The sequence below is a fragment of the Ictalurus furcatus genome, chromosome 4 (genome assembly GCF_023375685.1).
Source record: "Ictalurus furcatus strain D&B chromosome 4, Billie_1.0, whole genome shotgun sequence".
NCBI classification, from domain to species: Eukaryota; Metazoa; Chordata; class Actinopteri; order Siluriformes; family Ictaluridae; genus Ictalurus; species Ictalurus furcatus.
In genome coordinates this window covers 6641787-6713875 of record NC_071258.1, presented here as the reverse complement: position 1 = coordinate 6713875, position 72089 = coordinate 6641787, and the positions used below count along the sequence as shown (strand labels likewise).

The 72089-nt window shown below is 40.1% G+C and overlaps 3 protein-coding genes and 2 long non-coding RNA genes across 19 annotated transcripts; 2 read left to right on the top strand and 3 right to left on the bottom strand.

Moving 5' to 3' along the window:
* Positions 1 to 591: 591 nt before the first annotated feature.
* Positions 592 to 31903, bottom strand: ttc9b (tetratricopeptide repeat domain 9B). 6 transcript variants are annotated; one of them, XR_008385696.1, is made up of 4 exons: positions 12229 to 14570; positions 10497 to 11875; positions 5513 to 5835; positions 2642 to 2766 (listed from the first exon to the last, which is right to left on the bottom strand). XR_008385696.1 is itself a non-coding variant. In XM_053622759.1 (3 exons), exons 1-3 carry the CDS (start codon positions 31445 to 31447, stop codon positions 1310 to 1312), a joined length of 681 nt encoding a protein of 226 aa, XP_053478734.1. In that variant the 5' UTR covers positions 31448 to 31903; the 3' UTR covers positions 592 to 1309. The 6 variants fall into 6 exon arrangements, 2 of the variants coding, with proteins under 2 accessions (XP_053478734.1, XP_053478733.1); XM_053622759.1 differs by lacking the exons at positions 5513 to 5835; positions 10497 to 11875; positions 12229 to 14570 and adding exons at positions 592 to 1404; positions 31045 to 31903 and having other exon boundaries at positions 2584 to 2766; XR_008385695.1 differs by lacking the exon at positions 2642 to 2766 and having other exon boundaries at positions 4366 to 5835; positions 11691 to 11875.
* A 2580-nt stretch (positions 31904 to 34483) lies between these two features.
* c4h19orf47 (chromosome 4 C19orf47 homolog) lies at positions 34484 to 50308 on the bottom strand. Of its 4 annotated transcripts, none has more exons than XM_053622678.1 (8): positions 49590 to 50308; positions 41863 to 41950; positions 41540 to 41654; positions 40113 to 40194; positions 39403 to 39516; positions 39046 to 39189; positions 38170 to 38246; positions 34484 to 37993 (listed from the first exon to the last, which is right to left on the bottom strand). In XM_053622678.1, the coding sequence occupies exons 1-8, from the start codon at positions 49606 to 49608 to the stop codon at positions 37442 to 37444; spliced, it is 1191 nt and encodes a 396-aa protein (XP_053478653.1). In that variant the 5' UTR covers positions 49609 to 50308; the 3' UTR covers positions 34484 to 37441. The 4 variants fall into 4 exon arrangements, with proteins under 4 accessions (XP_053478653.1, XP_053478655.1, XP_053478656.1 ...); XM_053622680.1 differs by lacking the exon at positions 49590 to 50308 and adding an exon at positions 43185 to 43816 and having other exon boundaries at positions 41863 to 43016; XM_053622681.1 differs by lacking the exon at positions 49590 to 50308 and adding an exon at positions 43395 to 43816 and having other exon boundaries at positions 41863 to 43016.
* A 1785-nt stretch (positions 50309 to 52093) lies between these two features.
* Positions 52094 to 60723, bottom strand: fosb (FBJ murine osteosarcoma viral oncogene homolog B). 5 transcript variants are annotated; one of them, XM_053622674.1, is made up of 6 exons: positions 60270 to 60723; positions 59896 to 60122; positions 57969 to 58301; positions 57703 to 57810; positions 56570 to 56890; positions 52094 to 56430 (listed from the first exon to the last, which is right to left on the bottom strand). In XM_053622674.1, exons 1-6 carry the CDS (start codon positions 60331 to 60333, stop codon positions 56365 to 56367), a joined length of 1119 nt encoding a protein of 372 aa, XP_053478649.1. In that variant the 5' UTR covers positions 60334 to 60723; the 3' UTR covers positions 52094 to 56364. The 5 variants fall into 5 exon arrangements, with proteins under 5 accessions (XP_053478649.1, XP_053478650.1, XP_053478651.1 ...); XM_053622675.1 differs by having other exon boundaries at positions 52094 to 55492; XM_053622676.1 differs by having other exon boundaries at positions 59896 to 60083.
* Positions 60312 to 62559, top strand: LOC128606511 (uncharacterized). 2 transcript variants are annotated; one of them, XR_008385691.1, is made up of 4 exons: positions 60312 to 60429; positions 60833 to 60912; positions 61227 to 61353; positions 61534 to 62559. It is a non-coding gene; the product is annotated as an uncharacterized LOC128606511 (long non-coding RNA). The 2 variants fall into 2 exon arrangements; XR_008385692.1 differs by having other exon boundaries at positions 61227 to 62559.
* Positions 62560 to 62630: 71 nt separating this feature from the next.
* Positions 62631 to 64270, top strand: LOC128606510 (uncharacterized). 2 transcript variants are annotated; one of them, XR_008385690.1, is made up of 3 exons: positions 62637 to 62939; positions 63620 to 63762; positions 63935 to 64270. It is a non-coding gene; the product is annotated as an uncharacterized LOC128606510 (long non-coding RNA). The 2 variants fall into 2 exon arrangements; XR_008385689.1 differs by having other exon boundaries at positions 62631 to 62939; positions 63620 to 64270.
* The last annotated feature ends 7819 nt before the right edge of the window (positions 64271 to 72089 follow it).

Sequence of the window (72089 nt, the reverse complement as noted above, 5' to 3'; positions counted from 1 at the left end):
TCCGTATTAAACCCGATGCCTTGCTGAAGCCACTGAGAGCCAGTGAGATCATTACAATGAAAGTCTGTCGAGACGTTTGCTTTCTTTTGCTCAATTTGCGACAATGAGACAGAGATTAAAAGTTCGAGGAACGTATAAAAGAGCACTAAAAGTTGATTTGCAAGGCTCATTAATAAATAAATAAATAAATAAAACATCATTAATAGTGGCACTTGATATCGCATGGCACACAGTAATCCAGATGGGACTACATAAAGCATAAAGCATATGAGCAAGTCTGCACTATAATATTTAACTCTGTCTATAAAACCCTGCAGAATTTGTCACGTTCAGAAATACTGTCATTGGTCAATCTCCGAGAGGGGGCGGGGTCTTACGTTCTGCCAGGAGCAAAAGGAAATCAATGACACGGGCTCACAAAACAGCTGTTAACTTCAGGGCAGCATTTGCTTTTTCTTTTTTTTTTTTTGTTCCTTGGAGGAAGACAAAAACAAAAACAACATCACAAACTTGCGTAAACAAATGCTACTATTGTACGACGAGCAGCGAACGCAAAGAAAACGTGCTCGAAATCAAAGGACGAATTACGAACCTTGGAATTAGCCCTTGAATTGAAACAGTTCAGAAAAGATTAAATACAGCCACATTTGAGAAAGTGAGAGAAGGAGAGGGAAAGAAAAAAAATGCAACCAGGAATAAATGAAAACGCAGGCAAAGAGATCAGTAGTATCCGGCGAGAGGGAATTGCATTTTCTCTCCTGCTCCCTTCAACCAGGAAGAAGGTGTGCGATGGAGTGTGCTTGAGTTCAAAGGTCATCTGCTTAATCCTAGGCCCTATTTAGCATCTGTTCTGGCGTAGCACTGTGGTTTTGATATGTGTGCTCTTTTATAGTTAAAGATGGTGGCCACACAGTAATACACCTCCACCGCTCTATAGCTACACTTCACTGCTCGTTCACCTCCCCAATAACATACTGTAGAAGGTCCTTTATCAGGTCCGTGTGAATTTCCCTACAGATTTTCATTGATTCTTGTTGCTTTGTTGTTGTTGTTGTTGTTGTTTTTCCGTATCGTTTTGTCAGTCAGTACCTGGGAAACTGAAAGCACCGGGGCGGTTTGGTTTTAAAGGGACAGAGAGGATTCAGAGCGGGAGGGCGAGTCGAGGGGCTTCTGTGCCAAAAGCAGTCCATCTTCACTGAAGGGCACAGTACAGGGGTCCTGGTAGTCCATAGTATGAAGGGTGTAGAGGGAAAAGGAGGGAGAGATTTGTGGAGAGGATGGCCAAATGAACAGAGGGAATGGGCAAAGATTAACCCAGAGCCTCTTTGTTGCTTTCTCGCACTTGCTGACTGCTCTTACTCATCTTCATCTCCGTCAGCTGGATGTATCGCAACACATTTGTGTCTGTAAAAGGGAGGCAAAAAAAAAAAGAAAGAAAAAAAAAGAAACAGGGTCAGTGTAGAAAGTTAAGTGCAAAAGTTGTATACCCTTAGGACCAGTGGCAGCTCAAGCAGAATTTTCAATGCTTATTAACAAGTCCATAATGTTTTAAACTGAAATTTCAAGTAAATTTAGACCCAATACATTCACAGGGTAAATTTTTTGATAACATTATTATGAGTGATGTTACTGTTGTTATTGTTGTTGTTGTTGTTGTTTTGAACATAATTCATTCAATTCATCATTACCTGCTTTCTGCTTTTAGTCCGTGTCTGACTTTGGAACTGTTTTTGACCAATCGAAGTCCTGCATTCCCACCTAAATTTACCACTATACTATCCATCCATCCATCCATCCATCTTCCATACCGCTTATCCTACACAGGGTCATAGGGAGCCTGGAGCCTATCCCAGGGGACTTGGGAAACAAGGCGGGGGATACCCTGGACAGGGTGCCAACCCATCGCAGGGCACGATCGCACACACATTCAACACCCTTTCACACACTATGGACATATTTAGAGATGCCTACCACTATAGTATAGTTTTAAAATTCCCTATACATTTTTTGATGTTTTACCAGCAGTTAAACTTGTACTGTAGCTGTAATTATATTCCTCATTCAAAGCAACAATGTTTTCCAAATGTTCACAAAACTAATAACGAATGTACAGAATTCAAGGATTGCCTTTTTGACTTAAAAATTTATTTTTATTCCAAAATATGGAACCTAAAAATAACACTTTCCTGATCCTGCCTTCAGAATGGGACAGATAATATCTCAGGAGCTTAATCACTGCACAAATATTCTACCTACCTAGGCAGCTTCCTCCTAAATAGAACACAGACACACAGTGTCGTGCACGATAAGATAATGTAAGCACTTTAAAAGTTTGCATTTGACCATTTTTGTCTGTAAAGGAACATCTGTGAAGCCATACACACAAAAATGAAACAGCTTTCTTCATTTTATCCTACATGCAATATTAGCACTTATCTATGGATATGCGCATCACTTTTTTTCCCCTTATTTTCAATATTTTCTATACCCATAGAAACAGATAAACAAGCGAACACGGCTATCAGTTGGATTATTAAAAATATGAAATGAAATCAGCCACACCTCTGTATAAATAAGGCCTACCTGTAGGTTCACGGCTCTTGGCATCGCGGAGGTAGCGCAGGGCGCAATCGTAGTCTCCCAGATGGTAGAAGGCGATGCCGGCACGGTACATGGCTTTGAAATGGTCTTGCTGATGACCAAGGACTTTCAAACAATACTCCTTCACTCTCTCGTAATTCACCAGCTCTGATTGAAGCAAACACGCTACAGAGAGATAGAGAGAGATAGAGAAAGAGAGAGAGAGAGAGAGAGCAGTGCGCTGTAAACCACATTTCCTACACATTTCATATCTGTAGTTATTCATTTCTTTGATAATAATATAGTATAATATAATATAATATAATATATTATATTATATCTTAAGATAATATAATAATGTCAATTAAAGCTGCCAAGGTAATAAAGTACATGCATACAGAGAGAGAGAGAGAGAGAGAGAGATGAGAGAGAGAGAAAGAGAGAGAGAAATGAGAGAGAGAGAGAGAGAGAGAGAGAGAGAGAGAATAGGATGGATGAACAGCAAACGCCAGACTATAAAGAAAATGCCAAAAATGCTTAATAAAATCGTATTTCAAAAAAAGGAGAAAGAATTAAAAAGGGATAAAAGCCAGACTTGTAGAAAAAAAATGGATATGTGAAACCAGCTAAACAGCTAAACACAGAGTGTTTTTTTCCTTTACAGCAGTCATTAGTTATAAGGAAGGCTTTGAGAGCTACAGTTTAAATGCTCTCTGCCTCAATCAGATATGTTCATTATCCCAGCTTGAAGATCTAATTGCACCTTTTAGCTTTTGTAAGATAAGCAACAGAGACTGGGCTAATCGTTTTATCTGCAAGTATGTTGAAAAAGATGCTGTCTTTGTCTTTCAGGAATGAATATTCATTTTGAAAGAAGCCCAGGTAACTGTCCAGGTTCGGTGAGTCTGTGCCCATTTGTAACCTCAGATTCCCGTTCTTGACTGAAAGGAGTGAACCCAAATGTGTTCTTCTGCTGTTGTAGTCCACCCGCTACAAAGTTTAATGTGTTGTGCATTCTGTGATGCTTTTCTGCTCACCATGGTTGTAAAGAGTGGTTATTTTACTTATCATAGCCTCTCGGTCAACTCGAACTAGTCTGTCCATTCTCCTCTGACCTCTCGTGAACAAGGTGTTTCTGCCTGCAGAACTGTCACTCTGTGAATGTTTTTTGTGTTTCATATGTGTAAAATGTAGAATGTTGTGCGTGAAAATTCCCAGGAGATCATCAGTTTCTGAAATACTTCTGAAAACTAGCCTCTCTGACACCAACAAGCATGGCTTGAGTGTAACCGTTTTAACGGTTTAAAACCTGATATATTAATACAGTTTTCAATTATTGTGATGCGGTCACAGGTGGGCCTGTACAGTATATCACATACAGTATATCGAAGATTTTACAACAGCTTTGAATGTGGCTTTGCAGATTTTAGAACCAAAAGGATCAGTTTTATAAAAGTGCTAACTCATGCAGTCGATAATGTTAAGAGAACCACAATGTGAAGTTGGACCAAAAATATTACTACACCTTACATTTTTATATAGGATTAATTATTATTATTATTATTATTATTATTATTATTAGTAGTAGTAGTAGTAGTAGTAGTAGTATTCATATTATTATTTTATAATTATTATTAAAATATGCCACAAAGATTAATTTGTACTTTTTTAAACATTCATAATTAAACTGGCCTGAAATTTGACTGTCAATTTTGCACTTAATTTTTTCTTTACTTTTGGAAAGTTGGACCTTAAATAATATAATATTTATGCATATTTATAATTTATTTCAAATGAATATGTCTTGTGTTTGACACATATGTATAATACATTTTTTAATGATCTACAGCTTTGAAAATGTGACGTGCCTCAGTGACACGTTGCCTTTTTCACTGCATTATCATCAGTATCATTTTATATACTAAATAAAGCACGAGCAGAATGAGAGCAAAATATATCTACATCAGAATTCACCAGATTAATAACAGCTGGTCTAAAGCATCCTAGGTCATTTTTAAAAAAAATCCTCAACAGCTGAAATCCCATTTCCTCTCCCATTTCCCAGTTGAATGAATAAAACATTAGAGGTCTTTAGCAGAAAAGAAAAATGTTACAGATAATTAATAGCTGTGTGAAAGGGTAAAATTAGATGCATTGGACCCTGAAAGAACATCTGCACTGCAAATGAATGTGAGTTTGTGCGCTGTCCTGTGTCACACATTTAAACAGAGTGAACCGTCCTTGCGGTGGAATTATACGGGTTGTAGAATTTAATTTAGTGTTGTACTGGGTAATCTTTATGTTTGTGTGCTTGTGTGTGTGTGTGTATGAGTGTGTTTCATCCTGATTTAGCTATCAGCTGAGACACACACACACCAGGATATGTCCAGATTTCACCCGTATCCAGATTTCCATTGATAATCTCACCTGGATACTGTAGATTTACCTAAGAACTGCTGCTGTAATCATAAAAACTGTCCTGTGCTCATCCCAGAACTCTAATTCATAATATACTCATGCTAAACATCCTTTCATCAAAAACAAAAACAAACCCCAAACCCCAAACAATGGACTCATGAACAATTATCACAAAACATAAAAACAGTTGTTGGTCATCCAGGGAGCGACACACAGTATTAAGAATCAAGGATATGTAAACTTTTGAACTTTTTGCAATTTATGTAAATTCAGTTATTATGGTGTCCTGTGGACTATATGTAAACATCTGTTATGTGAAATAGCTTATTCAGGGTAATACTCAATAAAAAACAAAATGCAATTTTAATGATCCCTCATTATTTTAAAAAATTATTATAATTTAGCAGATTCTGCAAGGCATATGTAAACTTATGACCTCAACTGTAAGTGTGTACTGATTTAAATGACTGATTGGATTGTCAGATTGAATTTAAGCACATCTAGTGTGAGCTACCTTCTTCCATGACCATCGTGTGGACTGATGAACGCACATGGTGTTTATTAGCACTCGGATGAGTGGTGTATCACTAAAGCGCCTTGTTCCCTTTAGTGAGTCACCGGTGCCGACCGAGTGCCTGGCAGACTGGCACAGGTCTGACCCTGGCCAAGGTTAATGTGCGTAAATGCGCAGTGCGCAGAGGACAGCAGAGCTGGCTGACCACCGCATGGCGCCACTTTCTCTCTTCCTTCCTCCCTTCATTCCTCTCTCACTCCTCCACCTATCTCTCCATCTGCTGCTGACACTCAGATACTTCTGTGAAATGCATGACTCAGGGGCTTTCAGAGAGAGAGAGAGAGAGAGAGAGAGAGAGAGAGAGAGAGATATTACTGATCACTAATCTAAAAGCAGGTGTGTGTAATCATTTAAAACTACTTCAGAATGTACTATCTGCCCTCTGGGCTGAAACAGCTGTAAGATCCAGATGTACTTGCACAACTGAGGAAAACATTTCATGTTCCAGCTTAAGAATACAACATATAAACAACCTAAAATACATTACATACATTATATTTATTCACAATGTGCAGAACTGGCCATCCACCAACTGACCAGAAACAAATGTAAAATAGCAGTAGGAAGAACAGAAGGAGCCACAATTAAACCCAACACATCCATTTAAGAACTAGAGCATTGCATTGCTACAAACACTCATGACAAAACTGTCAGTGGAGCGACAAATGATACATGATTGCCTGGTTAAGAATAGTGGCAAGCCCTATATTTTAAGTCTAATTTTTCTGAACATTCATTCATCCATCCATCCATCCAATTTCCATACCACTTATCTGACACAGGGTCACAGGGACTATCCCAGTGAACTCTGTGGACACCCTGGACAGGATGCCAAACCATCGCAGGGCACAATCGCACACTATGAACAATTTGGAAATGACAATCAAGACTACAATGCATGTCTTCGGAGTGGGCGAGGAAATCGGAGTACACTAAGCAATTTAAATCAATTAGATCAAACATTATAGAGCTTTAACAACACAAACAAAAATCGACTGAGCACAAACAGACACTAAGGAAATCAATTAAACATGATCTTTCCCACGTCACATGGCCAACCATATGATCGATTGTGTCACACCCTTCTTAAGAAGAACATTCCAGCTTTCGAATTCCCGGCCCTCTGATCACGGCACTGAGTGTTTGTGAATTCTTTGTATGTTGCATGGACTAGTATTGGTTCCTGGTTGTTTTGACGAATGATTTTGTGGTTTTGACTAATAGATTTCATTTCTGTCAACACCAGTCTTGTGCCGAAAATTTCATTCATTCATTCAATCATTTTCAGTAACCACGTCATGAACCACTTCATCCTGGTCAGGGTCTTAGTGGGTCTGCAGCTCACACTGTGTGCGAGGCAGAAATAAACCCTGGAAGTTATCTGAAGTCATTTCTAAGCTTTCTGTGAGACAGGCAGCTAGATAAATAGCTAGTGCACTTTACATAGCCATATAAAATTGTCACCACTGGGCATTTTACATCAAAATAAAGACATTTTTAACTGGACAAAAAACAAATGTCTTCACACAGTAGATTTAATTAATGTTAATAGAACTGTATTCAATTTGATAGGAAATGACATTTATGATGTTTACTGTATTGATAACAGGCTGTTTATAATGTAGTCCAAAAAAAAGCTTATGCAGTTAGAGAACCGTGTTGCTAATTAAATGCTCCATTTATGTGAAATATGGATGGCCAGATGAAGTGATTATGAATACAAGAAGATGCTACTTATATTGGAACGGAGTCATTAAAGAGAGTCGAGTGATAATAAGCTAATTTTATTACGTGATGCTAATCCCTTACCAACCAAGGCACAGTGAATGTGATGGGGCTACATAATGGTAATGATGATGATGTGAAGCAGTTTCACACTGCTTTAAAGAGAATTGTCTTTTATTTCATTGTAACTATATTATTATACTAAAAACAATAATCAATGATACCACTCTGGTTTCCTCCCCAGTCCAGACATGCATGGTAGGCTGATTGGTGTGTCCAAAGTGTCCATAGTGTATGAGTGGGTGTGTGAATGTGTATGTGATTGTGGCCTGCGATGGATTGGCACCCCTTCCAGAGTGTACCCGCCTGGTGCCCGATGCTACCTGGGATAGCCTCCAGGTTCCCCGTGACCCTGTAGGATAAGCGGTATAGAAGATGGATGGATGGATGGATGGATGGAATACTCAATGATACCTTAAATTCTAGGTCAAAGAATCATGTATCATGGATTATTTATATATTATGGATTATTTATTATTGTATCATGGATCATTCATTCATTCATTCATTCATTCATTCAGTAACTTCAGCTTTGTCCTGCTCAGGGTCAAGGTGTATCCGGCGTCCATCCGTATCCGGGGGCATGAGGCGGGAAGTGTAATAGATCTTTAAAAGATGTTTTGATATAATCCATTCATCCATTTTCCATACCGCTTATCCACACAGGGTCGCTTGGAACTTGGAGCACAAGTCGGGGGACACCCTGGACAGGGTGTCAACCCATCGCAGAGCACAACCACACAAACATTCACACACTACCTATAGACAATTTGGAAATGCCAATCAGCCTACAATTCATGTGTTTGGACTCGGGGAGGAAACCCAGATGAAACCCCCAAAGCACAGGGAGAACATGCAAACACCGTGCACACAGCGCGGAGGCGGGATTCGATCCCCCAACCCTGAAGGTGTGAGGCAAACCACTAAGCCACCGTGCCCCCCCATTTGTCTATGATTTTAACAGCAAAACCGATAAAGAAGAAACACTGACCGATAGAAAAATAGCAATTTTCTTAGGATTTGCGTTCAAATGTTAATTCTTCAGAATCAAGTGTATAGATGACATTTTTTATTCCAGTTGAGCTATCAGTCAGATAATTAAGTCACAATATAGCAAATGTGACTGTAGGTTTCTTTCAGAGCTCTACTTTCACTACATGACTGTCCTCTGGCATGCTCTCTGTCCTTTTAATGTACTCTTCTATTTTCACCCGTACCTTCATTAATCCTAAAATGTGAAACTTTGCCTATGGCAAGCATGCCAAAATCTTCTGACCAAAGACCTTCATCTTCTGCGTGCAAACGACCAGAGAAGGAGAAACAGACACTTTAAGCAAAAGGCAATTTGACCACAAATGTAGTTCTTAGTGGTTTGTTGTTGCAGCTGACTCTGGTGTCCTCCAGCTGGGTTCAACAGTAATTAGTAAATGCGAATAATAATTTTTAACTGTTAATTTGCAATTGTGCATAGTCATTTTTAATTGTAACACTCGACTGTAAATGCAACATTGATTTTCCATTTGCAAGCCAGGTTCAGGGGTCAGATGTGTTGAGCTCATCCTGGACATTTTCATCTTCATGTCCCTTTATCAGACGTTCGTGTCCTGTTATGACCCCAAGTGGGAACTACATGGGCCTGGTGAAACAGTAAACGCCTGTCAGCTTCAATCTCATCCTCACATCACTCTCTCTCCTTTATCCAAGCTGCTTTAGGCTCCCCGGATCCTGCTAAGCTTCTTCTGTATTAGGTTACAAACCATAAACGCCTAATGGATCCTAACTCTTATTGCAATGTCTTGATTTCTCTCATTCTCTCTAGACCTTGCTTGCTCCCACCCAAGCCGCGATGCATACGCGCAAACTCATGCCACATGCACAAACATGCTGCAACAGACTAATTTATCACATAAATGGATAGGGCGTCACAATGCGGATACGGAGAATTGCACTTAAGTGTGCACTGAGCTTAATGGCATCGGGGCCACACATTAATGGGTCTGCTGCACTTTCATCTACAGCTCGGGCCAAGATTACAACACAACAAGACTGACAAGGAGATCTGAGAAAGCTAAAAGTGGTCAGCTTGCTACGGCAAAAAGTAATAAGTCTCAGCTCTAAAGTGCTCTAACTTTATGAGGAAGATAGATCGATACATTTCAAATCTAGTGAGGATAAAGATAGGAGCACCGCCCTTCTCACTCCACATCCAGCACATCTGTGTTATACAGAGCTTTATCCCAGCTGACGCCTGAAATAATCTCTTAACAGGTGCAGAAACAGGTGAGTGGTAGCAGATGCTTAGGATTTCCTCAATTCATGCTCTTTAACAAGGGCTGCAGCTATAAGTGGTATAAGCGCTTGTGTACATTGATTCGAGCCATGGGATGAAAATAAGGACGTAGTGGTTATCACGGTTCTGTTTTTTGCACAGGGCCCCCTTGTGGTCTGCAGCTTGAAAGGCATGATTGGTTGGTCACTAGGGCCAAAGTAAGTTGGCACTAATGGCACCCAAATGTTCAGAAACATCCCTGACCCTGATACAACATCAAACTAACGCCACCCAAAGCCAACTGCCCTGATTGATTAACAAACAGCGGTGGTGATAGCTGATAATTCACATAATTCTCCAAACCAAGAGGTGGCAGTAGTCTGTAACCATGACAACAACAACAACAAAAAAAAGAAACCGAGTAAAGTGTTATCATAATTTTTAAAAAATTAAACAGTATGCCAGAATAGAAGAGCACCTACAGTTATTATTAAAGTGCTGTACTGTTAAATGTGATATGCTTCTAGGAACAAAAAAGGGATCTACAGTATATATAGCACTCCTTGGGACAACCCTATGTTTTTATATAGAAATCTACAGGAGACAGTTTCCTTTTCTGAAAAGGTTTCATATAGAAACCCGTATGAAAGCTAGATCCATTAACTGTCCAAACAGTGCTTGAGGGACTCCCATTTTCTAAAGGTGTAGCAAACGGTTTGGGGAATAACCAAGCAAACTAACTTGGCTACCATTTTTATGCCACAATCAATTAAACAGTCTGCTCAGCCATTTTGTTTCTGTGAACTGCAAAAATACAGCTAGCTATTAACCTCACAGCCAATCAGAGAACTCTCTCTCTCTCTCACTCACTCACTGCTGGATGAATCAAACAAGTTGATGACTAGTCCCAGTGTAGAAATCGTATCAGTGCTGTGCAAAAAACTTCAAGCGACAGTCAGTGTTATGTATCGGGGCTTGAAGGAGCTAAACAGGACACTCCAAGAAGAAGAGAGATGACAGATAAACGGAGAGAAATAGAGACAGGGATGCTGGGTACAAAAGGTGAGGCAGTTTAGAGCAAGTGAGACCTCCTGGGTAATCAATTGTACATGCCCTCCTCCTGCAACATCCGTCTCCACTTGACAGCATTGCCCTGTCACTGTCCCTTCGCTGCTCTTTCTCCTCCTTCATCTCCCTCACTTTTTCTCATCCCCAATCCTGCTTCATGGCTCCTTTTTTCCTCTGACAGGACCAGTGCCCGCAGTGTTAGTGGAGCTAATTTAAAGCCAGTGTCAGGCGTTGCTGATCACCTTGCTGTCACTCAGGCAGTAATTAGTTCTCCGGGAGCTTAATGGCCAATGCAGGGACCCATCACTCTTCCTGATGTCTCTCCTCTCACCATGCCCTTCTTCACCCTTCTGGCCTATGTTATATTTCACGTGTCTTTCCATTTCTCACACCTGCCGTCCATCTCCACTCTCCCCATGTCTGGTACCTCCACTGTTTTCTTATTAGTTTGTAGCACAGGCTTTCCTAAATAAGTACAGCACACTTTGTCCTTTATCCTGTTATCTGCGAGCTTTAATACCTGTCTTAACCTGACTGAAATTTTTGGCTTGTCTTTATATTGTCTGTTGCTCTACAGGGCTTCTGCATGTCATGCTGCATAGTGGGATTGAGCAACTATATTTTCTGCAATAGTACTTTATTTACACATCATGCAGATGATGCAAATGGTATCTCTTGATTTGGTTGTGACAGATGATGGTGCTTAGAATTCTTAGTAAGTCCAGGCTTCCAGAACATCCATCCGTCCATTTTCCATACCGCTTATCCTGCACAGGGTCACGGGGGAGCCTGGAGTCTATCCCAGGGAACTCGGGGTACAAGGTGGGGGACACCCTGGATGGCGTGCCAGCCCATCGCACACATTCACACACCACACACCACGGACAATCTGGAAATGCCAATCAGCATACAATGCATGTCTTTGGACTGGGAGAGGAAACTGGAGTACCTGGAGGAAGCCCCCAGAACCGGGAGGTAACGCTTGATGATTCTCACCTGTGTCTCATTACCATTCTACTTATTTGTGTCTCTTTGTGCTTTCAGTTTTTCCCCATAAGCCGCAAGTTTTTGTTGTTTTGTTGCGTTTTGAAAGTGCTCTGAAATGATGATGTGAGCCCAAAGCTCACTTAAGATTCTGCCTGTCTCTCAAGTCTTCCTCCACACCCTCACACACTGGGGCTCTGGACACATATATAAAAATACAAAACTTTTTAATAAGCCATGAACAGAACAACAGTCGTAAAGTACAGGATAAAAAGATGTGATTATAGCTGCGATAACCAGACACAAGCCAGACATGACCATGATCTCATGTAGATTGTAGATGTTTGTAATGAATTACATCATACTGTATCTGTGTATTGGTTTATGATAGATTTTCAATTCTAGTCCTGGAGACCCACTGACATAACACAGAAAGAAAGAAGAAAAAGCAAGTGAACAACAAAGAAAGGAAAAATAATCAATACTTGCTACCTAAAGTTTTGTCTGTGCTGGATGTGAGATAGAGTGTATTTGTACAGTAGTCACTGACCCTGACGCTGCCTCCTGAGTGTCTGATGCTATTTATTGCTGTTTTAGTGTTCTAGGATAAGGATTTCTGAAGCACATTCCATTGACTAGTCACTGAGTGGGTAAATGACATCACCATGACATTCGGTCATGGTAACATACTGTTTACAAATTCAATCACAACTCCCTGACCGGCACTGTTTTTTTTTGTTTTTGTTTTTTCATGAGACTGAACTGAGAGCTTCATTTAATCAGTCAAATAAACACAAATCACCTCTTTACGTCACTGTCAAACACAACGAAAAAACAGAAGGGTCTTCGTCTACAGAACTCTGTATCGGCCTTTGGCTTTCGGCTGGTACGAGTTTTGCAAGCGTATGAGCTCTTCTTTGATGAGTCGTACGATTTCTGCTTTTGCTTTCTGCATTGCCAACTCATTTGCACTCTCGATGACGAGGTAAATCTTGTGTTCTCCCTCTTTGTTTTTTTTTACAGGAGGGAAGTATTTCCCTCTGATGGTGATGGCAGCCTCTGAATATTCGCCAATCCTCTGCCGAGCCACTTTAGACATCACCTTCCATCTCGCCGTCTGGGGAAAGTCGCTGATCTCCAGCTCCTCTTCATACCTCTTGACACTCTCTGCCTGTTCAGCATTCTGTCGCTCCTCCTCAAGTTTCTCGATGGGTGTGTAGCTCAGCTTGGCGTTGATTTTCTTTGCGAGCTGCTCAGCAATGGTCTTAGCGGAGATGGAGGGTGCGATCATGGTGCCACCCATCATGATGGCGTTAATGGCCTGTCGCATTACGTCCGGAGCTTCTGCACCGAGGTTTTTCTGTACGTTGATCTTCAGTGCCAGTTTCTTGGCAATCTCAAGTTTCTGAATGTTTCCGGCTGAAGGTGCAGTGAGACCACCAAATCCTGCAGCAGAAACGGTGAGTCCTGAACCTGAAGCTGCAGCACCCCCCGGAGCGGCCAAGTCCTTCACACGCTTCTTAGAGTTAAACATGCTTTCGATCTGCTCATCTCTATCCTCCACTCGCTCCTCCTCCTTCTCCTCTTTCTTCTTCTTATCTGCTGACTACTCACCACCATTTGACTTCTCCTTGCTTCACCCTTTGCTGCGGCTCCTCGACCTCCTACGCTCACGTCTTCTGGAGCGTTTATGCTCACGACTCCGAGACTGCCTCTGTCTCTTGCGGTCTCTGGAGCGTGATCTCCTCTGCTCTCTGCTGCGTGATCGTTCCCTGCGTCCCCGCTCACGTGCTCGATCCTCTTTCTTCACTCGCTCAGAGTCAGGAGAGCGGCTTTTAGAGCAACTGCCCGAGCGTCCTCACGACGATGAGCGCTTCCGGTAATGTCGAGACTCCGGTCCAATACTGTCTGTAAACTGTACAACTGTTTCACGATGTTTTGTCCTTTGTTGTGCAGAGCGAAAGACCGATGCAGCCTGATCACTGACCGGTAGAAATCATCAAGAATTTAGAATTTAGAATTAGAATTCTGACCAGCCCTGTTGCTGGGTTGGCTAGGCAGCGGTACCTCAGAAGTCAGGAAGAGTTGATATGTAAGGGTAGTTCTGTGACTGCATACTGTATATCAGGGGTCCCCAACCCCCGGGCCGCGGACCGGTACCGGTCCGTGGGTCATTTGGTACCGGGCCGCACAGAAAGAATAAATAACTTACATTATTTCCGTTTTATTTATTATCTGAGTCTGAACGATGTTTTATTTTGAAAAATGACCGGATTCTCTCCGTTACATCCGTCTATGACTCACTCTTGACGCATGTCAAGACGCTTGTCTCGGTCACGTGATACGTTACTTGGTCACGTGATACGTTAAGTGTTAGGGGGCAGCGCGGATGTTACTCATGTTATGTTGTTGGTGTGACGTTACCAGGACGCTGCTAATAAAGTTGCGATTTCACATTGGATTCACGTTTATTATTATATTTAAAAAATACCCCAGTTTTTATGCCGGTCGTGTCATTTTATTTTGTTGTATTTATCCGCCACACCTTAAAAGCCGGTCTGTGAAAATATTGTCTGATATTAAACCGGTCCGTGGCGTAAAAAAAGGTTGGGGACCGCTGCTGTATATAATTTAAACATTTCTTCCCTCGGGGCTGAGCGCCAGTGCCTGTGCTGCGTTCGGCAGCCTGTTGTTAATGCGCTGTCACTCAGTTCACTGCACCTTGAAGGACACTGTCTACAACTGTAGACACAGCCAATGCAACTGCCCCACTCTGTCTCTCTTTCTCTCCTCTCTCTCTCTCTTTCTCTCTCCATCTACCTGCCATTATGAGCCAACCACTTCTGGATGTCTCAAATCCTGTTTTGGTTTTGGATCTATTCTATATTAATTTCCATTTTCCTCTAACTTTGTCATTTTTATAAGACCATCTCTCTCTCTCTCTCTCTCTCTCTCTCTCTCTCTCTCTCTCTCTCTCTCTCTCTCTGTGAATACAATGTGCCCGAGCTCATGGAGTGAACCATGGCTAAGGTCGCAGTCACACACTGCCTTACAACACCAGCACTGAAGCTGCTGCAGAGCTGCATAGCAACACCATCTCTTATTCCTCCCAAATCCATCACAATATTTTTTCCCCCCATATTTATCAGACCATGCTGTCTTTCTTTCCTTCCTGCATGTATTTCCCCCAACTTTCTGCACTCTCAGAATACAGAACCACATCAGCATGTTTGCTTATATGAGGATATTTGACAGGATGCATGACTCAGCTTTCCCATAACCACACATGGATGGATGCAGCACGGCTCACAAATCACATCTCCAACAGTGTGTGAAGTAGGGGTGTAAAGATTCACCAATTCAGATCAGTGCCCTGCGGCCTCAACGTTTACAGAACAGTTAATAATACCTGATCCAACACAACATTTCTCAGACAAAAATGATGATTCCATACGCACAGCGCTTTTTAGTAATACTCTACTACTACTATTATTATTATTTTTTAAAAAAAGATACATTTTTATCTCTTGTTCTCTTTCCCTTCATGCTTGTATAGTCTCTGTCCCTGACAGTCCCAGTGAAAGAGGCATGGCCTTTTTTCCAGCCAATGAAAGAGGTGTAACCTCCGTAGTTACAGTATCAGTCTCAATGAAAGAATATAATTCTTCTGCTATTTTTCTCTGGTCGACTTGAATTGGGTATGACTACAAAAAACAAGTGAGTTCTTTCCTGCTTAAGGTACTTTCACACATACAGCAATTTTTTCGCTGCAGGTTGCCAGTTGCTGTACTATGAAGTCGCCAGTAGGCATTCCTACTATTAGTTGCTATAGTAACATTTATCAGTGGGCGGTGCAACTAGCATTCCACTTTTGACAACAAACCAGTTTTCTTGCCGCTAAAATAAAACATTCTGTGAGATGAACGCGTGTGTGGGTCCATGAAACAATACGGAATCGCAGGCAGCATGGTGGATCACGGTTTACGTACGCTACTGTCTTCACTCTCATTGTTAGTCGCTGCACCAGTCACTTCAAATTTGCATAAAGTTCAACTTTTCTCAACCTTGTCGCATCACTGGACACGCCCACATTTAGTCGCCAACGGTCACTGTCACTCGTGTAGCCAGAGGTCGCCAGCTCTCAGAAAACGAATGGTGCTACTGGGGTCGCTGTATGTGTGAACATACCTTTACTCAGTATTTGTGTTCCTGAACATGAACAAAACTGAACCTTGTTAGAATTCATATCATTTTATATGCAGTATTATATTAGAGAATTTCATGTGTCGTAATCACTATGACTGAAATAATCATGATCTACACCTAGTAGTGTAAAAACGTACAAGTTATCTACACGTGGGTCCACTGAAAGGACGAGTCAAGAGTGTCTGAAAGTTAGTCATAAAATTGCTCTGATCTGATCTTGTCGGGAAAAGTCATGACCTAAATTATTAATAAGCCACTCGCTGTCAAATGATGCTTTCTGTGAGCACCATGGCACTAGACATAAATACAAAATGCACCAACGCACCAGACAACATTTATGACTCATGTAAAAACAAAAGCATTGTGGAAGCTCCTCTCTATAATTCCTCTCTACACACTTTACTCGCACTATCACTGTACATTGTCAGTGAGACACCACAGTTAATCAGTATGGGATCTGGCACACCCACACGGTTCTGATCAGGCAGAAAATAGGCTTCTTTTTTTTTTTTTTTTTTTTAGCTTTTATGTATAATTAAATATTGATATTTCTTGAATCCTCCATTGCTAAATGCTTATGTCATGACTTCAGTCTTTAAATGAATCTTCACTATCACAAATATTTTTTAACATTTGAACCCATGTTGTCAGGAGCTTTAAGGTATAGACATAGCAGTATAAAGATTCATGGAAACCCACCCAAAAGCAAGTAACACAACACAGTGTGGGTGAATGTGTTTCTGAAGCACGTGATGATAGTTCGCACTTCTTTTCCACTAAAACTGGCACCTCAACGCGGGGTGCTTATTATGCTGCCGTCGAGCAATTACTGCAGCCTCGCTCGCTCATCATGTGCTGGCATTCAGTGGATGCTTTTGTGTGATCAGTTATGCATTTCTGAGAATTTATCTCTAGTTTTGTGAGAAGGAAAAGCAGGTGTTTTTTTGCTTGGTGCACATTAATTGCACTCCCCGGATGGCATATAGTACTCATTACCAGCACCAATGCTCATCGTCTCTGGAAACCAGCGTCACATCAGCCCTATTTGCATGGATTACCCATGGTGCCGCAGGGATCGCTGTGATAGTGAAAGAAAGCTAGATTACTCAGTCAGATCGGCTTGTAAAGAGCAGGGCTCATGCAGCCACAGAAGCGGACTCCAAGCATGTTTTAAGGAGGATGGATGAAATATTAATGGGGTATCCCTTCAACTGCCTTCCCACAGCTCCCTCAAGCACACTGTGCACAAACAGATCAGGCTGATCAACAGCCCTCTGCTGCATTATTCAGAAGCCTGTGAGTCAGACTCCAATCCCAATCACTGCTATAAGCAATGACATGTTTACAGCACAGCCAGCCATGACTGTGTCTGTGTGCAAACCCGCCTGAGAAGTCACTTGTGTCTTTGAACTATTGATACCACGTGAGACTTGTTATATCCATGCACCAACCTCTGCTACTGGGTGAAGCAGTGTGAGGTTGAGTGGATTCCCAATTAGGCTTCTTAAAGCATCTATAAGCAAATTTAAGAACACTTCGACTAAAATGTCCTGATGTCCTGACATCCATCACTAGGCACTCTGAGAAATGGAAATGTCTCGGTTATTATCCTGAGGCATGAAATCAGCAACTATACATTTCAGCACAATCTGGATGTATCGACCATTCTGGAAACAAAGGGGTGGCCATCCATTGTTTGCCAATTATTTTTCCACGCACAGTTAGGTTACAAAGGAACAGGAATGAAATTGCTATTTTGATGGAGTAGGAGATAAGCCCAGGATTACTGTGTGTTTATATACGTTATGCAAACAGTAGCAAAAGAAGGCTGAGCAAAGCTTTCAGTTACAACTTCGCTGAAAACATCTCACAACACAACAGAGTAAGTAAGTGAAAGTGTAGCAGAAAAACTGTAGCATTATAACATGCCCAACATAGCTAGCTAACATTTACAGTCAGGTCCATAGTTAAGGGAATCGTGTCGCTGTCCAAATACTTATGGACCTGACTGTACAGTAGCTATACTCTAACCAGGCTAACTTATCATCTCTATCTCCATGACTGACCACGCACAAAAAGCACTTTGATGTCCGCCTGTGTTTATCTGTGAATGTCACTATCGAAATGTACCTAACAAAATAAAAAATCCTACTAAGCAGCTGCATACCAATTCGATCAGTGTAAGCATCGCTAAGTTTCTTAATCCCCACTGAAACGTTCTTAGGTACTGGGTAAATGCGTGTATGTGGAGGGGCGGGTTTTATTGAGACGTTTGCAGGGATGCCAAGAACTTAGCATTAGAGGTTTTAATAAAAGGGAGACTTCCAGTAACGCTCCACTTAGATATAGACATGCTGAATCTACATGAGTGCAGGACTTACACACTCAAAGCGACTTCACTTTGAGTTCCAGGAAAACATTATACTGCTGTTTAGAAAATCAGCACTTTCTAAATCCCCGTTTCTTTATGAGATCCACTGTGGATTGGACTATTGATATGCTTTTCTGTGTTTTGAGAAAAGTCCACATGAAGGCTCACACTAAAGCTATTCACTGTTTGAAAAGTAAACATTTACTAATAGCTATGATTCATGACTTGTTTATGTTGGTCATGTTGATGTTTTTCAATATGGCGGCACCCATGGGAATTCTGTTCACAGTCTACGCTAAGTGTAATTACACACCGTGTCATTTTAGTCATAGAAGCTTTTCTTTCTTAATAGTTTAGCAACACATCTGAGAGAAATGTTGATATTTCTGACAATTTTGTCTGGTTTCAACTATCACTGTACCTTTATATTATACTGTATACAAGCTAGATTAATTGTTAGCCTCAGTCATTACTTAGCTTATGCTTGGTGTCCATTTCCCGGTTACATTGCAGCACTGTGTTACGACTTGAACCATTTTTTATCACAAACACTGTGTTTGTTGAAAGCACAAATCCTCAAGTTCCACTGAATGCAGATGTAATATGTTCTTATTTTACTATTACTTAGGGTTTTTACTTTAAGCAGTCCACACAGGATTTTGAGTTTTTTTTGTGATTGTTGTGGCCAAAAATGCTTGATTTTGCTAAGGCTTTTTTCAAACTTTGCGATGCAACTTGCTGAGTATTTTTTTTATTTTATTTTATTTTTTACAGAAAACTACTTGAATTTGGCGAAACTGCAATTGCACAGAATTGTTCACTTTCACAGAGATGATCGTTGGTAAATGCGACCTTTACATTAACTGTACTCATGTTTGATGCACGTGAAGCGAAGAGGACTTTGGCTGAATGGGCATTGTTATGACGTCACATGACGCGTCTTGGCCCAAATCTGCGTTCATTTTGAAAAATTGTAAGCTCCTGCGAACATTGCGGAGTTTGCTTGACTTTGCGTTACTGTTTTAGTAGCATGACTACGCTACCAAAATATATGAGTTGGGTTACTTTTGGAATCATAAGAATCTGGTGGAGACTGTTGTCAGTGATACTGCCTGAAGAGACTACAAGGATGCTAGGATGCTGAATGAAACCTTTCTTGATTTTGTCTGCATTTGGAGAATAATGGAATATCATTGCTGCTTCATCCATTATACTCTTCTATATATACCTTTAGTATGTATCTTTTACGGTGCCCATGGTGTATCTTCAAAGCTTTACTCTAATAATGGTCTAAATATGTAGCTTTAAATCTTTTTTTTTTAAAGGTACTACATTTCCAGGTGAAAAATACATATTAAAAGGTACAAAACATAAACGATACCACCCAGAGGAAAAGTACAATTTTTCCATTTTTTCCTGAGAATGAAAAGCATTATCTGAACTCTTTAAACAGTACAGGGCTTTTAGTGGAAAGAAGGCAGTGTCTATATTTTTGAACGAATTACGCAAGGCAGTACCTTTTTTCAAATCACTCTCAGTAAAGCAACACTTATGTAACCCAGCATCACATGCTGTTAAAAAATCCCTTTTGTATGCTGGAAGTTTTCTCCAGAGACCACGGCTAAAATATAGAGCTGATCAGATTTGAGATATTTGATTAAATTTGACTTCAGATGATCACTATAAATCAGATTTTCTGAATGACATCAAGTCCAAAAGCTTAGCTAGTGTTGCAGATGAACAAAAGCAGGCTTTCACTCGGTGTTCTCCAGGTGGGAAACATGTTGTGCTGCTGACCTGAAGTGTTGATGTTAATGAGGGAGGAGAAGCAGGCTGTTCTCGTTTGACTCGCTGCCTCGAATCAGGCAGCAATGCACCGGAGCCTAAAAATACAAGACGAACACCTACACACAACACTGCCAAGACATCCAGTGGAAGCTCCACAGAATGCCAACAAACACAACATTGTGGTTAAGCAAGAAGTTCTGCAAATTACACACAAAACAGGGATGATATATTTTTAATTTCATACATTCCAGGAATGTTTAACACAAAGTTAGTGCTAGCAAGAACAAAAAACATAAAAGGCTTAAAGGGTGGTCTGGGATTTTTAAATCAAAACACTGTGTAATATATGGTGAAGATCTTCTCACGCTCTTTTACAGCACAGCTCTGTAAATGGAAAGAAAAACATCCAATCGATCAGGACAAGGAGGTGTCTATACCTATAATTTTAGAAAGCCCCAGCTCTTGCACCAGCATTTAGGCTTTCCAACCTATTTAATGGGCTTCAGAGGGAACCTCGAAGGAAAATATTATTTTATGCATTTTTTTTTTTTTTACATTTGCAGAATTTTACATTCTCTCTCAATTGACCCTATTTTTGGGACACTGAATTTGAAATGCAGTGACACCACAGGAATCTTTGGCCACGAATCATGGATGGGAAGAATGGGAAGGATAGATGTACTCTTTCCTCTGCTGATTACAGTGATACTATCCAATCATGCCAAACATGGCCATCTGTGGAAGAGGGCAGTTAGAGTTTTCCTCCATTTTTTTTGCCCATATCAAATGAGCATACTGTATGTCAAATATTGGTCAGGTAACTATGGCTAGGATGGTCACATGCCTTAAGTCTTTAACAGGATGTAAACTATCTGTGAAGAAAAAGGCTAAATATAGAATTAAGCAATTTTACAATCTCAAACGTTATCCAATTAATAGTTGGGTTGTTGCTCTATTTTAAACTATACGTGGCCTCCTTTCATTCTGCTTCAGCATATAAGTGGAAAAGAAATAATATCTGACCTATATTCCCACCAGGAAAAGAAACATTATTTCCCTCAGTTAGGTCTCTAGTGATGCAAAAAGTGTGTCTTCGTTTCAAGGAGAAAAGAAAAGAACGAACCCACCCCTCCATACACTGTACTGTATATTACCAATGGTTACCAAATGTTGGATTAATGTCAAGATTCTCCATCTCAACATTTTTGGCCAATGACCACATTTTAAGGGCCCAAAATTCTCGTGAGCCAAAATTCTGCTTTGCACAAATAAGAGCTAGGAAAGAGAATCAACAGTCCCGTTTGTCAGTTTAGTCGAGATCACCTATTGCGTTTCGCTTTACGTTAATGAGTGTAAAGCCCATTTTACACTGGGTGTGGCCTGCATCAGCGTATTCTAAGCATGCATTTCCATGGTAAATGATTTCACAAAGCTTGTTCATCTAACAACATATTCACCTCTACAGTCTGTGGTAGAACTTTCACAAAATGTGGATAAAACATGTCCAAATTTTACATGACAGTGTACTGGATGCATTTCCATAGAAGTCTGGTGTAAAATGGGCTTAAATGAAGCTCCATATTAAATAACTACAGTAGCCTAGGGTAATAATGCATGTTAAAATGTATCTTAAAAACCTCATGCGTGAGAACCTATGGATTAGCATGTCACTGAACTCCACTCGTTTCCAAGCTCCCAGTTAGGGAATGAAAATATGGATTCCTCAGTCTCTGTATGACTGGTATAAAGCCCTCTTATTCTTTCACTTCTATACTGTAATGCCAGAAGATCTTACTTCCTTCAACCCTTCAGGCCAAAAAGATTGTATTTACTAAGGTGACTGTTCTTGGCAGCTCTCTTGGCCTTGGTGGCCAACACCTTAGTTAGAATGAAATAGTGTTTAAATGCACCACGTATCAACAAATCTATTCTAAACTGTAATCTCTCAACTGAAGACCTTCTATAAGTGACACCACATTCAAATAATTTATTTACTTAATCTGCTAATAGCACTTTCCCCCAGCACGTACCTGGCACTGTATTAGTGCTGGCGCTGTGCTAGTGCAGATGTCAGTTTCTAAGCTTTACACACTCTTTCATCACAAAGGAATTAGTTCTCAGATGGCTGGACTGTAACTAAGGAAAAGGTGATACACAAGCATGGAGGCAGGGTCCTTTTGAACTCATGCAGCTCAGGATATTTACATGTTCAAAAAGGTTACATGTAAAATATCAAAATCAATAACACAAGTACAAATCAGTTAGTAAAACACATTTTACTGTTAATTGTTACACAACAAATAAGATTTAAATTTTAGCAACACCTTTAGAACAAATGACTAAAGGCAATGAAAGCCTGGATAGTTGCCTTGAGTGCAGTTATCTACGGCAATATATCTTTTCTGTGTATAGTAGATGACGGATTTGGCTTCTCAAACACGAAGTAAAACTTTTAAGATCCACCTCTGTTGTTATTTTTACAGCACATGTTAGAGAAATTTCACATTTGATTATGTTCACCTCTCAAACTGGAGGAAATGCAGACCAATTTTTAAAAAAGAAAATGTTTTTTATAGTTCCCTGAACAGCCTTGTTTCGATGGAAAAGATGTACTAAAAGTGGAGCATAAAATTGCAATTACATTCCTCAGACACTCAAAAGGTTTTTTCACGAGGTTTTCTCTTGGAACCTTTTCTGAACGGGACACCAAATGCTGTCTGTTTTGAGGTTCTGGGCTGTATTCAGTTGAGCTATGTGCATCGTGAGGAGTTAATAATGAAATTTCACCTCAACAGTAACTACGGACTTAAACACTATTTGGACAGTGCAGGACTTTTTTTTTTTTTTTTTTTTTTTTTTACAGTTTAATACAGTATAACTACAATATGTCATGCTGAAATGTATGTTGTGGGCTGTAAATGCGCTGAGAAAACTATTTATGTATTTAAATACATAAATATGACCCTATTAATTAATGACTATCAGAGTAGTTAGAAGTAACGAATATCAACGTAATTAGGAGATCAGATGAGACATCATCCCAACCAGAGAGCAGGAATACTTTTTATAAGGGTGTAAAATACTTGTGTAGGTACACCTCTTGTTTGGACACCACCTAGGAAACCAATGCACAGGAAGGCAAAACTTAACTAGCGATAGATAGTGACAGTACTTACTTATGTACAAGTTTTTATATATATATATATATATATATATATATATATATATATATATATGTATATATATATATATATATATATATATATATATATATATATTTCTGTTTACTGTAGCATGCCAAGGGGTTCCTCGCTTAAGTTCCAAAGTTACATCAGTATTTCTCTGGGAAAGTTTCTCCTAGTCAGAGTTGGGTTATGCAGGTACTTAATTCAATTCTCTGGACTCCCCTTTCAGATTATTAAAATCACCTGTTATGTAGTTCTCACCACCGAGGTTATTCATAGACCTCCAACTTTAAGCCTGAGGGATAGAAAATGTGGAATGTGACTGCTGTCTAATGTAATATGATGTAACATAAATGCAAGGGCCACTTTTAAATGTTGTTAGTAATTTTATCCATAAATAATCTGCTTAGTCTCTAGTACAGTTTTACATAGAAAATGTACTTATTAGTGTTCAGTTAAATATATGACCATTCAGTTTTGGAAATAAACCCTACCACTTCTGTCAAATTATAAATATCTCTTGCAGCAGCTGCATTTGTGGGTTACCGGAACCATAAATAGTAGCATATGGAGCTGCAGAGCAGCCACCCGGAGTTTCCAGGAGTGGGAAAGAAGTCACACAACATACAGTATGTCCCAAACAACAGTCATGAAGAAAGAACAGCTCTGTCCATGGCAGCACTGTTGAATTCTTGAATTTGACTGGTGAAAAGGTGTTTAATTTTCTCTATCAGCAGCTCTGACATATAGTACTGGCTGTAATTCTATCACAGCTTTATATTCGCATACATTATCGTTTTTATAGTAACAACAGATTCAGAATTAGTACTTGTATGGTACATGCTTCACATAAACTAAGGCTGATAATAATAAAAGTTTAAATAAAAATGTGTATCTGTTGATGTGGTTCATTTTTCTATAATGAGACACTTATTTAACATTTATAGAAGGAGTCTCCAGTGTTAGTACTTTGTAATAGCTGTCTGCCATGGCGAGCTTTCTAGATTATCATTAACACAACAAACTGCATTGTGTTTCCAACGATATGCGTTGTAGGCTGACTGGCATTCCCAAATTGTCCATAGTGTGTGAACGGGTGTGTGAATGTGTGTGCAGTTGTGCCGTGCGAGGGATTTACACCCCGTCCAGAGTGTCCCCTGCTTTGTGCCCCGAGCTCCCTGGGATAGGCTCCAGGCTCCCAGCAACCCTGTGTAGGATAAGCAGTACAGAAAATGGATGGATAGATGTATAGATGGATGTAATCATTGGCAAATTGTTATCAAATTGCATCATTCCATCCTGTCATAGATTATTTTCCTGTAACAGCATTCCACGTTATGTTTTATTCCTTACATCTCACATGTATTTGATCTAGTTATATTTCTGTCTAAATCCTTTGTAGATCTCATAATGGATTAATCCATACTGGCCTTAAGGGAGCATCAAGAACTAATGCGCAGGGTGTGTTCGTGTTCGCCCACCAGCATACACTAAATGACTCAGCATCACAAGCCGGTGCAGTCACCTTGCCTGAGAGAAGAGCTCACAATAACATTAACAAACCCCAACTAAATCTCCATCTAGAACATTAGCAAGTGATCCAATGGTGTGTGAACAATTTGGACAAATATGTGTTCAGAATATGGATGTGTCAGGGCTGAAAGCTACGCTGCTGAACTGGATGGTAATGCTAAATGCTAACGTTCTGAGTGTAGAGGCATCTTTCAACTTTTTCATGAAACAATTCTGTGTCTTTCTGTTTCAATCTTTTTTTTTTGTTTCCACCGTTCAAGCCAAATAGATTTTATTTCCTTTGATGACAGCTCCCTGTGCTGCTTTGGCAGCCTTTTTGGCATTGGTGGTAATTTCCTTAGTTAAATAACGCAGTAAAGAGGAAGCAAACACCCATGAGGCTAGGAAAGTTAGATGAATCTGTTTGTTTTTTTTTTATCTCCATTCTGGCAGGCAAACATGTTATAATATTAATGTATTCTAAGGCAACAAACAAACAAACAAACATGGAATTGTGATTGAATTACCCTTTATAAAAATATATATTTCTGACATACAACCCCAAAATGGTAAATGGTCTGCACTTATATAGCACTTTTATCCAAAGCACTTTACACTGTGTCTCATTCACCCATTCACACACTCACACACCAGTGGTAGCAGAGCTGCCATGCAAGGCACTAACTTGCCATCAGGAGCAACTTGGGGTTCAGTGTCTTGTCCAAGGACACTTTGACATCTGGAGTCACGTGGCCCGGGAATCGAACCACCAACCCTACGGTTAGTGGACAACCCGCTCTACCACCTGAGCCACAGCCACCCCAGTGCCAAAAAAGTTGGGATGCTGTGTAAAATGTAAATAAATGTAAATAAAAACAGAACGCAATGATTTGCAAATCGCATAAGCCCATATGTTATTCACAATGGAACATAGGGACCATATCAAATGTTTAAACTGAGTAAATTGACCTATATATATATATATTTTTTAAAAAAGGTCATTTTGTATTTGATGGCCGTAGCATGTCTCAAAAAAGTTGGGACGGGGGCAACAAAAGGCTGGAAAAATAAGTGTTACTAAAAGGAAACAGCTGGAGGTTAATCGGCAACAGGTCAGTAACATGAACAAAAAAGAGTACCTTGGAGAGGCAGAGTCTCTCAGAAGTAAAGCTGGGCTGGAATCTGTATGGAAGCATATGTTGCTCTAAAACCTGTATATACCTTTCAGCATTGATGTTGCCTTTCCAGATGTGCAAGCTGCCCATTCCATAGGCACTAATGCACCCCATACCATCAGAGATGCAGGCTTTTGAACTGAGCGCTGATAAAAAGCCGGATGGTCCCTCTCCTCTTTAGTCTTTAGTTTAGAGGACACGGCGTCCATGGTTTACAAAAAGAATTTCAAATTTCAATTAAGTATCTTATTAATTATATCTTAATTAATTGTAATAAAAAATACTAGACAACCCCAAAACATTTAAACCACGTCTTAATTTGTAATCCAACTCATAATCTTCTTATGCTTTTCTCTCTCTCTCTCTCTCTCTCTCAATTAACGCTTTTATTTGTTCTCTCTCTCTCTCTCTCTCTCTCTCTCTGTGTCTCTCTCTGTGGAGTATGGAGCTGTTATGTTATAATACAGTACTATACAGTAGGGTCTGTTCTGAGTGGAACCCCACAGATATGTTCTGCCATCTGCGGACCTGGCACCAGCTGCCCTCGCCACTCTCACAACCAGCACGGCCTATAAGGGGACCGAGAATGATCTCACTCCTCATCTTCACCTCCCCCACTCATTCATCATGCTCACAGCACAGAAATTTTTAAAGCATGATGGGGTTTGATTTTTTATTTTTTTGCTTTCCTATGATTGGCTCCTGGTATGTTGATAAGACCCTCTCCATGAGGGGAAATATATAATGCTATCTGCTCTCTCCAGCAGGAAGGGGAATATGCGAGAGAGAGAGAGAGAGAGAGAGAGGTTTAAGATATGTCTATATCTTAAATCCCGCTTAATCCGGTCATTCCGAATTATCCAGCAGAGCCAAGGATTTGTAAAAATCATATAAAAAATTCTAGGAAATCTACACAGATTTACATGTCCATGTAATGAACAGACTCCTCTAGCTTCATTAAAATAACCTAGCAGAGAAAATGTTCATCATAAAGGAGTCAAGTGTTCACTCCAGCCTATTATAAGAGTACAACATGAAATCATCTCAGCACAATCGCTATCCATGAAACGCTGTCGATTTTCCATGTCAGCGGAATGCATGCATGATAAGTCCATTGTTCCTGCAGAGATTTCCTGTCCTGGCTACAAGCACTGGACCTGAAAGCTCAACTATAAAATATTTGCCGTGTAGAGAAATAACAAAAACGACCCTATAATCTGTTTATCCACATCAGTAATATGCAAGAAGTTTCAATTAGCTTGAAGCCTGCTGATGCAATGGATGTCCAAAATGTTATTGCACCCCCTCCTCCACCCCTTGTTATTCACTCATTCCTGCTATTCAAAAATATTATGCATCTACTTTGCCAGGCATCAAGACAGCCAACTTCAAGAGATTGGGCTGCCATAAGCCTTTAATCAACTTTCACTTTATTTTCACTAGCCTAACCAGCAGTTCTGCCATGTTCATGCCATGTTCATGCCACTTCTATGAGGATTCCACTATGGTACTATAATAGTTTTTTAAATTATAGATGGGGGCATAGTGGTAAGCATGTTTGCCTCACACCTCTGCGGTTGGTGCTTCGAATCCTGCCTCTGTGTGATTGGAGCTTGCATGTTCTCCCTGTGCTTCGGGGGTTTCCTCTGGGTACTCTGGTTTTCTCCCCTAGTACCCAAAGACATGCAGTGTAGGCTGATTGGCATTTACAAATCTGTAGTGTGTGAATGTGCATGTGATTATGCCCAGCGATGGATAGGCACCCTGTCCAGGGTGTCCCGTGCCTTGTGCCATGAGTTCCCTGGGATAGGCTCCAGGTTCCCCGAGACCCTGAAGGATAAGTGGTACAGAAAATGGATGGATGGATGGATAGATGATTCATGGGTATAGGTTTTCCTGAACTGAAATATGTGTATCTTTTGCATGTATCTCAACCAAAATTAAAGATCTAGCATTTTAAAATCTAAAAAACGGCGTAAATCGCATTTAAAGATTTTATTCCAGTTTCACTGAAAGATTCCCCACCTACGTTTACATTTGTACTTAATCATCTCAAAGAAAAACAACACTCCTGCCCCATTATAAAGAGTTTACAATGGGAAATTAGTTTGCACTTATTCTGACTGATGATCAGCATCATCCACGTCTCTGTCTCGTCGCCTGAGATAAAAGTCAGTCATTTAAACGCAAGCCTTCTTGTCATCTCTTCACTCCACTGATCTCTCATCACGATAACATTGGTGAGGAAGTAATTGCTGATTCATTCAGTCACTTCTGTTCCACTAACAAAATCCTACGTGGTGATTTAAACATTTTTAAACATCGTCTGCTGTCGTATGTAAAGAACATGGAAGCACTCTACTCTGTTTTGATGATGATGTGACTGCGCAGGAGCATCGCAGACATTTTGAGAGCTGCTATCCCAGCTGGTAGAAATGTTAACGCATTTATTTCTCTTAGAAAAAAAACAAAACAAAGAGTTATTCACTTTGTATTTGGGACCCTCTCGAATAGTGAAACACTGTTTGTAGGGATGCAGAGTTCCCCAAGTGTTCTCTGAGAGGAAAATGCTCTGTGGTAGGGTTCTGCATAGAATCAGCTGCATGGTCAGGAATGAGAGTCTGGAGTGCTTATTAGCGCTGGGCGATATGACAAAAACATTATGTCAGGATACTTCAGGACATTTCTAGGATACATGATGTGTAACACGATATATAATTTAGCTAACAAACAGTCTGCAAAACAGTTAAATAAATAAAACCTGTTAAACTGAGTTTGACAATACTTTTCTTTAATGCCTACAAAGCCAAAGAAGATTAAGTTAAAAACCAATTACACCAAATCAACGGCATCCACTCAATACCATTTCATTTGTAATTATTAAAAATATAAAAATACATCACCATACTACCAATATCTCAGAAAAGTGTATCGTGTAATCATTTATCATGATATTGATATTATATCGAGATATCGCCCAGCCCTAGTGCTTATATTGTCATGTGATGCCAGAGTTAATTTCCTTTGACGTTTCCACTTGTCAGGTTTCCACGCCACTGGTAATAAATCAGCACGCACTTTGCTCAGAGAGATATGCATATTTCCCTGCATTTAAAATTCTTTGATTTCAAATGGGAGTGCATAGAGTAATTGCCTTATTTGTACTGATCCGCTCTCTGCCCAAAAGCCCTAACTACCTCACTTGATAATGCCGTTTAGCCTTCTTCATGAATCTACTCAGACAGACATAAATATTTCATAAGCTCTGATTTGACCTATGTGTGTTGTCTGAAAAAGTCTCGGAGCCTGATTATCACTAGACCCTGCAAAACTTTCATTGTGCTCAACCAAAAAAGGCTGACAAATGTACCTGTAACCCAGTTACCAACGCTTCCTGGCCTCACTCCCTCTTGAGACCGCGTATTTAATAAGGGTTGCAAATAGACCATTCGTCTTGTATTACCGTTCAGTCAGAATCAGGGAACGACAAGGAACTTGCAGTTTGGCGCTTCTTTTCTAGAATATCTCCCTTGATTTTTCAATTAATTCTGTAGCTGTGGAATATTGTCATTTCATTGCAAAGACATTATCCAGTTTTTGAGTCATGGAAACATTTCATTACACCCAAATCCTCCACTCACTTTCATTCCACATCTGTACTAAAGTTAATCACTGGTGTGTTTTGCTGTTTAAGATTTATCGCAGGTTTCGTGCGTGCATCACAACACAACCACGTCACCTGAGACTCAATGTGTTTCATAAGTACAACTCAGCTGCTTTTGTTAGGGAGGCTGTGTCATTTTAAAAGTTGCTGTGATCAGTGAGGGTCGAACAGTAAGAAAGGAAAACGGGTCCTTTTTCACAACAAACTCTCTTTCTCTCTCTCTCTCTCACTCTTTCACAAACACCAACAAGAGCAGCATCTGTATTGACTCAGCCTGGCAGGACTAACAGCAGGCTATTCTATCAAAACCCCCTCCCTCTCCGCCAACCATACGCACCATCATCGGTGACTGCTCCACCCTCGCACGACTGCTGATGCTGACAGAATCACAAGCTGAAAAATACTTCTGTGCATGCGGAGGTTTAAAGTCCTACACCTTATAGTCTAACATAAACGGATAGCAATATATACTATACACCACACACTAGGCATTCCGGCCCAAATCTGGATGCTCCAATTCTGTCTCAAGACCATTTCAAACCAACATGGTGGACCGATGCGACGTTTCCTTCCAACAGTCAGTCACCAGGATGAATAAACATATGAAACAAATCAGCATCGCCATTATTTTCAGCTCAGCATCTTTCTTTTTTTCTTTAAGGTTGATCTAACACAATAAGCACATTTATGTAGCGACAAACCGTTCACAAACGGCTCTCTGTGGGTTCACCTAAGGTTGTGTTTACATGCTAGATGACGAACAAAGGAATGTTACCAGCAGATGAGAAATCACAGGAATGGCACATTGGCACATTAGCAAAGCAAGGACGGCACCGGCACACAAAGTGCTCCACTATCCTCTTTGTTCCAAAGCCAAAAGTGTTGACCACAAGCCACCATCATGCTACTATTGTAGACCACCAGGGATGCTCCAGGCTACAAAACACCAGACTCCTCTCTCTCTCTCTCTCTCTCTCTCTCTCTCTCTCTCTCTCTTAAAGCAGGTGGCCATAAACTGAAGGCCATTACTATGACCCTTTTTCAAAATGTATGCGTTCAGTTCAATGATTTGAACAAAGTCAGCCATTATCAACGACCCAGAATGTTTTTTAATCTAGATTTAGACAAAAGAAGGCGATACTGTCCATCAGAAAACACTTATAGGTATACAATGATCAGAAATACGACCAGATCAGCTTTTATCAGTGCTAGTCCTATATGGGTTTGGGAATCAGGAAAGTACATGACAGTAGTCTACATGCCAAGTAGGATATTGCGCAAATCAATGTATTTACATTCCACGTAATTCCCATCATCTTCCCAAATGCTGAGCATGCTGAATGTAAGGTTTTAACACAAATGCACAGAGCAAAAAGAAATAAATGGAGCAGTGAGAGTAAACAGCTAGGATGCAAGCAGATGCAAAGGAGGCGATCTCCACAAAGCGCTTTGGTCAGGGACAGACCTGTCAGGCTGTCGTAACACTCGATCTCGGTGCTCCTGACGGCGCGCCGCTGCTCCTCGGAGAGCTGTTCGGCGGTGGCTCGGTTCAGCAGCTCCACGTCTCCGACGCCGCCGCCCGCCGCCACCTGCACGCCTTTGAGCTGCAGAAGCGCGCGGTGGTACTTTCCGATGGCTTCGCGGAATTTCTTCTCCTTGTAGCAGCGGTGACCCTCCAGTTTGAAGTCGACCGCCTTTTGGATTTTGGCCTCCATCTCTGCGCTTCGTGCTCCGGGTTCTTCGCCTCCACCTCCTCCTCCTCCTCCACCACCACCACCTACTCCTCCTCCTCCTCCTCCGCCGGCTCCGGCTCCGTCTCCACCCGCGGCCTGGCTCCGCTTTACAGGCTGGAGCAGCGTGCTGTGCATAAAGGACGCGGTGCGCTGATAACGCCGACCTCGCACCAAAAAAAAAAAACCTTGACAATGAAAACAGGTGCACGTCTACCAAAACCCGCGGAATGTCACGGAGAATAAAAAAAGAAGTAGGAGATTATGTTTCTTCTCTTTTCTTTTAATCGTGTTATTCTCCTGGACTGTTTTCTCGTTATGATTATGAGGAGGAGGAGGAGGAGGGAGGCACGGATGCCTCGCGCGACTACTGAGCTCAGCGTTTCCCCACGTCTCTCTCTCTTTCTCCCTCTCTCTCTCTCTCTCTCTCTCTTCCTCTCACACCCCGGCACGCGCAGCTTCAGCACCGTGAGCAGACATCTAAACCGCGTGGCTTCATGGGAAACGAAAGAGGACGAGCTGAGAGAAGCTGCTGATGTTGCATCACGATCACATTTCTCGCCATTAACACTCAAGCAACCATGAAAGTAAAAGCATCTGGGTTTAGCTAAGAGGAGGCCAGTACCACCAGTAAGACATTCAGTCTTCTTCTACTGATTATTAATATTATTATCCATTCTCTATACCGCTTATCCTACAGGATCGCGGAGAACCTGAAGCCTATCCCAGGGAGCATGGCGGGGTGCCAATCCATCACAGGGCACAATCACATACATATTCACATTCACATTCACACAATCATTCATACACTACGGACACTTTGGACATGCCAATCGGCCTACCATGCATGTCTTTGGACTGGAGGAGGAAACCGGAGTACCCGGAGGAAACCCCCGCAGCACCTGGAGAACATGCAAACTCCACACACACAGGGCCGGATCAGGAACCGAACCCCCAAACCTTGAGGTGTGAGGTAACCACTAAGCCACCGTGCACCCATTCTTCTTCTTCTTCTTCTTCTTCTTCTTCTTCGTCTTATTATTATTATTATTATTATTATTATTTTTATTATTATTATTATTATTATTAATGGTGGCACATTGGTAAAGCCACCTCAGAGCTGAGGTTCTTAGCTTGGGTCACTGTCTATGGGTTTCCTCCCACTGTTTAGAAACATGCAGGTAGGTGGACTGGCTATGCTAAATTGCCCATGATTATTATATCATTATCAGTGCAGTTGCATGTCATGTGACGTTAACCTGAATGTCTAAATATCTCTGTGATAGGTTAGCTTGAATAATAATGGAACACCAGCTACATCTTTGGGAAATGTGAATGTTCATGTCGTCATTCTCTAATGACTAGCATTGCCAGAGTATAATGACATGTAGGAACAACCTAGTATATCTAGCTAACACAGATGAGAACTATTCCCTGGCCCCACAGACCACATTATTTTTTCTAGGTATAACATGAGATTTCTTCAGTTGGTTATTAGCTACAATAATAAAAATATCAATAATGATATTGAATTCCTAGAGCTAGCATTCTTTATTAGTTGTAGCCTAATGTTATGTTAGCTGTGACTTTTTTTTGTAACTTGCTAGACGACAAACAAATGTTGCTCCTTTTATATCCAATGGGGATTATACTCAGACCATACACAGATGGAGTAGCCACATCGTGCCATTTTATATGGATGCGGATTAGTACTCTGCCTCGCCCCAATAAAGTCATTAGGTATAACCTGGGCACACCAATGTGTGCCTATGTAGTACTGTGTGACTACGCCCTGGCCTTAAATTGGTATATAAACCTATATGAAGCTCCTAATGGTTAACAGTTGGCCACTGGCTGACCACTGCTGGTTTACTAATGGGAGTTTTGTGGTCTCTCATAACGGTGACCTAGTGGTAGGAAGCCATGGTTTAATGGGGGTTCAATAGATTTATGGACTTCTGTGAAATCCGTAGAAGGTTGTCTGCAAGGAAATAAGAAAACACTTCTTGGTTATCTAGATCCTGGGTTCTTAAAATCTGGGGAAACCTGGGACCCGTTTAACTGTAAAACAAATTCCACAGATACCCTCGATACAGATTTATCTTATGAAAATAATCAAATTATTCGGCTCGTTATTTAAACGTGTGCGATAATATTCTGGCTATTTATTAGAGTTACAGAGCTTTTTATCCAGAACTTTCCACAGACACGACACATTAGGTCCAAGTTGACATTATTTATAGGCGACTTATTTTTAAGTTGTTGTGGTTGGATTAAACCGCAGTGGAGATCCTGGCCTTTTTGGACCAGATTGGGAAGATCATTCAATCCATTTAAGCTTACCTTAAATGCTAGTTACTAGCGTTGGGTCTGAGTCCACCTTTGTCGAGTCTGAGTCGAGACCAAGTCCTTAACCAATCGAATCCAATATATGACTACAATCATATTTCACAATAACGATACGTTTTCTCAGGTAGGTCTATCAGTAGTATTCAAGTAAGAAATACTACAGAAATTGAATAAAGCTATTAAATGTAAAATAACGTAGACTTCACTGTATGACATATACAGTGATTCATAATAAATTAAGTTATTCAGTCAAATGAGTGAGTGATTTTTTTTCTGTGTTTTGTTTGATTAACATTAATGACACAGACAGCAGCAGGTTTATTAGACTGCCGTCACTTTAAGACCTAACGCACAGATCCAACATACTGTATTGACACAACTCTGATTTTTTCCCCAACTGTTTACATTCACTTAAGACATAACCGACTGTGTTTGCATGAATACTCGGGCAGACTTGCATTTTGACATGATGTGTGTGTCTTTATTTGACCGTCCAAGCGTAAGCCGCTTAAGAGAACTCAATTCGGTACTCGGACAATGAGGTGGCTTTTTGTGTATGCATGTCAAGTGTGGCAGGGAGACATTCATTCATTTCTTATCTTAATTTTATGTTGTTATTTATTTTTTTATCATGCTACACATGATGCGGACGCGACTGTACTCGGAAAAATGTCTGAGTCCGTGTTAAATTTACCCAAGGTGTCCATTTCAAGGGAAGAAAATGTTGGTTTATTTGTGTGACGTCATTATCTATAATGTTAATGTTATTTTAGATTTGACGATCATAGTACTGCCATGCAGTATAAATGAACATGCTCAAAAACCTTCATGAAAAGTTTCTAATTTAATGTTGTGAAATATTTTAGTTACTGCAGGAAGAATGTTTAACCTGCACATGCTCAGAAGGTTGCTATTCAGTTTGTATGTTTGGCACAACCTTATACAGAGGACCCCCACGAGACCTGAGCTGCTACAAGCAACAGTAACCAAACCTGGAACAGCTTTTACAAGTTGGTTTTTCTTTCTATCATTAAAGCAACCCATCCAAATGTTATATGGACTACCAAACTAGAATATAAGTAATACATATGTCAATACTGTGTAAACCTTGTTATTTTGTGTCTTGAGTATCAAAATGATCAGGCTTCCTTCCTTCAGTTGGGCATGCTCAGTTGAGTTAAGGTCTAGTGACTGATTTGGCCACTGATTAAGTCCTTTGTTGAGTAGGCAGTGTGTTTGGGGTCGTTGTCTTGCTGCATGATTAACTTCCTCCCACTGAGATTGAATGCATTTCTCTGTAAATTGGCAGACAAAATGTTCCTGTAGACTTCTGAATTCATTCTGTTGCTACCATCATCATCAATAAAGATTAGTGAGCCTATGCAAGCCCAAGTCATGACTCCATCATGCTTGACCAATGATCTTGAATGTTTCGGATCATGAGCAGAACCTTTCATTCCCCAGACTTTGGCCTTTCGATCACTTTGGTAGAGGTTAATCTTGGTTCCAGAACTTTTGTGGCTTATTTTCACAATTTTCTGTTTCAAAACATATTGCTTTTCTCCCACAGCCAGCTCTCTGGTCTCCATCTTGGTTTATCCATTTTAACAACAAATGCAGGCGAAACACAGGGCTCAAACCAAGAGTATATATTCAGAACTATTAATTATTTGAACAATTAATCTAACATGGATACCTGAGCACCAAGACACCTGTCATTCCCGTGTTCCAATAGTTTTGATCACTTGACATGAGTAGGTTCAAACAGAAGCTGCCATACTCTAATCTGTCTCTAGATGTAAATATCAGGAAACTAAGTTGAAATTCTGACCTATTGTCTCTTTCATCTTGTGATCTCAAACCCACGTATCAGTGTATAGCAGAAACAAAAGAATTGGCCTTGCTGTTCCAATATTTTCAGAGGGTACTGCGTGTGGGTCTTCCCCAAAGAGCTGGCACAAAGTTGGAAGCAGACAATTGTATAGAATGTCTTTGTATGTTGTAGCTTTACAATTTCCCTTCACTGGAACGAAGAGGCTCAAACCTGTTCCAGTGTGACAATGCACCTATACACAAAGCGAGCTCCATGAAGACATGGTTTGCCAAAGCTGGAGTGGAAGAAATCGAATGGCCTAAACAAAACCCTGGCCAAAACTCAAATGAACATCTTTGGGATGAACTGGAACACTGACTGCACCCTGGGTTTCCTCGCCCGAGATCAGTGCCTGACCTCACTAATGCTCTTGTGGCTGAAAGGGCAAATCCTCACAAAATCTAGTGGAAATCCTTTCCAGAACAGTGGCGGTTATTATAACAGCAAAGGGGGATAAATCTGTAATAAGATGTTCAAAAAGCACATCTGAGTGTGATGGTCACATGTCCACAAACTTTTGGCGAGATAGTGTATATTGTAGCCAACTGTTATGTAAATTTATAACATGGTGCTATTATATTCTGACTTTGATTGCATTTTCTATAATAGGTCTTCTGGCTTCAAGGTAAATCTCTATTCCCGTCACCGGATCTATATGAATTGGTCTATATTAATGAACTGATTTAAAAACGTGTCTAACAATTGATGCCTGACAGCAGCTAGAGAAGTCCATCAGGCCTTAAAAAAAATAAAATAAATAATAATAAAAAAAATTAAACTACATTAAAAGTGAGAGAGGCTCAAAGAAAGGGAGTAAGACAGTGCTTTTTTCTTGCTTTCCCATTTTATGGTCAATCAACTGCAAAAACAACCATTTTATAAAACAAACCATCGTTTGTCTTTTTCCCCTTTTAAACCTGTACAGTGTTATAAAAGGTCTACTTTAAAGACATTACAAATTAAAATTAACATAAAATAACCATATAAAAACTGGATGACTCAGTTTCAGGGGCCATGTAAAGAAATTTTATGCACCTAGGGCAATAGTGTGGTCAGCACCTGCTGGTGTAATTCAAACCCACAAGTTGCCTTTTATTTTGTACACGTTGGCCACAAACGGAGGAGAAAAACAACAACACTCTAGGGTCCATCGCCATGTGTGTTGCCTAGCAACATTATCCCATTTCCCAGCAGGGGAGATGACACCTTGCTCACTCATTACATCTAGGTAACACTTAACACGGCTTTCCTTCAGAGGAAGGAAAAACTGAGGGCTTTAAAGTGACAGCTGAGATCGGGGGGGTGTTTTGACGGGAGACTAGAGGTACAGTGTGCAAGTCTTTTAATGGCTACACGGTATGAAAACAGGAAGGTCGATGGACAGTTAAGTGGAGATGAGAGCACGTTGTTCTTGTTTACAGTACTGCAAGCGAGGCATGTTGACGTGCAATGGATGAATCGGCGATATTCAGCACACATGATATTTTCAGTAGACCAGCAGCATAAAAAACAAGGTCTTCCTTATTTTGAAGAAATGTAAAGGTTCGATCATGTTTCCTTGAATGAATTTTCATGTAAATTGCTGCCCATTGTGTAAAGATGCAGGGTAAAAATTTCTTAAAAACAACATTGTAATATTGCACCGTATGTTCAAAGGATATCAGCACATACCGAACTGTCTTGCTGTACAAAACTGCCATAGAAACCCACCGGAAAATCTGAAGAGGAGGGATTTTAGAGGTATAGGAAGGTACGGGAAAAGTATGCAGAATGTTAATGGTGCGTGGGCTCATTCTAATATGCACCATGGGGACATGAGGTCTACTGCACTTTAATCCTAAATCCTGAATGCAGGATAGAGATAAGATAAGAGAGCGATAAGAAAGGAGTGTTGAGGACGTTTGTGTGCATTAGACAATCTTGGCCCCGAGTCTTTTGAACACACTGACTGTGGCAGCGTCCATCTGAGCCCTGTGTGAGTCCTTGCCCGTCCCTGTGCTGCTGCTGACTTTGGGGCTGGCCAGAGCAAAGCTTGTCTTGCTCCTGCTGCTGGTCACCTGACTATCCTGAGTCTCTGTTGACTGGCTAGATCGTAAGCTGGAAGAGGACGCAGGGGCAGGGCTGGCTGTGGGAACTTTACCCAACCTCCGTAGTATTTTCCGTTTAGGCGCCCCCTCCTGGCTGGAAGAGGTGGAGGAGGGGACAGCCGAAGGAGTGCTCTCTGATAGCGGGAGTTTAGATTTGTTGCCGAGGCGATACAGAGCAACAGGTTCAGGTTTTTGGGCGACAGGCTCTTTTTTGGAAGGTAGTTGAGGCCGTTTAAGGACGCCGGCATACTGAAGCACAGAGCCTTCACCATCGCTGTCCTCGTCTTCGCCGGCTATGGCGCCGTCGGCCGTATCCCTCTCCGCATCATCGTCTTCGTCCACTTTGCCCAGACGGCTGAACACACCTGTTACCTGCTGTGTGGAGGGAGTGGAGATATTAAAAGAGAGAAATAAATCTACAGCAAAAAAAAACTAGTAAAGACCAAATTAAGAGCTAGCAAACATTAGATTGTACTTTTGAATGCAGCAAAATGCAAAGCAACCCGAAACAGACAGATAAAATAAGTTAATAAATATAGCACAATCTTCACCTTATTGGCTGTTGATGTGTCTGCCTTAGACTCTGAGCCCAGTCTCTCAAACACTGAAGTACGTTTCAAACTCTTTGCTGTAACCAAAACAGATGAGAAGTATATTACAGAACTGCACACAAACTTTAAATATATACTACGTCATTTCATATTATGTTTCTTATTTATGTATACTGATAACGGTTTTTGAGTCTGAACATATGCTCTTATGTAATGCATGCTTTTTTTTAATGCATGGCAAAAAGCTTAATCGTGTTCATTGGTAGCTAGTTGCAATAGTTGAATTAAAGCTTGATCTTAGCCTAATGGGAATGTAAACTGCCACTACATTACATTTTAAAAACTACTAAAAATTTTAATGGCTGCATTAAATAACAGTTTTACTGCAGCTATAAAATCAGCAAGCAATTTATACAATGGGAAAGCTTTACAGAAAGTTTGAGCTGATAATAATGAATAAGTTACTTTGCTTAAGATCAAAATCACTATTAATTTATTATTTATTATTAATGCATTGGAAGTAGTTAGCCTTAATTCATTTTAAATCAGCAGGATTAAATCGAATGGTTGAATTACTTGAATAACAATGACATTGGTTCTTAATCATAACACGTGTACCTTTTAAATGCTACATCTAAAAAATATAAATAAGCCACTTACAGTAAGCAACGTAAATAGACATTCAAAAGATATTAATGGGAAACGTATGATTTAGTGTATTATATATAAACAATTAACACTGCAGCTAAGCTCACCAACATCGTAGCAAATTACAATTAATTAACTTAATTGATGAGGCCATAAATAGTGATCATGATTAATATACGATTAAAATATTGTAAACATGGTGAAGCCAGCAGTCTGATCCCCGGTCACCTTTCTTAGCCTGCTGGGCCAGAATGCGTCTGCTTCGGGCAGTGGTGCCCTTTGGCATGCTGATGATGTACTTCCCCTCCATCTCTGAAGTCACTCGCCGGCGTTTCAACAGCAATCCGTTCTCTGCTGAAGGCTGACTGGCAACTGCAAGAGGATGGGAAGAGAGAGAGGAAAAAAAAGAAATGGTAAAAAAAAAATAAAAGGTGTGAAAAACAACGAGGTGTGGGCACTGAGCAGATGTCTGTGCCTGAGACATGCATGTTTGCTGAGAAATAAACATTTACAGTAAGATAACACCCAATGACATGGTGGTGGCAGAGGGAATGAGATGAGCCATTAGAGAAAGGACAGCTGTACCCATTTTGGAGCTCTTGTTGGATATGGTCACCGAGAGACGGTTGTCAGGGCGACGCACGGGTGTGCTCGGTGGGGAGTCTCGACTCAAGGCATTGGCGATCATTCGTGTGGCGGCTGAAATGGGGGGGAAAAAAAGAAAAAAAAGTCATATTATATATATAAATAAAAAGGTAAATTCTGGGCCGAAACTGAAAATTCAGGATGCACTAGGCCGAAATCTTGTATTTATAAATGTATAGATTGAGAACTTTTTATACATTTATAAAAACAGGTCCAATAGATCTGATAAATAAAAATTTTTCAAAGCCAGCTCCAACTTGTCATACTATATTCATATACATTCATGTTTATGTTGCCAAGGAATATCAAACCCTAACAACTCTGACACATTATTCACACAGAGAACCCAAAAATTGATGATTTTTGAAGATTTATTATTAGTTACTAATTTTATTAGACAACTTTAAATAAAACATTTTATCACCTACCCATTTTTTATTTATTCATACATTTTCATAGCCCAAAGTCCAACAGGAAACCCCAAGTCAGTGACTGCTGACTTTAGGCTGACTTTAGGCTAACTTATGAATGACACTGAATAAATCTGTGTTCACTTATTCATACTGGTAAGGTACGCACATTTCCCCTTTATATTAACAGAACTGTATTATATCAGGGTGGATGTACATCTGGGTAGATGCTATACTCACGGGTATTGGCAGTGCGCCTCAGCTCAGCCTGAACGCTGGTCTGACCGGAGGAAATAGCTTCAGTGGCCATTTTGCACATATCCTACACCGAGCAACATGAGGAGAAAGGGTAACCTCTCATTCACAATTCACAACATTTAAACCGTATTAAAATTGTACCATGTAACGGTAACAAAACACTGTGCATGCTTTTGCTTGGGGGGAAAAAAAATACTCAAATGTGAATTGACCCTGCCTAATTTAATGTTCAATATTTACTTTGCTTTATTCAGCCACACTTTTTCCCCACAATTATGTCATTTTCAAATACTTTCCCCACCAGCTAGCTCTCCCCTATCACATAACAGCATATATCAGGGAGGGTGAGGGCTATCATGTGCCTGCTGCAAGATGTGTGGAGCTAGCCACTGCGTCTTTTCAAAACCGTTGTTCATTCTGAGTCGCGGGGTAGCACTGGAGGAAAGTGCTAACTGCTCTCTTCTGTATAATTGTGCTCGCAGATCCCTACAATCGGCTAGTGTCGCTATAATTGACAGGGTGAAGGCAACACCATCCCTCCCACCCAGAGAGCATGGCCAGTTTTGCTCAAACTCACAGGAAAGCCTACAGTAACTCAAATAACCACTCATTACAACCGTTGTGAGCAGAAAAGCATCCACATTATTGTCTGATTGGATAACTGCATGAATGACAGGATGTACAAGTGTTCCTATTACAGTGGCCAGTGAGTGTACATAAATTACTCACTGAAGCTAAGCAGGGTTGAGCTTGGCCAGTACCTGGATGGAAGACCTCCTGGGGAAAACTAAGGTTGCTGCTGGAAGTGGTATTAGTGAGGCCAGCAGTGGGTGCTCACCCTGTGGTCTGTGGGGGACCTAATGCCCCAGTACAGTGAAGGGGACTCTATACTGTAAAAACAGCACTGTCTTTTGGATGAGACGTTAAACTGAGGTCCTGCCTCTCTGTGGTCATTAAAAATCCCAGGACACTTATTGTAAAAGAGTAGGGGTATAACCCTGGTGTCCTGGTGAAATTCCCTGAATTGGCCCTTCTCTATCAATAATCCACATCTCTGAATTGGCTACATCACTCTCTCCTCTCCACTAATAGCTGGTGTGTGGTGGGCGTTCTGGCACACTATGGCTGCCGTCGCATCATCCAAGTGGATGCTACACACTAGTGGTGGTTGAGGAGATTCATCCTCTCCACCCATACTATGCAAAGTTCTACATAAATGTATCTGTAACTAACTATAAATATAGTTATATTATAAATATAGCTGTCACAATTTTTTTTTTTAACACAAGGTATAACAATTATGAGTAATCCTTGTCTATGCCAATATGTGGTGATCATGGAGAGCCAATATTTTAAACAAGTCCATAGTATATCTTGTTCCAAGCATCAATCATAGACATCTTGCCTACCTGTCTGTAGACGTGCTTGGCGTGTTTGAGAATGGCAATAATATCCCCAATGACTGTGATACCCAAGTCCATCATGATGTCCTTACTGAGATCCATCAGCATGCTCTTCTGAATTCTGTACACACACACACACACACACACAGAATGAATGGGAACTCTCAAAGGGACCATTGCACTGTTCTGAATGCTGTGTGAATGATTCCACTCTACTAATTGCAAGACTAATATTCAATAAACAAAGACAGTATCATTTTATACAATTTCACATTCAAGCATTCGAAGTTTGATGTGTGTCCCTGTCATGGCAAGGGTTTTTTTTTTACCTGTTGTCTACAAAGCTCACAGCGTAGGTGGCAGCCATACCCGGAGGGATTCCTGCATCTCTGAAAAACTGGATCCACTCAGATGTGGCTGAGAACAAAAAGCAGGAGAGTTGAAGAACTAATCAAGAACGCAGCACAACTGAGCAGAATGACAGACCTCTCTAATCAGCCTGTTATTTAGGACGCAGTGTTGAATACACGTCATGTGTAAATGTGTGCAAAAGACGTCTGTCGCTCATTTCACATACGAAGTCTGACACTGGTATTCACCGATGCATGAATAAGGCAGTGTGTGTCAACTTCATAAGTGGGTTCATGTGTGAATAGAAGCTGATACGTTACAAGGAACGATGATAAGGTCACTTTTCGAGGGGGTTAGCACAGTGATGCAACGACAGGAGGAAAAGTCAACAAAGAAGCTGATCGACAGTATGCTGATAATCAAGAGATGCAAAACAATCGTTTCCATCGATTATAAAACATCATCATCATGTACTTAACCAACAACAGAAACGTGTTCTAATGTTATAAAGCACACAGTCCTCTAGTCCTGGGTAGAACGTAATACAAACGTGAATCAGTTGTGGTTAATGCTATTACAGCACCACACAGCTCCGTCTTTTCGTCCCAACACTGATTTCACTTGCAACATACAGTGAACTGTAACGCGAATTCTCAAACCTTACAAAACGTGACGGATAGAAAAGTCGAGGGCGAGTCATGCTCTCGTCTTTCCTACGACACCACTGAATATTTTAAAGAAAATTTCTGCATTAAAATTCTTAATTCTAATAGTTTGAGATACTGGATTTTTGATTTCCATGAGCTGTAAGCCATAATAATCAAGATTAAAATGGAAAAAGGCTTGAAATATTTCCTTTCATGTGTAATAAATCTAGAATACATGAAAGGTTCCACTTTTTGAATTACAGAAAAAAAATGAACTTTTCCATGATATTCAAATTTTTTGAGATGCACCTGTATTATGTTTATATGTTATGTAAATGTCTGATTAATCTCATACGTGTACAGGATGTGTTTGGGTGAGTTAATTAACCCACTAGTAAAGCGCGTCAGTTTACCGCCGTTCATTCACTCTTCAGCTTCGGCTCACACGGCTCAATCCTGGGCATTATTGACTACGATGGGATTATCTGAAACACAAGAACTATTCTTTCTAGATTTTTCTTCTTCTTCTTGTGAGGGAAATTATTCATTTTTACTTTGTAATAATTTTGTTTCTGTTCATATTCATCTGAGGAAAACACCCAAGAAGGCCATGTCATGTCAGTGAGATCAGTACAGAATGTTTATCTGCTTACAGAGCCACAAACATGTTCTTCTGTTCAAGGTTCGTCTGCACATCTTCTAAGACCCTAAAACAAAGCCTGTTCGAACTGCCTCAAACTGCTTCTTATCGGTGTGTCCTGCTCTGCGTTTCATATATATAGTAGTGGTTCAGCACAAGCGCTTCAGAGCGCTCTCATTATTCTATCCTGTATTAACCATCTTTCTGTAATAAACCTTTTTACCTTCAGAAGACGAGTCTGCGAGTGTTGTCTAATTTCCACGACAATTTGGCATCTCCTGGCTGGGCTGCGCGAGTCTTTTCAGCTTTTCTGGATAACAAGTAAACCGGACGATGCTCCTGAAAAAGTTTCACCCTGAAGTCTGTGTTGACGCATGCGATTTGGCCTTTGTTGTGCAGAGTGAAAGACCGATGCAGCCTTACCACTTACTGGTAGGAATCTTCAAGAATTTAGAATTTGAAATTTATGAAGTCATTGTGTATTGCTGTCTGTATGGAAGGGAGTCAATGATATAAGAAATGCGTGTATTACATTGAGAGAAGTATTACATGGAGCGATTTCTTATAAGAAGTTCCAGGAACTTCGCCTCTGCGACAGCAGAGATATTGGTGTTTCTTAGATCACAGCTTCAAAACTAAGATATATACAAACAGGTGTGTGTGTGTGTGTATGTGTATATATATATATATATATATATATATATATATATATATATATATATATATATATATATTATATATTATATATATATATACCCACACACACACACACACACATACATACACACACACACATATATACATACACACACATACATACATATATAGAGAGAGAGAGATAACGGTAAAAAAATTGCTAACGGAAAGGGTCCGGTTCGAGCAATAAATAAGTAAAGAGAGTACTTATTAAGAAGCGCAGTATTTTCGCGGCGGGTTATCATCAAGTGGCATGCCCCAATGACTCATTCCATCATATCAGCGGTACATGAAATATTTGGCAAATTTAACACACAAGTAAATTTTACCGAGATAAAAAATAATAATAATAAAAAATATTTTAAAAAGAAGGGAAGAGAAAACTGTAAGTCCTACCAAATTGCTGTATGTGGACTCGCCATCACAGATAACTCTTTTACATTCTTAAGGTTTGCTCTATTGAACCTATAGGTTATATGATTAATTGAATGTCTAGAGATTTGGAACACACTAGAACCTTTTCTGTCTGTGCACGAGAATGCATATTCACTTGATTTTCCTAGCATGTTAAATTGATTAAAACTTTGAAAGTTACAGAAGCTGTAAAAAAAAAAAAGAAAAATATGGGAAAAACATGTAGCAAAGCACAACCTGTGACACATGCTATGGTATGTACAGGGTGTTTATATGTTGGTCCTAATATCACGTTTATGCATGTGAATTATGGGGAAGGATACTTGAACCAATGTGATGTATGGGTTAAAGAATGTGCTTTCCCAGAAAAAAGGTAGTTTTAGTCTCAGACAGTTAGAACAACTGAAATTTAATTTGGAAGCAAAGAAGTGAGATACTCCTAAAAGTAAAAAAAAATAATAAGCACAGTTTTTTGGCTGACTGGAAGGCATTTGCTGAATGGCAGAGCGAGGCACATAAAAGAGAGAAAAAAAAATGTCAGGCAGGGCCCTCATCTGTTTCTCAGTGTGCTAAATTGCAGAAAGCCAATCCCGACCTGGACTCCGCCCCACTGCGACACCCACAGCCAGTAAGGAGGGAGAAACCTGCAGTTTCAGAGGCACCTCCTCACGATGAAGCGGCCCAGCCTACGCCACTCTATCCGAACCAGTCAGAACTGAGCCACCAACCCCCACCGAACTATGCGCCAGCCGTCCTATCCTCACCGGTGGCGAGATCCCAAGGGAAGGGACCAACAACATTGCTGCCTGAGGGCTTCAGACCAATAAAATCGGACAGAGAAGGGACAGTGCACGCTGTGGTAAATGCCCCAATACTAGAAGTGGCCGGAGAAGGAGGCCCTATGCTAGTTCACAGACCCTGGACATTGGAAGACATCAGGAGCAGCATGACACATCTGCCGGCGCTCTGCGAAGTAGAAGGACGAAAGTTTGGGGATGACCTTCAGATATTCTGCAGAGAATTCAGACCCACCACTCATGAACTACAACGACTGCTCATGGCAAAACTTGGCACGGACTTGGTCAAGGTTTCACGTGAATTCCCAGAGAACGATGTCCGCCTAATCAACCCACAGTGGGATGATGGAGTCAACGCATGGTACAGAGCACAAATCGTGGCGCTCCACAGAGGCTGACGAACACATTTCCTGTGCAAATGGACATGACAAAAATAGCAAAGTGTAAACAACAAGACTCAGAGACTGTATCACAGTACCTGTCCAGGCTCACTGAGATCCATGATGCAAACTCAGGCTTCGAGAAACCCGACGCTCTGGCAGATGGGCAGGCGGCCGTCACAGCAGGGGAGGCACATCTCAGAAACAGCTTTATGAACGGCATGAAACCAGAAATTGCTGCTATAGTCAAACAACAACGTATCACCTGGGACACCGGAAGCCTCACATAAGTGGAAAGGTATGCAATCCACATGGAGAAGCTCTTACGAGAGGCAAAGGAAAGAAAGATGGAGAGGAAAACCAAAAGCACCCAGACGAGGAAGGCCAGGTGGCAACCCCCATAGATACAACTTCACATGTTTTATCTGCGGAAAAGATGGACATTTTGCAAGAGACTGTCCAGAGCAGAAGCGAACTGATGGGCGGAGCCGAGGGAAGGGTGAAGCACCTGGGAACAGAAGAGGTGACATCAGACACCCAAACTATCCGTTAGCTCACAAAGAACAGGAATATATGCACACACCCACATCCAACATTAGTCAGACTGACAATTCACAAATGTCTGAAACAGTCATGACCCTTAACCTTTTAAAGTATAATGCCTCTCCTTTTACACAGTTACCATGTATATCTCTTGTAGTTAATGGACAAAGTGTCACATTTTTGGGAGATTCAGGAGCAACGTATTCAGTAATAAAACACTGTGAATTAAAAGAATCCCCAGAAATGAGTTCACGGTCACTGCATTCCATGGGTAGGGCATTCAGGATTAGAACGTTTCTCTGAACCGCTAGTTTGTGAATCTGAAAATGGGAAGAGTAACCCACCAATTCCTACTTTCATCTTCATGTCCAGTCAATCTACTGGCCAGGGACTTAATGTGTGTTTTACTCTGCTCCCCTAGAGTTGACCTGAAGGATGTTCCATTGGAAAACCCAGATCTGATCCTTTTTGTGGATGGGTCTGCATCACTTGACCCAGAGACAGATAAAAATCGAGTGGGCTATGCAGTAGTAACCGCACACGAGACGGTCTGTCAGGAAATCTCCCCTCGAACCTTTCAGCACAAGCAGCTGAACTGTATGCCCTCATAGAAGCATGAAGACATGCTGAGGGACAGTCAGTAACTATCTACACAGACAGTAGATATGCCGACTAGACACAAATCATTAGATGTCGCCCTGCACATCCACTCATACATACAAACCTATTCCTAATTGTGCACCCTTCTCCTGGTATAGGTGGTATCTGTTAGCATGCCCTGTCACCAAATCACTGGGACCGTTCCCGAAAACACTGGGGGTCCGGGGGTAGACACTTAAGCTGGAAAGATAATCCAAAGTGCAATATAAGTTTATTGGGTGGAAGGCTTAATGATCAATCCTGCCAATCACATCATAGCAGCAGAAAGAGTGCATGACACACACACTTTTACCCAAATTTGGTATTTAACTGATTGTGGTGACGGGACTAAGTGCCTAAGGCGACATGATTTCTATAGGTCCCACATAAGCCCGCGAAGATCTTTAGTAGACTATTGCTGCAGATTGGATGACAATTAGTAGTTAAAAGCCCGTATGCCAAGATATTGGCCGCCTCTGTAAACCGTTCTTTATCGCCTTTCGTCAGAAGAATCATTGCCGACAGTGCTACCCACACAACGTCACACGTCCCCTTGTCACGCAGACACATAATGGTTATTCTATCATTGAACAAATGCGGTCTGCGATACGCAACCCTCCGCAGACTAGCGAGACGGGGTTTGATTGGCTGAACTCAGTACTCTGGGGATGGGGCTCATGGATATTAACCGTCTGTCTACCAATAGCTGCAATGATTCTTCTTGTCTTGCTCATTTTGCCTTGTATTGTTTCTCTCGTTCGGAGCAGTCTCTCACGCTCGTTGAAATCACTAATGACCAAACGCTGATGTTGACAAAGACTGAGTACGATCCCTATGATGACCAACCTGACTTCTATCCTAAACCTGACTGGGCACTAGATCCTCCCAGCAACACTGACGATGATGACTCACTGACATCCATTTCACACCTATTGTAAATATTCCTTTCACCATGACGATTCTCATTTCACCCTAAATGAGCTTGCTTGACTACAGGATACTTTATATCCGCAAAAACAGCCTTAGCACCTTCATTATGTCTGTTTCATGATGAATTCAGTTGAACCGTGAAAGGAATCTGAAGTTCTGATGTATTCACAGCATAGTAATTTCTCTATTAATTTTAGTTATCATAATTTGTAATGATAAAATGGGGGAAATGTGAGGGAATTTATTCATTTTTATTTTGTAATAATTTTGTTTCTGTTCATGTTCATCTGAGGATAATGCCTAAGAAGGCCATGTCATGTCACTGAGATCAGTACAGAATGTTTATCTGCTTACAGAGACCTTAAAACAAAGCCCGTTTGAACTGTCTCAAACTGCTTCTTATCAGTACACAGAAGTGTATCATGCTCTGCGTTTCATATATATAGTAGTGGTTCAGCACAAGCGCTTTAGAGTGCTCTCATTCTATCCTACTTTATTCCATCCTGTATTAACCATCTTTCTGTAATAAACCTTTTTACCTTAAGAAGACGAGTCTGCGAGTGTTGTCTAATTTCCACGACATTCTTAAAAAAAACCATTGTTAATATCTTGCCTGTATTTTTTTTCAAAGTATGTTTAAATTAAAATCAGTGCTAGTGCTTGCTACACATCTTAAATTTGAATGCACAGTTTTTGCGTTCGAATGTGCATTTTTATCTTAAATTCCACGAAAGTTTGAATTTTTATTTGACTAAAAAATGTTGGTGACATTTGTTCTTATATACACAAACACGCATGTAAACACAAAGGGCAGGTCAAACACAAAGAGTTTATGTCCATGTATTGTACGATAAGTCGATAACATAATTATCACAACCGGTCTAGCCAGTTAAGTTTTAATGTCTGTGTGATTTATTAGTTTATATAATTAGATAGGTCTGACTCAACGGATTTCAAGTTTGTGTTTAAAATAAATTCCTTACTTGCAATTTAAGTTGGTTATTATTATAACAGGAAATAATAATTTGATTAACCCTAGAGGAGTCAGTCCAAAGAGTAAGATCAATAACTTGTTCCTCACGGTTCCAGCCCTACTGATAATGTCCAGAGGTTTAAGTGGGACACTGTTTCACATCAAGTTTCACAGCACTGCAGTGTTTTATTTTAGAAAGCTGTGATTTAGTAGAACCTATATGGAACTAGGTTTTCTATTGGAGGTGTAAAAGCCGCATGTAGGCCATGGTGACTTGAGCCATAGAGAAGAGCCGCTGATGTTCAGGAGCAGCTGGGAGTTATTTATAAAGCAATGACCATGAACACACACCAAACTGCCTTAATCTTACATCATATAATCAGCCAACAACTAACAGAACACAGAATAGCTTTATATCATATATCTATAACATGAAGAATAACTTGGAAGGCTTTTCCAAGAAGAAAATATATAGGGAGTCTATATATAGGGAGTGAGGAACCATTTGGGATTCGGCTTCAGTCAAATTTCCTCATATGACACGAGAAAACAGACAGAACCCAGGGAAAGTGTTACTATTATTATTAATAATATTATAATTGCTGTGTTATTTAGCTATAATATTACAATAAAACTGCACGTGCCCAGTTAGCTGAAAAGGCCCGAGTTAGCCGGGCTCGTTATCCATGTAAAACATACTTATAAAAAAAAAATGCAATTATTACTATCGAATCATAAGCAGGATCGTGTAGTCCAGCTTGTACAGATTATCATCATTAAATAAATATCCTCGTTATAAAGCCAGCAACATGGTTTTTGTGTACACGTTAAACATATACAAAAGTGTTCCATAGCCGGTTAGCTTGTTAGCCTGTTAGCTTCGCTTATATTAGCATGCCTATGAGATAACACATTACCATAAAGATGATAAACTCGCCATGTTATCAATTAATTTTTTTTAAATACACAATTTAATCACAATTTAAAACAACACCGACACAGTTAAACATAACCCAACGCTACACAGAGATGTCTTTTCGTCTCACCTGTTGTCACGGACGCCATTTTGGTGAGGGGGAAAAAAAAAAAAATCCCACGTGGTGACGTCACGTCCGGCCGATCTTCGTAATAAATCGGAAATCCGAACCTTTCCGAGTTTTCCACTACATCAACCCCTGAAACCTCAGAGCATTCCTAGGCGATCACATTATCCACTCTTGCCTATTACACTTAAATTAGAACATAAAGTTTGCATTTTGTTCCATTTTGGTTTTACGTTGGTTTAGGTCACGAGTGTGTGTTGGAACAAGACAATATGAAGTAAAAAAAAAAACATAGAAAATGTTGACATTGATTTTAAGGTGTGTGTGTTTGTGTGTGTATGTGTGTGGGGCGAGGGGGAGGGGGTAAGAACGAATTACTATAATTTAAGAAATTGCCTCTTTTCACTGATTTTGTTTTGGTGCGCTTTAAAAAATATTTTTGCACCACTAGGGTGCAGTAAAATCTCAGTAATTCAAAATGCCATCTACAACAGCAGTTATCACCAGCCCTAGTTCTGGAGAGCTTTCCTCATCCAAATTTCCTGCTCCAGAAAACCAGTTACACAATTAACTGGACCATTCATTCATTCATTCATTCATTCATTGTCATGGTGGATCCGGAGCCTATCCCAGGAACACTGGCAACCCGAGAACCTGGAGGGAACCCTGCACAGGAAACCCTGGACATGCATATTTTCAAATTAGATCAATTTAGCATCACCTCGAGTGAAATTAGTATTAAAACTTTAGGACTTAATAAGCATAAGATGGTCTGATTTCAGATCAAGTGCTCAGTGTTTTCAGGTCAGATTTAACAACACAGTGACCTGTAGGAAACATTATGATGCAATTTCAAACACAGTAAAATTTCTACACCAGTGTTATATTATTATTATGCCTGTTTAACGTACAACTCCAAACATCATTTCAAATTGATTGCTTGGGAGATGTGTGTTCCGCTGTGCCTATTAGTTTGAGAATGATCAATATGGTATTGACATGATTGCAATGAAACTGTATGAGTAATTAAAATAGCATTAATACAATTAGAATTGAATTCATGATCTATAAAATATGCAAAAAATAAAACTGAGATAATTAGATTTAATACTGACAATTTGGAATTTATATTACTCAGATGTACTCAAAATGTACCTTTGCAATATGTAAAGAGGTAAAATCTATTATTAAACTAAATAATATTAGGTAGGCTTTACCACATGTCCCTGAAGATATTATTTACTAAAATAGGTTAAATCTGACTCAATAAAACATGGTAAAATTTACCAAACACACCGCCATCACCACCAAAAATAAAATGTGCCTGCAAATAAATTTTTCTGGATAAATTCTACATGCAAATTTATTTCAGTATACAGGATCAGATCTCTGAGAGTTTAATCTGTAGTCAGTAATGTAAGGGTGAAACAAAATGATAAAACAGTAAGACGTTGTTACTAACATGATGTTTGTTTTTTAAATCTAGATTTGATTTTACTCATTTTGCCTTTTATACATTGCCTATATTTTGTGAATGACAAATTTGACATGTTCCAAGAACATCTCAACAAGTGTGACTGACAAGTTGGCATGTAAGATCATGGGTTTCAGGGACCCTTTCCAGAGTTAAAAAATTTCCAAGGACCCCCTTTTGATAACATCTTATGATCAGATTGAATTTTAAGAACAGTAGAGGAAATATCTACCATCACATTAATTTATTTGTGTCATTAGAGCTTTTCATTCTTGAACTTTCGACTCAGACATGGTGTGTATCATATATAAATCACTTCCTGGTTTTATTAAAATTGCAGATAATGTTAACATCACATGTTTTTAGTTGATTTTTTTTTTCTAAACCAGTCAGTTAGTCTTATAACTATGATAATTAAATTATAACCGTAATAACATTGATTATAGATGATAGTAATCTCATTCATCTGATTTTAAAAAATACAATCAGGGATCCCCTGGATATAGAGCACTGACCCCACTTTTTGACAACCATGAGTTTAGATAATGACACTTCTTATTATCAACACTACTGTGTCTGTTACCCCCACTGAGAAGCTAGTGATCAATGGGAAGTCAATAAATGTCAAAAGGATGCTATAAGTGATCATGTATGCATAAGCAGAATCAAATCCTACCAGGGTTATATATGATTAAAGTGGTACCCAATGAGAAAAGCAGATAATAGAGATAATTAAATAGGCTATAGTAACAATAATAATGTTAATTGTGATAAAATATTGTGATATGAGCAATTTATATATGCCCATGTCTACTTCCATGTAATCTAAATGCAAGGCTGGGGGATGAGGCTAATAATCACATTTATGAATTAATTTGCTGCTTGGATAAATGATTAAATGATGAAAGCGTCATTTATCTATGTAGATGATCACTCTTTCATAGCAATAGAGTGAAATGATATATCGCATGTAAGTGTTTACAACAAGAAATATGTAACAATTTCAAGACATGTTGAATAAACCCCAAAAATATAAAACTATTCAATATGCTTCAGTTTATTTTAATGCCACTTAAAAAAAAAAAAAAGTCATGATGGTCATACGATGAGATCCAAATAGGTTAGCACACTCAGGGTTCACAGCCTATGCAACAAAGTAAAAAGTCCTTCTAAATGTTTTTGTAAAGGACTAATAAGATAGAGAAATTGTAGTAGAAATTGAGAAAGATAATATATGGAGTATGCTGTTATAGCCCCCAAGACCCATTGAGATTGTAAAAGATACACTATGAGAGCATAAGAATCACTGAAAAGGCCAGGATTGGTGGGTCAAAATGTTCTGTACTACAGAACTAACATCCCCTAACCTAAATTATTCCAGCCAGTTCAGTCCAAATACATCTCAAACACACATTTTTTTCACATTGTCATTTCTTGTACACCAAAATATACACAGACATACAGATACTGATAAGGGGCTGGTTCAAATTCACCCGAAGTGCTGTGTTGTTCATGTTACTAATAGAGCCACCACTTCCAGAAAAAAAAAGGCCACAAAATGTCAAACAAAAATTGTATTCATTTTCTTTATCTGTTTTAACAAGTGGTCACTTTTGTATGTTTGGATTTGAAAACATTATTAAAAAAGTCGCTTGTTGACTCGACAAAGGCAGATTGGGATAACAAAGAGACACAAAGCTTCATCAATGAGAACATATCCACTAAGGCAAAGCCTTAAATTCATCCACATCTTGACACTATTAAACATTAAGAAAAGCCATTTTTGCAGGTTAGCTATTGTGCTACATGCCAGTGTTGCCCCAGGTAATCTAATCATCTATATTGCATTTAAAATGCATTTTTCAAAAACTAATCTGAAACATCAAAGACAATCACTGCAGCAATGTTGGTTTCTGAACTGAACGGAACATCTTTGCAAAGCAAAATCTCTGCCATGCGCTGCTCCCAATGTAATAACCATACTAGTGTCATGTCGTATACAGTAAAGGATACAGTAACACTATATTTTGTTTTAAAAGCACCAACAGCGTACTATGAGCACCAATGCCAGCAGATTTGAAAGTTCTGCATGCAATAATGCAACGTCTCTAAGAGACACCACAGAGGATACAATCTGTATTTTCTGAGCTAATGTTAAACATCTAGCTTGTTACTTTCACACACTGTGCCTGTGTTTGACATTTTGTGCAATATCATTCCATCCTCCAATTCTCCTAAAATTTCACTTTCTACAAAAGAAAATGCTTACATCCTTTGCAAATTCCTTACTTTTCATTTAAAACCGAACATCTCAACCACAGAGCCAGTTTAAGAGGATCTTAATATCATCAAGCATTACGGTGCAGTATTGATTTTGAATGAAATTAGACTCACATTTTTTTTTCTCTGAAGTTCATCCCGTGAAACACTTGTACAAATAATGAGAACCATTAACAGCTGCTTTGTAAACTGATTGTGCAAAATCATCCCTGCTGGTCTATCCTTCCTCTTTAATAGGAATTTATTTCCTGTCAAAATCTTGCATATGTGAGAGAGAGAAAAGCTTATGTGTGTGTGCATGTGTTTGCAACTTCACATGGGACAGTACACACTGGAATGTTGTAATCAACCCAGAAATACAGTAGGACTTGAACATTTCTCCAATAGGAATTTCTGCATGAGTACAGACTTTACATTGAGACACTTCTTATCTTCACTTGATTTTATTGTTGTTGGGTTTTTTTTTTCTCATTTGCATCCAGTGTGTTTTGTCCACAGGGGTTGTTTTGCTGAGCAAGGACTGTAGGACCAACCTCACACTGACAAAGAGCGAGAGCACAGCATCACCTCTATAAACCCATGATACATATAGACCGTTATATGCACCACAGAATACACTCATCATACATATCATTGTATGTGTTTTTATATATAGAACATATAAATACACAGCAATAGAGCAAAGGCAGTGACAATGCTTCTCATATTGAAGGAAAGGCGGGTTATCATTGTATATCATAATATACTTTTTTGTTCTTTTAGAAAAATATCTATGTTTTAAACCAAAACCAGCCGCACCAAGCTCACCCTCTTTTTTCTTCATTAACAAAAATAACCATTTTACATTTTTACACATTCTTACATTACAATCATTGTATATATATATATATATATATATATATATATATATATATATATATATATATATATATATATAGCATTTAGGTTACTTTATAGGACATAAAAAAGGTTCATAGTGCACGACATGTCTTTTTAGTTGCCAAATGTAAGATAACAATGAAATAATAATAACAATACAATAACAGAGTAAAAGGAGCAGTTCACAGCTCCACAAGGTTCCTCCATTTGGCAGCAATAACACAGTCAAAAGCGAGAGAAAAAGCTTAACCGAAAAAAAAAAGAAAAAACAAAACAACAACAACAAAAAAATATATATATCCAAAACGATATTTAACAAATTCACAGGAAAATAAAGTTTTCATATTTATGAACAACTCCTGTTTGCTCTTCCTCAATCTGTCTTGGCCCACAATTGTGCTTCTTCACCACATCAACCTCCTCCTTAAAGAAAGAAATAAACTGGAGAAGCAGCTTCAGTGATGCTCTTTCACAATTAAAGCCTGCAGCTGCCTGCTGATCTATTACCAAAGGGCAACGTCCAGCCGCAAAGAGGCCTTTTAGTCAAAATTCTAAAGAGGTTTTAAATGTTTTTGTTTGTAACTATAACAAACTATAACAAGCACTGACTGAAAAACCTGTGCCACTCACATTAAAAGCAGTTTTTACATGTAACATTCGTTTTTTTTTTTGTCAGGTCAAAGCTAATACTATTGCGGAAACAGATAGAAAGCCACTGAAAACAGTCTTCAATAAAGGGAGTTAGGATTGTACAAAAAAAAAGAAAAGAATGGTCTGAAACATACGTGGACGAATAACGATAAAGAGATGGCATTTGGCAGGACACAAGATGAGCGCTCGTTTTTCATGTGGCTTTTTTTTTTTTTTTTTTGCTTTCTCCTTCTCAGAGGTGTCCAGGACATGAGAGGATATCTAGCTCTAAAAGCTCCTCCGTCAGCGCCGGCCTCTCAAGTCATTTTCTATATCAGTCAGGTCCATTTGGTTTTCTAAATCACACTTGCAATTCCTCCGGGTCAAAGAAGGTAAACAGAACACAATGCCTGCTCTGAAATGCCATTCGATCCTGGTTTTGACCTGTGTGCTGTAGCTGGTATGTTTGGATTTGTTTGTTTTTTTCTTTTTTTTTTTTAATCCTGCGTTTCCTCTGTGCAGTGTGGCAGTCGGTCCATGCTGGAAGGGAAAAGGGGGGGTTGTCTGTGGTGCTGGGGTGGCCCGGCCATCATTCAAGGTTCCATGGGCTTTCAGGGTCCAATGGGCTCTCGGGGGCTGAAGGCTTCACAGAGAACCAGAGGCACATAGAGACAGAAGAGAGGAGAAACAGATGGGCAGATGGACGATGCAGGAGACAAGAAAAAGAGATAGATAGTGATTCGACTGACTGATTGACTCATTGATTGATTGATTGTAGAGGGAAATGATGTCTCTTATTATTTAAAAGTCCAGGCACAACGACAGAGAGGGAAAGGAAGGATTAGATAGAGGATGATGAGTGCAGAAGCAGAAAAAAAACAACATATCGAAGCCACAGAAGGTGCTTGTCCCCTTTTCAATTCAGACAAATACACCGTGCAGAGGATCAGATTGCAAAAAGAGAGCTCGGACACCAGCAGTGAGCAGGAGCAACAGGACAGAACGAGAGTGATGGAGAAAGAAAGAGACCGAGCAAGAGGAGGGATAAATATAACTAAGTGCATTATTAGGTGTCATTTTAACATGTGAGTGTGTGTGTGTGGGGGGGGGATGTCACAGGCGCTGACTCATTTTGTTACTATGTCTGAATCTATTACAAATTAATACTTTATCTGATAGTGATTCAGGCTTGAGTTAAACAACTGAAGCACCAGTGCAAAAAACCATTCAGCTGGAGCAACAAGACTGTGAGAACTTTTGTACTTTTTTTTTTTTGCAATAAATATAACTGTATAATAAGATGCGAATATGCAATATGAATATGCAAAAGGTATCTTCTTGAAAAATGTCAGTGAGGCTGAGCACACCTATTGTGCTGCGCATGATAAAGTGAATGATTGCATGTGTGTGTGTGTGTGTGTGTGTGTGTGTGAGTGTGTGTACATGTGTGTGAAAAAAGGTAATGACAGCAAAGAAGGGGTCAGGGCTTTTAGAGTGCAAGAAGTGAGGGCGAGTTCATAGAGTCAGAGGACTGCTCGCTGCTGCTGGTTCGCTGGTTAGCGCTGGCACCGCAGGCTCCCTCTGGGTAGGTGAACACAAATGAAGATGTGTATGAGGGGTTGTGGCTGCCAGCGTCAGGGTTACCGCCGCCGTCAGCGACAAGGCACGGGCCACCCGGCGCCGGCTGGCTCGGCCCATAGAAAGAACTAGAAAAGGCTACCTCCTGCATCATCCCTTGCTGCTGCTGCTGCGCTGGCTGCTGCTGCTGGTGGTGGTGGTGCTGCTGCTGGTGGTGGTGGTGGTGGGACGAGTAAGGTGGAGGCAGGTAGAACGAGTCCTCCTTCACAGTCAAACCCACCACTGAAACAGAGGAGGACGGAGGTGGAGGAGGCGCTGGTGTCTGCTGCTGCTCCTCCTGGTAAGGGATCTTGCAGCTCGGTTGATGGGTGATGAGGACGAACTCCAGACGCTCTTTCTCCTTCTGCAGCTCTGAGATCTCAGCCTCCAGCTCAGCCTTCTCCTCCTCCAGTATGTCAGTTTCCTGGGAAAAAAATGGAGATGAGTGAGAGCGAGAGACACTGAAAACCAGACTAGTCAATCAAGCCTTGAACATGTTCCCCTCTGATTGGTAAGTTTAAAGCTTTTCTTCTAAAACCATAAAGCGATAGTTCAGCTCAAGATCTACATTATTGCTCCACTCCAAAAGTAAAGACGGAAAAATTGGTTTTCAACAATATTTTTGGTAATTGGAAAATCATGTAAGTGTCATTTTTGGTCAAAATGCTTTTGAAGCATTTGAAGCAAGAGCACATGTATGAGCTATGTGTAATTTTCCTCATATAATTCAATTAAATATCATTTTTACAGCACTTATAACAATACACAAACAACTTTACAGAAATCTGGATGTAGATTTAGATCCACAATGAACCAGAGGTGACAGTTACAAAGAAAAACACTTGAGAGGGAAAAATAAGGACAAAAACTTGAGAGGAACCAGACTCAAAAGGGAACCCATCCTCTTCTTGGTGACATCAGATAGTAGGATTATAAATCATTATAGTCCACAATTGTTTACTATAAAGTCAAAAGGATGTTGAAAGGATGTTCAGTGTGACCATCATGGTCTTTACGATTACAGTAGCAGTTCATAGGTACAAATCAGCAGAGAGTGAGAATTCAACTGTATGATTACCATGAACATTATTATAGGTCAAATATTGCATTATCCTGCATACCACCACACTTACCCTGCTGAGATTAAGATAGTGCTTGTATACCCTCGCTCACTTACACTATGGGTGTGGTATAATGCATGTGATATGCATGTGATTTGTGCAGATAGTCGCTCACCGACTGTAGCCTGTCTGTAAGCTCACGCCGTCGATTGCGACACTTAGCGGCGGCCAGTTTGTTTCTCTCTCTCCTGACGCGCCTCTTCTCTTCCTCCTCTGGAGTCAGCTAGAAGAAGGGATGAAAGCGTTTTCAAGACTTACTCATGTGTATGTATGCACAGTGTGTTATTTCGGAGAATGGCATACACACTTACAAAAGAGAAGGAGACAAAATCTCAGGCTACATAGATACAAACCGTTCAGTCCAACATGAGCCTCGCTTACCGTTTCGTCACGTGTGCGCCGGCGGCTCCTTGACTGGCGCACAGGACCTGGGGTGTCCGAGCTGGGAGGGGTGAAGCCCGAGACGGAGGAGAAGCTTGGCCCTGGCATGTCATATGGGTCCAGGGCCACTGACTGGGTCATGGTGGTCGTACCTGTGCCACTCTGCCCTGGTGCCACGGAGGAGATGAGGGTAGGTTGCACCATCCACTGCAGGTCCTGACTTGTGGTGATGGCAGTCACTGTGGGAACGAAGGAGCCAGGCATGTCCACCCCTGGAGTGCTGCCAGCTGTCCCGCCACCCACCCCTACACCTCCAGCAGAAGATACACACTCCTATGGAACATGAACACACACCGGATCTAGGTTGAGTGCTCTAAAGGTCATACAGGGATAACATAATACCCTAGTTTATACCGATATTACTTCCAATTTCCATGATTCACCCTGAAGCCAATAATTCGATTGTCTTATATCAGTAAAAACAAACAAACAAACAAACAAACAAACAATATTTTAACTGCTTCCACGTCCCTATATAGTCAAGCTACAGCCTATATAAAAGGGAACTAGACCATAAAATAGGTTTGAATGCTACGTGTAAATGATGCAGCTGTAAAGGTGCTATATGAAAACACATCTACACACCACATAGTGCCCTGAACAACGTGGACATAAGGAATTGCTTAGTTTATATTTTTAACTGCTTTTTTAAATATAGAAAATATAGAGATATGACAAGGAAGGACAAAGAAAAAAGGCTTCAGCATATATGAAGCGTATACATTAGGTATTTTTAGTTTTAATGTTGTTTATTATATTATTAAAAGTAGGCCTATGTACAAGCTACAGCCTATGGCCTATCAAATAATAACACTAATGCAATTTTATTATTGCAGTGTTGTTATTATTCTATATCTATAGGCTATGAAGGAATATTTTTTTATTAGGCTACTAAATATGTGATGTAGCTGTGAAGGTGCTATATACAAACACTTCTGCACCCAATGTAGTGCTCTATATGTTATGAACAGCATTATGGATTTATGGAATTGCTTTCTTTGGATACAGTCTGTGATTTAGTTACAGATTGAGAAGGCAGTTTTTTTTATTATTATTTATAGTAATTTTCATAAATCTTTTGGTTTAATCTTTTGCATATTGAATAACCTTGAGATATTAGACTTAAATTATGATGATGATGATTACTATTATTATTATTATTATGTCCATCATTAACTAATTATTATTATTATTATGTAATTCGGGACGCACAATCCGTGGACAAAAATAAAAGAACACCCTTGGACTTTTTTTTTTTACCCCTGCTCTTCTCTTAATTTAGCAGCGGAGGCCGTCGGTAATGCCCGAGCGCGCTCGAGTTCGGGAGTTTCGTTAATATTCATACACCGCGTCACACAAGAGACTCCGCGAGCGTCAGCCAATCAGCTCTCTCGAGCCTTCCTTTCTAACCCCCCTCCCAACCCTTCGACGCCCCGCCTCCGCCGTCACTCCCCCAGTGCTCCCCTTAGCAACGCGACGTAACACTCCAAAATAGAACGCATTGACGTCACAGCGAGGCCAGAGCGACGAGGAGGGATAAGGAGAGCGGAGCGAGGGGGAGTGGCTTAGCGCGCGCACGTCGGAGAGGTTCCACCGCGGTAATCCACGGAGCCGCATGCTGCCAAACACATACACAACGGCACGTTGCTAACGGAGTGCTCTGCACTCAGACTACACAGATGTTGTTTGCGTTTTGTTCTGATTGTACAGCGAATCAGCATGCACAGTTTACTCTTCAGATTATTTATCACTTTTTTGTTTTTTTTTACTTTTTTGTCTACATGTTCAGTAAGAAAAACAGCCTTAACGCCACCGAGCAGTTTGACAGATCGTGCATGCATGCAGCAAGCAAACTCTAAGGACTTACTTGTGGTGCAGTGGTGGTGGAGGGGCTCCCGAAGGAGTCCACCGAAGACAGGTACTGAGATTCGACCGATGGAGAGGAACTTCCACGGGAGCCGCTGTCCGGGTCACCGGGGAACCCCTGGAACATCTCCCCGGCAGAGCCGAGTGGAAACGAGAAAGCGCTCGCTCCCGGCGAAAATGGCACGTCACCTGGCGCCCAGCGAAACATTCGGCGTTCTAGTGCACTGTCTAATTCATCATTACAATGCATGTACAAGTCACTTGAAGCTGACTTGAATGCATGCACACCTACAGATATACCTCGCTATAAAATCTATAGGCTAAACTAGGCTAGTAATTATAACGAGAAATTATTTCAGCCAGGTCATCACCTACCGTAACAAGATTTACTGGAAGAGTCAGTCAAGAAGCCTTTCGTGTCTTTCCAAAAAAGTTGCATTAAGATGGCAATCCCGTTCTGCGCTGGGGGGAAACAAGTTTACAACTCCAAAGCCGAGACGTCCACACTGGCTGGAGATATAACCATCCCTAAAAGGTTCCGTTTTTTTGAAGTGTGCATTTATAAATCCATGAAAAAAAAAAACCCCAACAACAAATAATAATGTCCGCAACGTGTTTTGGTCAGCGATAATAAACAGCGAATTCGTGCGCGCGAGCCGGCGTCCCTCGTCTTCTGAATGAAACCATCCAGGAACCTTTGTAAAGTACAGAATTCTGTCTCCGCCCCTCACTGGAGTTCCGCTGACGTAGATGCCCATATATGGTTCATGGAGCGGTGTTTTTGTTTTTTGGTATCCTAGGCGATGACGTTTAGGGATTCCCTCACCCACAGAAAAAAAAAAACCTCTCTAGCGCACTGTCGAGAATAGCAGCGTTTACTATAGCTTCCACAGGAGATATTTTTGATTGCATGCTTTTTTTTTCTTTCTTAAAAATAGAGACTATAAAGAAACGACAGGGAAGGACAATGTTAGACTTATCTCTGAGCCAAGTGCGTCAAAGAAGGAGAAAAAAAAAGGTTTCAGCATATATGATTTTTGCTTTATGTTGCCACGGAAGGTGTTAACAACCAAACAAATGAGATTAACACACATATATGATGGGATTCGTTTGTTATTAAAAAATACCTAGCCCACAAACTATGATCATGATCATGTTAATGATATGAATAATAATAATAATAATAATAATAATAATAATTATTATTATTATTATTATTATTATTATTGTTATTATTATTATAATGATTGCTATTTCTCCAGCTTACATACTGTAGTGTCTACATAAGAAAATACATAGTCAGAGCTTACATATGATCGCTGTGCAAAATAGACACAAGAGAAGAAAATGACTGAAAGACTGCAAGGCATTTGAAAGCTGTCAGACATGTATGCAGCAAGCAGGGAAGGTGCTATCCAGTTTCTCAGGTGAAGGAAGGGACTGTGGAAACGTGCTTTAGGTGAACACAACTCTCCATTGTAAACTTTCTCATGGGCTTCACGGAATCCCCGGTGGTCTAATATTAGAGGTTCTATAACTGTCCTGGAAAAATGTTTTAATGCAACAACATAAACAACAAGTAGAAACACTAATATTAAAGGTTGATGTTAATTATAATGACAACAATGTGTCATTGTAGTGTCTCAGCATCACCACGACCATCATCATCATCATCATCATCATCATCATAATAATAATAATAATAATAATAATAATAATAATAATAATAATAATATCGAAGGAGAGCTCAAACCAGATGTTCTTATGTCTTATGTCACTGTGGACACATCATCACTGGGGACATCAGACTACACTGAATAAACAAAGCCAAACTTGCCGGAAACACACAAAGCCTCCTTTTGTTTGCGTGTACAGGAAGGCACTTACAATAGTGAGACACTTCAGAATGAATAGAAAGTTTCATTCATCGCTTACTCCCTTGTGCACGACAACGACGAGGAGCCCGAGATCGGAAATGGGACGAAGAAATGAGGAAAGAAAGCTTTAGGAAATTGCAGGAGAGCTTTAATGAGCCACGAGGAAATACGAGGCAGGACGAAAATGTCAACACTGAGTATAGGGCCGCGGGAAGACGACAACAATTAGTCAGCAGGCTGACGTCACTGACGGAGAACGTACTGTTCTGTCCACCGGCAGGTAGGAGCTCAGCTAGACTACTCTAACCAGCATGACTAACACGTACATGACTTTCACCAGGAATATCTCTCACAATCAAAATCAGCCAGAACTCTCACCAGTGGCTAAGAGCTGCCGACCTGCGGCTACGTCAGAAAAAAAAGCGCATCACAGCTCCTTATGTGGGATGCAAACAGAGGAAGGAGGAAGAGAGAGAGAGTTAGAGAGAGAGAGAGTGAGAGAGAGAGAGAGAGAGAGAGCACTGACAAAGAGAGTCAGATTTCTCAGCTGTTGATCATATTTTATTGTTTATATGCCTTGGCATTGAAAGGGAACAGGCTGAATATTTTACAGCATGTTTAAACCCAATTCTGCAATAAAAAAATACAAGAAAATAAATAAATCCCTCTTCCACTATTATTCCTTTGCTTGCTTGTTTATTTATTTATTTATTTATTTACTTTTGATTAGACTTGTAGGTGCAAAAACACGTGAACAGTCCTTATTCCTCGATTAAATGCAAATAAAAACCCAACAACAACTCAACAACATCAGTCCCATGTGTTACCACTACTCCTTTACAACCGAAAACTGCAGATGTGTATGTACAGGCGTTGCGTCGTCATGGAAACGCCGTTCCGGCACGTCTGACGCAACGACGTCATGACGAGTTGGTCTTTTTTTGTTTTTGTTGCGCAGCAACCGTGTCCCGTGGCAACCTCTGGGCCGCACAATGAGCGTTGTGTGAACGAGATCTAAACGTCTTGCTATAGTACGAGGAGTGCACTACATGTGGCGGCACAAGTCTTTATTTTCCACACCCTATGTAGGGCGCTTGTGAAGGGAGTACGGAGTTATTGAGTATTCCGCCACGGACGGATTAGCAGACACGGCGACTCGGATTTCTCTGTATGAGTTTAAATGTCTAAAGATACTCAGTTTTTTTTACGGAAGTTTCCCCCCCCCCCACTGCTCACAGACAATATGCAAATTAGCGTTATGTTTTAATTAGTCAGCCAGTGTTTGTTGGTTTAAGATATTAGCTAGCTTAGCATGCTAGCTGTAACCTTTGCACTACTTGGAAAGCATTCTCGCGGCTAATAGCTGGCTATGAAACTGGTTTGCTTGCTGCTAAGAAGTACCGAGTAGATTAAATTAGTGCAGAGCAAGACAAACAAGCTAACAGCGGTGCTACATTAACACCTGAACAAACATCCTGTTAGCGAGGGGTTTTGCTAGCTACGGCACACCGAGCTAATACAGCGTCTGTTTTAGTTTTAGTTATTTGGACCTCCTGCTATTGCCAAAAGTTTTAGGATTAAAGCCACGAGTTGAGCTAGGAGTCATAGTTGTTCTGCTTGCATGGCTGTTTTTTTTCTTGCTTATAAACTATAAACACTGAACTGTATTCATATGATGAAGATAATTGTGCATACAGTACTATAGAGTACACACCACTAAATGTAGTTCACTGCAAGTGCACTAAAAGTTTGTGGACACCTGAAAATCACACCTGTATAATCACACCCCAGACTGTTGTCACAAAGTTGGAAGCACACAACTGTATAGAATGGCTTTGTGTGTTGTAGCATTACAGTTTGTTTCCCTTCACTGGAGCTAAGGGACCCAAACCTGTCCTGGCATGACAAAGCGAGCTCCATGAAGACAAAGTGTGCCAAGGTTAGAGTGGAAGAACTTGAATGTCCTGCACAGAGCCTTGACCTCAACTCCAGTGAGCACGGGAACGCCGACTGCACCCCTGACCTCACTAATGCTCTCGGGGATGAATGAACACAAATCTCCACAGCAACACTACAAAATGTAGTGGATTATTATTATAACAGCAACTCTCAACAGTTGACTCAACAGTCTCTCTCTCTCTCTCTCTATATATATTTTGAAAGGTTGGGGGTCCAAGGCCCAGCGCTGCCAAGCTGCCACTGTTGAGCCGTTGAGCAAGGCCCTTAGCCCTCTCTGCTCCAGGGGTACTGTATCCTGGCTGACCCTGTGCTCTGACCCCAACTTCCTGGCATGCTGGGGTATGCGAAGAAAATAATGTCACTGTGCTGTGACCAATAAATACTCATTATCATTATATAGGAGAATGACTTCTATACATTCTTCTTTTGTTGAAGGCGTTTTTAAGGGCTGTCTGAAAAAATATTTATATGATATGAACTATGTATGAAAAATTTGGGAAGATATTTCACAATAAAGTGTTAATTTCCCCTGTATATGGAGACTTATGGGACCCCTTGTAGTGTGTCTGCAGTCCACTTGGTTTTTGGGTGGAAAAACATATTTTTAAAAAGTGCATCTATTTTACAATTCATCTGCTAAGTAGAATGAGCGTTCATTTACCATAGTGTTTTCTTTTTGAAACCCTGTAACAGCATGGTCTTTACATGCAACTTCAGTCGGGTTTACGCTGTATGATTTTCCTGTCATAGACAAAATCGCACATTGTAAGCAAACTCTTTGATCGTGAGTTGTATCGTAATCAGACATGCTCACCAGCAGCTGATTAAGTGCCATTGTGACCAAAGATGGCTGATGACAAAGTTCTGGAGGTGTCAGAGTTTTTTTTTGTCCACTGCCACGATGCTCCTCTAAAAGAAATCAATAAGACAACAGCATTGGAGTATGCAAAACTCATAGGACAGTTATTAACACCAATATTAATACTAATATTACTAATACCAATACTAATACATGCTCACTTGGAAAAGTGTTGTTTTTTTTCCTACGTTAGAAGCCAGATCACATTGATTGATGACACAAACAGAATGTAGTAATTTTCATTTAATCATAGATCTATCATAAGAGGTTCCTCATTGTATAATCTGACATGTTGTATATGTATAGCTCATATCTGTTATAGTATTCAGGCAAGAGTTTATTGGGAGTATCTCATACACTGATGAGTAATAATCTGGCTTGAATCAGCAATTATGTGTATTAGCAAGCTCAAAAGGTTCGCCCACATTGACAAGTTAATTTAGTTAATTTGTTTCAGTCAACAAAAGTATTTTTAAGGTGTAGAAGTGTGGTGTGAGCAGTCAAATTAAAAGGCAATAGGATTATGAAAACAGCTTTCACAAGACATGAGAGAGAGAGAGAGAGAGAGAGAAAGAAAGACAAAGACCTTTTACAGAATGGCTTAAAAGGATATCCAAGTTCCTCCAGGTTCTTCGGTTTTCTCCCACCTCCCCAGAACATGCCAGTATTTGGACTGGCTCTGCCAAACTGCTCCTGTGTGGGTGTGGGTGTGCATGGTGCCTTGCGAAAAACTGGTGTCCCACCCAGGATGTGTTCCTGGGTTGCACCCTTTGTTCCCAGGATAGGCTCCGGATCCACTGCGATCCTGATCAAGATAAACCAGTTACTGAAGATGAATAATATATATCCAACAGTTATAATATAATTCATTCCAATTCAGAAATGGAAGAAGTGCAGACACAACTATGTGACCTGATAGAGTTCTTAGCAGGAAGTGGAACGAAAGTTAATTTATATCAAATTCAGAAATATAATTTTGATTGTTACACTATTGTATAATTTTGTCATGATGTAAAATGGAGATTTGTGTTAATATTAAATGTCAGCTTGGTTGCAGTAAGTTTACACAGATGTTTGCACGCAACTGCAAATCAAGTTCAGCTTCTTATTGGAACACAATGTCTGACTGAACTCAGTGACTGCACTAAAAAAAATAAAATAAAATTTTAATCTTGTTTACACTTTTTAAAATTACAAATGGGATCAAAATGTGAACAGTGCTTTTCACTAATGCATATCTATATCCCTAATATAATCTATATTTATATCACTAGAATTATCTATATCCCTAATGTAATCTATATTTATATCACTAAAGTTATCTATATCACTAATGTAATCTATATTTATATCACTAAAGTTATCTATATCACTAATGTAATCTCTGTTTATATCACTAAAGTGATCTATATCACTAATGTAATCTCTATTTTTTATAACTAAAGTGATCTATATCTATATCACTAATATAATATATATTGATATCACTGAAGTTATCTATATCACTAATGTCATCTGTATATATAGCTATATCATTCATGTATATCTATATTTTAATGTTTGTACTTTCAGCTGTTTTTTTAAATTAAATATATATATATATATGCATTGGTATTTGCAGCAGCAGAAAGCTGCAACGGCGAGTCTGTAACTTTGGAAGGAGGAGCATGCTGAAACCCAAACAGCAGGTTTTGTTTACTGAATGCTCTCAGTTTTCCAGTTTTGTTTTGTGGTGTCGGTGCGACTTGAGCCCCCTGTAGCAGTCACGAGAGCGGCCTATTTCCTGGGGAGGCAGGACTTGTTTGCCCATTTCCCTGCCCAAAATATTTGTAACCAGGCAACAGCCAGGCCCATCCCACTTCAGCCCTACTCTGGTAACACCTCTCTTGGCCGTCCACACAGACGCCATTACATAACTGCAGCTTCTAACTTCCTATCCGCACAAAAGTGAAGTGCATCTAAAAGGAACTCAGACATTAGATATGGACATTTGTTCTTTTGTTTTTGTTTGTTTGTTTGTTTTAAGCTTTATGTCTCACATTCTCATATGTACCCCTGCACACAGTTTTTGACTTTCAGGACAGCTCTGTGTTTGCACAGACACAAAAAGCTGCAGTTCAAACTGGCTGATACTGAAGTAAAACTGGCTGTATGCCGCTGTACCTCCTGTTTATTCTGGCTTTGTTTTTACAGTCCTGCCGCACTCTTCTGGCACACCAGACACAGCCTTTTACACATAAACAGAAAGTAATACAATAAGTTTACATATAAGCTGATCTTCATTAAAGGAGAACGCCCATGTGCAGTGTTAAGCAGATTACTGAAGAAATGTAGTCCAGTACTTGTTACAAATGAAATGAGCACAGATTTAACCAGTAATATAATCCTTTAGATTGCTTTTGTGTATTTTTTCCCACAGTACTTTTTGTAGAACAATCCTGAACTGATTTAATAAAACCACAATAAGAAAGAGTACAAAAACTGGCAACCTTTAATGAGTGCTTTTTTCTTTCTTACATGCAATGAAAGCCAGCTGTACTATGTGTGGTTAAGAGAGTTAATATTTTAGAGTCTCCATCTGAGTGATTAGAGAGAAAGTGCAACTGCTGTTAGCCATAACAACTGCTCTTATGCAGTTTACTGTCACACCCAGTAAATTCGAAATCTATAGACTATGATTCACAGACGTCAACGTCGCAATCACGTAATCCATAAAAAGAACCAGTAATCTGATTATGTGCCATCGCATTACGTAAACCAGGTTACAGATTATTGCTGCCCATCATCATCATCCTATTTTTCAGAAACTGTCCATCAAACATGGAGAGATAAATTACCTACAGAAAAGTATGTAAGGATTCAAAAGCATTGTGGCATGCTCAAATAGAAAACAATCAGTGATGGGATGCAGCTATGAATAGTTGTTCCCTCCCCAGCCTCTCTTTTCTCTCACTTGAAGTTAATAAGACAAAAAGCACATGTTACAGAGAAACTGGAAATTGCAACATCATGTGTCTTGGAAAATTTGCCGCTACAAAATGCTGAAAGTGGAGACTCCTTCCATAAATGTTACCTAAACATCTCCTTACAGAAAGCGTCACCATATCAAAGATTCAAAATTGTTCTTTGGTTAAAAAACAACAACATCCCTCTGAATGAGTTGATACTATACAGTGTAATGTTTCCAAACAAGAGCATTAATATTAAACTGTCATTTGAATTACAGCCAGTAATATTGTCAAAGGTGCTATTATTGAAAAAGAATCAACAACCAATCAGAATCAATAATTCAACAACACTGCCATGTAAATATTAATATTAATCAGTTCTGCTCAAATTTCTGAACATGCAGTAGGGATTTCCTTCTTCTCCATGTACTAAAAATTTAAAACTAAGTCAGTGTGTCACAGCGCCTGTGTGTTCTCTTCCTCGATAATCTTCTCGTCTCTCGAGTTACTCATAAGTGGGGAAACACTTGGTCGTGTCTGGAAACATCTGGCATGTCCAGCAGTATGAGGTCATTGCTTTGCCTCTCATGCTGTCTCACTGACTGGCTCACCGTATGTGTCTGGGCCAGGGCTGGAATGTGTGGAAACCAGAGATATTTGGCTGAAGGACGGTCACATAGCAGACAGTTGTGACTCTCCTACCGTGCATACGTTTTGTTCCCAATATGCTTGTGGCCAGACACACCCCTCCTGACTGTTTTGAGACGAATGAAGTCATTGGAATTTGGAGAGTTTGTGTACATCAGACCCTTTCTATGGCGTAAATGATGATAGGAGAAAACACACGAAAGACAGCTCAATACTCTGTAATGACCAGTGGTGGAAAGAAAAGTGGACTTTCTAAGGACACTTTTGTAATGCAATATCTCTGGTTCTTTTTTTAAAAATGTATTGTTATACCATTTTATAGGCCTCTAATAGCACACAATCCCCAAAACTGTTCACAGAATCATTGATGTCTGCAAAGTTTTGCCGTATACATTACAGAATTGGTGTTTCTTTTCTTATTCTATATTTTCAGTCTTGTACATTTAAATAAAGCAAGGGATTACCATTTTAGTCCAAAATATCCTGTGACCTGTACATTCTTATACACTCATTAATTTGGTCTGGCTACAATACGAGTCACCTCATAGTTTAACTGAACTTAGCCAAATAAAAGTAGGTAGAGAAAGATATAATAATATTTAGGTAGCTAACATTCTGTATCTAATGATTCTTTGAATAATATTATACAATACTTAAGGCTAGTGTCAGTACCAAACAATGATAAATATTTGCACATATTGCCACAGCTCTTAAATTGAGAACTGTTCCAGAAAATATGGCACAATTTAACATTTAGTGCTTACATATTATAGTTTCATAGATTATATTTATATAGTTTAATAGAAAACTGTTTATTTTATACTGCAGACTGAGAGGAACTGCATGGTGGTCAAGTGGTATGTAATAAAATCATCAGTATCTAGGTCTGTAGGCAGCTGACATGTTCCAGCAATAAGACATGCTACGCTGACTGCAGTCACAAAATTTCACTTCATTAAATAGGTTTTCTCTCCAACATTGAGTGTCTTTTTAGTGTGGTGTCAATTTAATACTATTATTTGATTTGTTTTATGAGCTCATTTTAATCATAGTAACTTAGCTATTACGTAAGCAAGTAAAATTAGCCTGCTAAGCATGGTAAGCTAACTTAATGTATAAAAATGTAAAATGGTAAATGGTGCACTTATATAGCACTTTACACTGGTTCTCATTCACCCAGTCACACACACCAATGGTAGCAGAGCTATCACGCAAGGCGCTAACATGCCATAGGGAGCAACTTAGGGTTCAGAGTCTTGCCCAAGGACACTTCAGCATGTGGAGTCACGTAGGCCAGGAATCAAACCGCCAACCCTACAATCAGTGGACAACCCGCTCTACCACCTGAGCTACAGCCGCCCTGTAACTGAAATGTAACTGAAAGGATGTGTTGGACATTTTAGCTAAGGAGATCACAGTATATAAGCAAGTATAGCCTACTTCTTTCTTTCTTTTCTTTTATCTGCCTTCTTGAAATCCATCTTGTTGAAAAGCTGGCTTGGATTAGTTTTAGCTAGATACCAATGTTTATTGCAATGTAATGGCCACCTTTTCCTCCCTTTTTAACCTGTACAAATAAAAAAATAAATATAAAAAAAGATTATGAGCAAAATGAATGGTCAAGTTCTTTAAATCAAAGCAAATTTTAATTGACAGTCCAAATAGTACCAGTAATGCTAAGTTTTTCTTTAACAAAAGGCAAAAGAAAAGTGGTATTCCCTTAATAAAACCTATCCATTCTTACCACTGGTTGTAACTGACCATGATGTAAATCATGTTAATGAATACATTGCTCAGTTGAGTTCATATGAAATGAAGTGTGCTTGTATACTTCTCCATTACGCTCTTTTTTCCCCCTCCAGGAACGTCACCGTCCAAGTGTTTGAGGAAGTAACAGAGAAACAGGAAACTGTGCAGGACTTTGATATTGGCCTGTATTGTCGAAGAGAGCACTGAATTCCACATTCTCATATCCAAACTTGCAGTTTTTAAGGAAATAAAATGAGTCATTTTGGATACCAAACATACTTTTGCCATTAATCGTAATGAAACATGCCTAGATTAAGCATACTTAGTTATTTATTCAACACCACCTCCAATTGTCTTTGCTAATCCTGCCGTCACTAGCACCACATCTTGTGGAGAAGATGATGAGGATGATGGACTGATATTGTATCATGCAAGATATTGCAATGATGCAGGCTAAAGCCTTAGTCCAATGCAATCAGTGGGTTTAGTATTCAGTGGCGTATTGTGACTCAGCCTTACCCTCAAGCGCGTCAAACATAGCCTACTTTCAGCAGGACGCATGCCAGACAGCACCGGAGAGGGAGAATGAGGGGGAGAAAGGGCATGCTTTCCCATCCTCCTCTTTGCATTTCCATCAATTTCCACTCTGCCTCAACCCCCACCTTCTCTTCAGTTCTCCACGTCCGTCACCCCACCACTCCTCCAGCGCTTATGCAATGCTTGCCCAATTTTCCTGGAGGAGGATGTGAGAGAAGAGAGCGAGAAATGCAGAGGGAACAGGTGGAAGGGAAAGACGGAGGGGTAGACATCATGTGGAAGACAAATTGTCTCTTCATCAGCATCACCCGGTGGTTCCTGTTGTCATCTGTGCTCTTTGCTTCTCTCCAACCCATTTAGAAAGGAGCGAAGACCTGGTCTTTCTTTCTGTTATGCATATAGCAACATCACAGTTAACATCATAGCTAGCAATTCAGCTCCCTAGGAGTGACTTACCAGTGCAGGAGTTCATATAGAGTTTACTCTACACCAGCACATCCATAACATCCTCAGCCTACTGAATAGTCTCATTGCTTTACTCCATCACTATTTCCATATTACATTCATTCAAAAGGGAATCAGAATAGGATGTTTATGTGGACCCCTTGACCGTCACACCCATATGTGGGTCTTTCCCAAACTGTTGCCACAAATTTGGAAGCACACAATTGTCTATAATGTCTTTCTATGCTGTAGTATTATGATTTCCTTTCACTGGAACTAAGAGGCCCAAACCTGTTCCAGCATGACAATACACCTATTCACAAAACGAGGTCCATGAAGACATGGTTAGCCAGGGTTGGAGCTGAAGAACTCGAATGACCTGAACAGAATCCTCACCTCACTGGAACACCAACTTCATACTAGACATTATTGCCGGACATCACTGCCCAACCTCTTGCTCTTGAGGCTGAATGGGCAGAAAACCCCACAGCCACACAACAAAATCTGAAGTGGACAGCCTTCTCAGAAGAGTGGAGGCTGTTATAATAGCAATCTATTATATATTAGCAATATAATAGCATCAATATCAATGCCCATGGACAAGTAATGGCTATCTTATACTGTCTCAACCAAAATATCTTTTGGAAAAACATACCAAAATAAACAACTTACATCAACCTGCATATGTAATATATGTATATAAGCTCAGTTGAATGAAACACTTGAAGAATCTTGGGATCTTATTCACAAGTGATGGAAAAAGAGAGCGTGAGATTGACAACTGGAGGCAGTATTTCTGTCTCTGTATCAGTCTGCGTGGGTGGAGAAGGAGCTCAAGTGCTATCATTTATGGAATGAGCTGGTTACAAGCTGTGGGTAGTGACTTAAAGAATAAGGTTGTGACCAAAAGAATAAGGTCCAGGAGAGCCTTGGTGTAGAGCTTCTGCTCCTCGGAATTGAGGGGAGTCAGTTGAGGTGGTTTGGGTGCTTTTCAAGGACATAGACAACTGAACATTGATCCAGTACACGATGGAGAGATTATATCCCACAGTTGGCTTGGGAGTATCCGGAGATCCCCCAGGAGAAGCTGGAATCTGTGCTTGGGGTTAGACAAGTTTGGAGTGACTTATTTTGTTGCCACAGTGATCCCCACCAGGAAAGCAGAAGGCAAATG

Bases quoted from the DNA above. Each gene is read 5' to 3' on its own strand.
- c4h19orf47 (XM_053622678.1), bottom strand. The intron at 39,190-39,402 runs GTACAGCTGTCC...ATCCTCTTGCAG, and splicing joins CAACAAGAGCTCCAAAATGG to TTGCCAGTCAGCCTTCAGCA. The intron at 37,994-38,169 runs GTGAAGATTGTG...CCCTCCACACAG, and splicing joins ACACATCAACAGCCAATAAG to CAGGTAACAGGTGTGTTCAG.
- fosb (XM_053622672.1), bottom strand. From the start codon at position 60,333: ATGCAACTTTTTTGGAAAGACACGAAAGGCTTCTTGACTGACTCTTCC. The intron at 60,123-60,269 runs GTAGGTGATGAC...ATGATGAATTAG, and splicing joins TTCCAGTAAATCTTGTTACG to ACAGTGCACTAGAACGCCGA. The intron at 58,302-59,895 runs GTAAGTCCTTAG...CATGTTCCATAG, and splicing joins CCACCACCACTGCACCACAA to GAGTGTGTATCTTCTGCTGG.
- ttc9b (XM_053622758.1), bottom strand. From the start codon at position 13,212: ATGTTTAACTCTAAGAAGCGTGTGAAGGACTTGGCCGCTCCGGGGGGT.